Source organism: Quercus lobata, chromosome 4 (assembly GCF_001633185.2).
Source record: "Quercus lobata isolate SW786 chromosome 4, ValleyOak3.0 Primary Assembly, whole genome shotgun sequence".
NCBI lineage: Eukaryota > Viridiplantae > Streptophyta > Magnoliopsida > Fagales > Fagaceae > Quercus > Quercus lobata.
Window position 1 is genome coordinate 64,690,900 of NC_044907.1, and position 72,089 is coordinate 64,762,988.

A 72,089-nucleotide genomic window follows, 5' to 3' on the forward strand; every position below is an offset into this window, starting at 1 on the left:
ATGAAAAGAAGGAGGAGAAGAAGAGAGAAGAGATGAAAAGAAAGAAAAAGGAGCAAAAGAGGGAGAAGGAAAAGCACCAGGATGGATCTGGTAGTGGAAAGAAGAAGAAAGAGAGGCAAAAGGAGGCACCAGTGAACGAAGAGAGGAAGAAGTAGGAGCATTTGGTCCCTGCCTCAGTCCTGACTCCTAACACACTGGTGCCATGTTAGGTATGCTCATGAGAGAGCGGTTGGTACTGATGATGGGTGTCCTCGACTCAGTCACGCCGAAAGTTTGACGTGACGAGTCCCTGCTTTGGATTTTGGCTAAAAGGAAGGTGAGATAGATTTTGAGTCTTCGCCATCCCTGCCCTGACCGTGCCATTACGAACTTTATTGGAACGTGGTGTTTACCGGGGGGGGGGGGGGGGTATGGCTCCTTCATTACTCATTTTTATGGTAAAGCGTATCACGATTTAGTGTATAAACTAGTGGGTAAAATAAACTCTAGGGGAGGCCAAGTATTTCAGATCTCAGAAGGATGAAAAGGGACTCTTTACAAAAACAATAACCTCCTACCTTCCTTCTTATACGGAGGGTGGAGCGGAAGGCATTTAATAGGTTCAGATCTCCAAAGGAATCTGCAAACACAAATATGCCGGTTCCACTTCTCCACCTCATCAAAACAAACCGTCGAATTAAAGTAGTCTCGTAAATAGAGGTCATTAAAAGCGCGTTTTGGATAACCAAACGGCAAGAACGCATCAGGAGTAAGATCAAAAGACTGTCTCGTAGACCGGTGCATTTCCTGGGCAGATGGAGAACCGCCAGCATTAGTGAAAGGCCGAATTGAATGAGCCATAATAAAGGCTCGGTGTTACCAAAACCCCCCTTTCCAACCAAGAGGTTGGATAGCAGGGTTTTGAGGGGCTATTGTGGGGCCCAAATAATTTATGGGCCAGGCCCATTTACCCGTGGGGAGACCAAAGGCCCAAGCCGAGGAGGGCTATGGCCCAAGCTCGACAAGATAGCCTTGGGATACAGCCGAGGACAGTTCAGTCCTCGGCAGACCCAAAGTCTCATCGAAAAGAGGGGTAAAAATGGTATAGGACTAAAACTTGGAAGAAAAATCTAAAATATCCAGGGAAAGCTGCCCTTACTGCCATTCAATACTCTGAACCTGACAAAGCCGTATTCTTTGGCTTTTACAACCACCCCCAACGACTTTGGGTATGGGCTGATGGGACAAGTATCAGTCTTGGAAAGGTTGACCCTATACGTGGACGAAGGACAATGAACGCAGGCGGATATAAAAGGAAAAATAAGGAACCTAGAGAGGAGGCTGGGAAAAATGGCCAAAAACCAGAGCCTCCCAGCCCACCTCCAGGAGAAAGACTCCAGGGGTGAAGACAACTTAACCATGTATGAACACCACGAAAAACCCACCGCCTGGTGACCAAGGCCTAGCCTTTCAAACCCACGCTCTACAAATGATATTGTTTGGGCTTTTTTACGTGCGAGCCCAACACTGCTACGGTTCGTCACGAATCGTGTCCTTACAATATCTATTAAACATATATTTAGCATGTGTTATATTTATGTTTAGTATATATCATTAATGAGAAATGCTAACAAATGCCCTTAAGATATTAGTTAATAATCTATTTAAAAAAAATTATTAAAAAAAAAAAAGCAATTAATATTTTGACAGCTTATTTCATTTCCTATAAAAGTAGTGTCAAAACTTTCCTAAAATGGATTGTTAACTAATGGCCTAAGGGCATTCGTTAGCATGACCCATCATTAATTACCAAAAAATACTACTTTTATAAATTTATGTGTATGCCACTGTGATCTCATACCATCCAACTGTTGAGATTTATGCCCTAAAATTCAATTTATTAGCATGTCATAAATAATTAAATTATTTAATTATATGAGACTATTTATAAATGAACTAATGGGACATTATCATAGTCCTTGAGATGCATTTTATGTGATTTGTGTGAATTAGTCACAGAAGATATAAATCACAAGTTCCTTGTAAACTCAAAACATAGTTCGTAGTTAATGATGAAATTGGGCATTTCATCTACGAAGACTATAACGCATCAACTAAGATGGTTTGTCTTGATCATGGAAATGGAAACTTCTAGTTGATGTGTTGATGTGTCTTACGTGTTAAGACATATTGAATTGGACTGCTGTAAGATTATTTATTCAATCAACAATTGTCACCTAAATGATTAATCTCACGACTTCTAATTTCATAGACTCTCAATCCTGAAATGATAGTAGATCCGATCATGAAATGTAGGTTACTTTAATATATCAAGAGTGAGATCTAATATTGACGATCAAAACCTCAGTATGTTGGGTAACCACATGTAATGTTGAGAGAACACATATTCTCAAGATGGAATCTATAATCTCTTTTTATAGAGACACGAAATATCCCCTTGAGATAAGTTCAATGGGAACTGGTTATTCAGGGCGCTCACTTTAGTAAGGAGTTACTAAATTTTATATTTATTGAAATCGGATTTCAATAAATATGAATAACTAAAAGATTAAATCGGGTACTTAAGGATAAAATAGTTATTTACAAAGTGATAGTTCATTATGACTTTGCTCACTATGGATATTTCATGGAGGGGTCAAATGATATCATTAGAGTCTTGGAATATAATTTATTAATAAGGACTAGAGTGCAATTATATTTATATAGTGGTATTAAATATAATTAATGATAACTTTGAACTTGTCAAGAGTTGACAGATAAGACCAAGACTCATTGGAGCTAGAGTCTTATTTGTTCCATTTGTTCTCATCTCAAGCCACAAACTAAAGCCCAATTGGGCAGGCCCAAAAGGCTAACCTAATTAGATAATCAGTTTTTATTTAATAAGAGCTATTAAATAAAGTAACTACCAAGGTAGTTAGAATGTATGTATGATGAAAAGAAAAGAAAACAGTTTTTCTCTACAATGAGAAGAAGAAGAACTTTCTTTGAGAATCAACGTACAAAAAAGATTGATTGAGAAACCACTCTTCTTGGGCACCATGTGGAATTAGGATGTTGATTAAAGGTATTCTCAAGTCTTGTTTTTGAAATTCACTGCATTAAGGTACGCTTTCTATTCTTTGTTCTAGAATTCAAGGTTACATGTTATCTCTCATGAACGAAGTAGATCCATGTTTGTTGCTTTCGCTATGTGTTTTATATGAGATGCAAAACCAGATTATCCAACACCAACAACACTGCATTGCCATCCAATGACTAATTTAAAGCCATATAAAATATTCCTTTGTGAAACTCAGTGTCCGTTTGGGATCCACTTATTTTGCTGAAATTGAAAACTTTTTACTGAAAGTATTGTAAATAAAGGTAAAAGTTAGTTGAAATAGTATAGTGAGACCCATGAATAGTACCAAAAACTATAGTGAGACCTATGAATAGTAGCAAAAATAAGCTGAATAGTAATATAAGTTGACAAAAATAATCTATGCCAAAGGCACACTTGGACTTAGAGACTCATTCCGCACCTTGCAGTGGAGAGGGGATGGGTTTAAGCTTTTTAGCCTCGCCTCACACTATAGTGGAAGAAAATAGAAATTATTTTTGAACTAGGCAATATCTATTTTGTTATGTATTAGGAGTTTGGATCATGTTGTTATGTTCTAAACTTTTATTTTTAAGGATTTACTTTGTATTACTAACTATCTAAATGCATAGCTATTAAGGCTTTTTTTTGTGATATTTTCTTGTTAAACACTTTGGATAAAATTTAGTTTGATATGATGTGATAAATTTATTTGTAATTTCAAGTATATTTCTATTAATGAAACATGTTTTATAAATTTTTTAAAAAATAAGATTATAACCATGGGGGAGGGCAGACTAACACACAGTAGAGTTCTGCAAGGCTAGGTGGAGATGGGACAAGGAAGTTTGCCTCCGTCATGTGGGGCAGGATGAAGACCCCATCTTTCAGGCTCACCCTATCCCATTGTCATCCTTCTCACATGTGAGAGATGTTGGGACTCGAGAGAGAGGGAAGGAAACTTTATGTAACAAAGAGGACTAGGTATTTTGTGGGACAAAGCAAAGTGATCAGGCCTAAACAAAAACTTGATGTGGCCATTCTCAAACTCTGTTAAAAGCTTGGTGCACCAAATAGTTCGTCCCTTCCTTCTTCTTCTTCAAGGACTTCTATTCTTCTCTGCTCGTCACCATTACTACGGTGGAGATTGGTGGGCGTATTTATGGTAAGTCAAATGTAAAAGAATGCTTCTTCTTCTTTTTTTCTTTTTTGATAAAGTTTCAATCTATGGCATCCACTTTTGTGATTTTGATCTTTATCATCAAACCAAGATGACAATCAATTTTTGATATATAAGGGGATTAAACTCCAAATCTCTTATTTAACCATCAAACACTTTACTAGTTGAGCAAACTGGAACATACAAGAATGCTTTCTTTATGTAAGGTTGAATTTAATCAACCATTTTGTTGGCTTTATTCCGTGCCAATTTGCTTGTAATTCAACATTTAGAAACCCTGTATTCAGGTGGGAATCATATAAGGGTAGTGTGTGAAAGAGTGTAAAGAAAAGCTCAAGAGTGCGCACTCAAGCAGAGCCTCGCAACTGGATCTCGCGACTGGCAAGTTGCCAAAAGAGGCACCCGTGTGAAGCATGCAAAGGAGCTAAAGAGTCACGCCAGTTGGAGCATTACAAGACAAAACTTCCAGTCTGGCCAAGCAATTAGCTCGCGACTCAAACTCACAACTCATTCCAGTCATGAGCCCAAGTCGCCAAACAGCTCTGTTTGTTACAAACCTAACCTTTCACAGTCTAAATACACACTAGTATAAATACCCTTATACGCACGTATTGTAGAGAGCTTCCAAAGAGAATTTTGAGAGAGAGAAACCCTAGAGAAAAACAAGATTGACTCATCCACAATCTTTATACTTTGATTCTCCAAATTCCTCTACTCTCACCCTTTCCATTGTTACATCCTTGAGAGGTACATTAGTCAAATCCTTATCTCACCATACCCATATCTGTGAGAAGGCTTTTTGGTGCTTGGAAAGCAATTAAGAAGGGACCAATTCAATTTGGTTGATGTAATGGGCTAATTGCGGGATCCAATAAGCTAGAGAAGAAAAAGGTACGGCGTAACCTCGTTGGAGCAAGAAGCTTGGAAGGCTTAGGTACATTAGGTAGATTAGGCTTGGAGGGTCTTCTACTATTCATATATCCCAACTTTATTCTCTAGTGGATTATTGACCACTTGGAGGGCGGCGAAGAGGTTTTATGTCGAGGACTTCGATTTCCTCTTCGATAACACATCTCTGTGTTGTCTTTGTGTTTGCATCTTTCTTCCCTTAATCTTTGCCTTTTAATTACTGTTGTGGTTGTGATTAATTATGGTTTAGATTATTTTATCAATTTTGTTTTAGCTTATTTTCATATTCCGCACATACATTGTTTGATAATAAGCTTGAATTGGTAATTTGTAATTTGAGGGTCTAAACGTTCATAAGTGTTTTATACACTATTTGAACATTCACTTTATATCAACAAAATTCCTTTAGAATGTGCGTTTTCAAACTCACTAGTGTTTACCTCCAATTGAAATCTCCGGTTTTAGAACTCACAGGGCCAAAGATCCTGCTTTCTGTCTTATTCCAAAAAAGTGGAGCCATTGTAACGATGCCCAGAAAGCGTAGTATAATAGTTGAAAATGAAATAGTTTTTCTCTTCCTTCTTTTGCTGTTCTAGTTTTTCAAGGATAAAAGATAAAAAAAAGTTACTCATTGAGTTAGTATTTGTTTTAATCTTTGTAGAGTAAGGTTTTAATTTCTTTTTCTCAAAAAAGAAAAATAAAGGTATTGATTTCTCAGCTCAATTCCTTCACTTTCCAACATTTTTTTTTATTAGAAAGGTTTCATTTGATGATGTCTTATGGATCAAAGTTCTTGGCTTCACGCATCTTATGATATCAATATTGTCTTACTTAAAATAAATAAATAAATAAATAAATAATTTAAAAATTAAAAAAAAAAAAAAAAAAAAAAAAAAAAAAAAAAAAAAAAATCTATATTATTTATTCAAAAATTGTCTTATTTAAAATTAATAAAAAAATAAATTAATAATTAAAAATAAAAAAAAAAAAAAAAAAAACAAAAACAAAACAAAACAAAACCAATTAAGGATATCTATTCATTATGTATGCTAATGAATACGTTGGAAAAGTATCAAATTTTCCATAGTAGCATGCATGTGTAAATCATGGTGTTAATTAAAAAAAGAAAAAAAAAAACTTGAAATTTGATATGAGATAAAAGACTAATAGGAATATATATATTGTGGGGGGATGGGGATCTAAATGGCTGACAAAGTTCATGTAGAGGTGAACCTCAAGAAACTTGGGTGGGTTGTCCTTGGAAAGTGTACACTTAACTCAAACTTAGGCTGAAAAACTACATCTACCTAACCTCGGAAAGACAAGGGACAGAGTAAAAGGGAGCACGGCGCAATCCGAGGGGGGACAAAGGTAACATGGTATTAAACAAGGAAGAGAAGAAAAAGGAAGGACAAAGTGGCCATCCCCTCCGCATTAAATGCACTTCAACCACTTAGCTGGCTACATTAATGGGGAAATGGCCTTAAATAGTGTTCCCATAGCTAATATCCTAGTCTAAAAACCTTCTAGCAAGATCTTGATGGGACAAGTATCAAGAAAATCTGATCATGACCCTCCAAATGTAAGATCCAGATGCATCTTTACTAAGTTATAAAAAGCCAAGAAGCATCTGGATCAGAGGAGAGGTCTAGGTTGGGAGAGAAACAAAAAGAGAGAAAAATCATCCAATTGTACCATCTTCCTCAAACTGAACCCAAGGACAAAACCTTATCTACTTTTTAAGCTATTTCCAGTTGAATATTAATCATTCCGCATATAGTTTTGATCTGACTTTCATCTCTTGTTTTATAACGGGTACTTAAAGGTTGACCTTGCATCCCATCTCTAGTAATTAATTGTGTAAGTGAATAGTAACTAGATTAAAACCAATCATAATTATCTGATCTACTTTTTTCCCACCACACACACACACACACATATATAAACACAAAATCTCAAGTTTGGAAATCAAATAATTAAAATGGTTTCACAAATGTATTTTTATATTAATAAATTTATAGGTACAATTCTCTATATTTAGATTCTAATACAATAAAATAATCCTCTAATTTGTTCTTGTGGGAAAAGTCTTTAATTCAAGCATTTTTGATGTAGCCTTGAATCGAACACAAGATGTCCTCCAATTAGATTAGAAAGTAGATTGAAAGGTCTTTGGAAAGGAATTGCGATGAATCTCTAATTGTGTTATTGTCTGAGATTTCGTGTTTTTCACGTTCTCTTTGTGTTATCTTCGAATGTTATTGATCTTCAAAGATTTGTGGTGGAATTTATTCAATACTTTAGAGCTTGAATTTGATGAAGCTTCAATGGATCAAAGTCTTTGAAACTTGATTCTAGTAAAATTTTGAGACTTGGAAAAATAATTTGGATGAATGTTCTTCAAATATTCTTTGTCTTCGAAGATTTGTAGTGGAAGTTCTTTGGGGCTATAGAGGTTTGAATCTATAAAGTTTCACTAATCTGTAGTCTCTTGGCATTTCTGGAAGTTTTTGAGCTTGATTCCAATGAACTTTGATATCTAAGAGGATGATTTGAATGATTTTGCTTCAAATATTCTTCACATTCGAAAGTTGAAGTTCTTGGAAGTTTTGGAGCTTGATTCAGTTGAGTTTTGAGACTAAGGAGCGTCTAAATTTATAGGATTCTTAGGGGAGATGTGATGACACATGATTGGCTACCATTGATGACATATGTCATAATTTAAATGAAAGTTCTTTATGTCTTGTTCACCATGAGACAAATGGTATTATTTGATTAGCCAAAATGTCTTAATTCAAAATAACACATGGCAATATTTAATTAGCCAGGGTCTTGGAGATTTTAAAAAACTCAACCCACCACCCAACCCAACTTGCCACTTTAATAGTTGAATCCACTTAACTTGCCTGGGAATAAGTATCATATCCATGTAGGGAAGTACGAAGCAAAGTGGAACGAGCGGTTTGAGCAGATTGAGCAGGTTATTACACAAGCCTACTTATAATAATAATGCAAGCACTTTTCTGTTAGAATTTATGAAATCTGTTAGGTTCTAAATGTTTAGAACAATTGGCAAATCGTGAACACAAACTTGTCTAGATATAGATCTTAGAGTCTATAGGTATTATTAGACAATGCTCAAGGTGATTCAAGTCAAGATTCAAGAACATACAAGCTGCAGGAAGAAGATTTCATAATCTATCTGGTTCGATCGATCGAAAGACAGGCTCGATCGATCGAAAGTCGTATCTGCAGAATTTTAATTAAGCCTAAACAGCAGTTCAAGCCCATTTAGGATTAGGGTTTTTAATCTACTTCTCTCAGTATATAAAGGAAACCCTAAGCACATTTTTATGTGGCTTTTTAGAGAGAAAAGAGTGTGCCTCTTTTGTATTTAGGGTTTTGTTCCTAAAAAGCTCTCTTATATCTTCTACCGGTACTATTCCTTGAAGAATCTCAAGATCTGGTATTGTAGAAGTTGCTACCTTCTCTTGTCATCAAATGTGTTGATGATCTAAACCTTCAAGGGTGGTCTTGGAGTCACAAACAGGAGAATTTGTGTTGCTAAACCTTTGAGTGGGATCTCAAAGTCACAAACGGGGGTGTTTGTGTTTTGCAAAGGCCAAAGAAAGAAGGAGTCCGTGGATTCGGAGCTTGTACGTGGTCGTGTCAGTAAGTTCTACTGGTTGGTAGCAATAAGAAGTCGAGCGTGGGGGCTTGTAAGTCTTATTGTATGAACTTCGATTCTTTCTAGTGGATTTGCTTTTTACCTTGAGGATAGCTAGGTTAAATCTTTCCCAGGTTTTTTACCGGTTTGGTTTTCCTAGGTTATCATATCATTGTCTTATTTATTTTCCGCTGTTATGCATGATATGATTGTTTGATTGTGATAACCTAGACTTGGAATTTGGACTAAGTAACAACTTGGCTAATTAACTAGGTTAATCCAATTGTGTTTTAAGGGGTCTAAAAACTATCAAAATCTCATTCTTATTTTTGTATGTTGCTATTGAATTCTATTATAGTTAAAACACTGAGCCAGAAAGTTATTTATTTCTTGTTACAATTTCGTTGATACTAATTCATGGATATCCCTTATTTAGAGGAGTATGATCCCTGATGAAATATTAATTTGATATTAGTTTCCAAAGCATTTCATCATCATATCAGTAGATACAACCCAGAAAAAGCCACTAAATTTAAAGAGATTAAATTATTGCACCCAGGTTGGTTTAGGCAGGAAAATTCTTGCACCACTGGGTGCTATTGAATCCGAAACTAAAGCTTTTGAGGCTGTTATTACTTTTGCAAAAGAGGTGGGTATTAGAGAATTTTTTTTGGAAGGTGATTCTAGCACCATTCAGGCCGGTTGAACTATAGGCCCCTAAATAAAAGAACCCCCACTTGTAAAAACAATATATATAAATATATATATATATATATATAATATTAATCTATATATTTTAATTACAAAAAAAAATTAAATCATTTTATTGGTCAATAGAATGCATTAAAAGGGTCACATTATATCTGAAAGCTCAAATTTATGTGAAAACACAAGAGCTGTTTAAACCCCTAAATTAAAAATTACGGTTCGATTGATTTTACTCTAACTTAAACTAAGTGTGGAATAGAGTAAATGTGAGTGAACAAACAATATAACTACTCTAAGCTATATTCATCAAATATCAACAATAAAATGAAAGCTAAAAGAGTAGGGAAGAAGAATGCAAACACAAGATAACACCCCGATGTGTTATCAAAGAAGAAACCGAAAAATTCAACGAAAAACCTCTCCGCCGCCCTCCAAGCAGTAAATCGATCTACTAGAGAATGAGTTGAAGTACACGAATAACAAAAAATCCTCCAAGCCTAGTCTACCACATGTACTTGATCCCTCCAAGCTCCTGTTACCAACTGACTTGACGAAGCCTTGTCTTCTTTAGCTCTCCGGATCACGCAAATCAGCCTGATTGCATCCACCAAAAAAATGGCTTCTTCCAATACTTCCCAGCGGCACCAAAACCTCACTTTACACTCAGGATAGGTGTGGTAAGTGTTTGGATTATCAACCTCTCAAGGATTTGGATATGGAGAGGTAGGAGTTAAGGAAAACCACAATGGATTGTGTAGAGGATTCTGGGTATGACAATCTCTAACTCTCAAGGGTTATGGCTAGGGTTTTCTATCTAAAAAAGTACTCCTCACAATATGTGGGTAATGATGGTATATATATTGTGGGTGAAGACATAATGGAGTAGCTATGCCAAAATAGCAAAACAGAATGTTTTGCGGATATCTCGTGGGAATGCCTTACCCGCAAAATACTCGCGAACTAGCTGTCATGACTCTTCACATTTCTGTCATGTGCTGAGCACATGGCTTCACTTTGTGAGAAGTCTTCTCACGAGCTACCCACGAAAACTCCTTTGATTTTCAATTTTGTCTTGAGTCTTCACACTCTCTCTCACACACAACCCATACAATGAAATCTCACATGAAATATAGGGTATATAAAATTGAACAAAATTACAATCAAATTTGACACGAAATTAAAGCCAACACAAAATAGTTGTAAATCACAACTTTACAACATCCTAAAATACAAAAGATTAAAAATGAAAAAAAAAAAAAAAAACAAAAACAAAAAAAAACAAAAAACAAAAAACAAAAAACAAAAAACAAAAAAACAAAACAAAACAAAACAAAAACAAAAACAAAAACAAAAAAACAAAACAAAAATAGTCAAAATTCGACTAACAAAATAAATTATAGGAGACAAATTCATTAACTCATTCTTGAAATATGCTAAAATCAAAATTAATACCTAAAAAATTCATTAATAAATAATAATACAACATTGTAAGTTTTAGTTAGCTCAACTAAAAAAGTCTCTTATTGGTGTTTTGATTTGATGATAAAGAGCTATCATAAAAAAATGACGCTATAGGTTGAAACTCTCTCAAAAAAAAAAAAAAAAATACAACATAAATGTCTTGAAATATGCTAAAATAGAGATTATAAATTTTTAAAATAGATATTATAAATGTGTTTGAACTTTGTGAAAGAGTGTAATTAAATATGTGTGTGTGTTTAACAATTAGTTTCTTTCTAAAACTTTCTCCAAACAAAAAAAAAAATCTGAAACAAAAGAAAAAATCTCCATCTCTCTATCTCTCTACCTCTCCATCTATATTCTTACATTTCTTTTCTTCATCTCGATTCTTAAATCCTTGATTTTTTTCTATAAGCTTTCTTTTATTTAGTCATTCTTTGCAACAACTTCACTGCTTTCATAGTAGATTCAAGATTGAAGAGTGGCGGTGTGGGCATAGCAAAGATAACCCCTTTCTCCTTCTCTATCTTTCCAAAATTTTCAAGTAGACTTAAGATTGAAGAGCATTGGCTTTTTATTCAATTTCAATATTTCAAATTATATTTTTTAATTTTTCTTGACAAAAAAAAAAAAAAGTTTTCTCTCCCTTCGTAGGAGCGTTTTCTCTCTCTAGATAGAGTTTGTCTCTCCCTTTGTTTTTTTGTAAAGGGTCTTTTCTTGGCCTACTCATCCAAGCTGGTTTGGGTAGTAGTCTTTGCGGTGCAATTCCATGGAGCAAGAGGTCTTGAATAACTTTCAAAAGCTACAACTAACAAAAGAGGAGGCAGATGATATAGTTCTTACAAACGTTGCTAAAGCAGAGCTTCTTGAAGAATGCTCGTTAAGCCTCTTTGGGCGCCTTCTCACAGATCAACAACAAAATCAAAGAGCTTTCAAGAATACTTTAAAGATAGCGTGGAAGATGGGATCGGACTTAAGGATCGTGGAGGTAAGGAATAATGTTTGGCAATTTAAGTTTGGTTCGTTGTGTCAATTGGAGTGGGTTGAAAGAAGCTATCCGTGGAATTTTGAGAATAATCTCCTCCTTCTATGTCGATGGAGGAAGGGGTTAACAGCACCAAATATTTCTTTTACCCATGCTCCTTTTTGAGTTCAAGTTTGGGGTTTGTCTGAAGATTCTGGGAAAGACATAGGAAGCAGACTTGGTAGAGTTCTTGAAGTGGATAAAAGGTCACTTCAGGTAAAGCAAGCAAAGTTCATGAGAGTTCGAATAAAGATGCCCATTGATAAGCCTCTTAGAAGAGGGGGGAACATCACCAAAACGGAAGGAGAGAGATGCTCAATCATTTTCAGGTATGAACGTCTCCCTACCTTTTGTTATATTTGTGGAATTCTTGGGCATGATGATAAGCATTGCCATGTGAGTCATATGGAAAGTTTGAATGAGAGGCAGTATGGAGAATGGCTAAGAGCTAGAAGTGTGGTAATAAGTGGTAATGAAAAAGGAAATGGTTGGGACGATGGAAGTTCAAACAAGGTAAAGGGTGACTGGTCCAGTTCTCGGCCAGAAGGTATGGTGGAAAATTCTGGTCCTTCAGTTTTTTCAAAGGATGACGTAGCTGATGGCCTGAACAGTAGCAGTGGGTTAAGTGTGAAGAAGGCTGTGAGCTTTAAGACACTGACAAAGGATCCAATTTCAAATTTGAACGTGGGTGACAGCCTGAGCGGATGGGACAAGGTTGATAGGGCAGCACATGGGTTACAGGTTGGTCAGGAAGCTCGATTAGAAGAGAACCAAACTAATATCAGTTTGGCTGGAGGGCTGTCCAAACTGTGGGAGAATGCCAAGTCAGCCGTTACTATAAGTAACGTTGAGGCCTTGTAGTGAAAGGTCTGAATAGTCCAGCCCAACTAAAGTTTTAAATGAGACCAATAAAGAGAGTCACCCAAACGGAATGGGCTTAAGTTTAGAAGCTGTAAATGAACCCATATTTAGAGGTAAGTGGAAAAAAATTGCTAGAGAGAAAGGTGAAGCCCAAGAAGAGGATATGGGGCTTAAGGGTCCAGATGTAGGAAATAAAAGAAGAGATTGCATGGAGAATTTAACAGAAGCTGAAGGAAGAGTTCAGAAAAAGGTACGTAGAGAGGAAAGTTGCAATAATAGCTCAGATTTTCTTAATGAAACGGCGGTGTCTGCTAAGCAGCACCGCCGAGAAAAATTAGGGCCTTAGGATGGAACTGCCGAGGGCTCGGGAACCCTCGGTCAGTTTGAGCGTTGCACAATTTAGTGCAACAATGGGATCCCGACTTTGTTTTCTTATCGAAAACAAAGCTAAAAAAGAAGAGTATGGAGAAGACGAAAGGAAGTATTGGTTTTATTAATGGTTTAGTTATTCCAAGTCATGGAAGAAGTGGAGGCTTGGCTTTTTGTGGAAGAAGGAAATCACTGTTAATGTTCAGAGCTACTCAGATAGGCATATTGATGCCATTATTACTGAAGATTCTGGGTTTAAATGGCGAATTACTGGGTTTTATGAAAATCCTGAGGTCCATAGAAGAAAGGAGTCGTGGGATTTATTAAAAGCTCTCAGTAAAAAGTTTCAGCTCCCGTGGCTGTGTTTCGGGGATTTTAATGAAATCGCTTTAGCTGGGGAAAAATGGGGGGAGCTCGAAGATCTCAGAGACAGATGGATGATTTTAGGGAAGCAATTGATTGCTGTAGGTTTATGGATCTTGGGTATTGTGGTCCAGAATTCACATGGTGCAATATACAAGATGGAAGAAACAAAATGTATCTTCAATTGGATCACGCTCTAGTTATGAAGGAATGGAGTGATCACTACAAGGATATGAGGATACATCATCTAGTGGAATTTGCTAGTGACCATTGTGCGCTCTTGATCACGGATTCCATTGTTTCGCAACGGCCCCGGAAAAGAAGGATTCAGTTTGAAGCAATGTGGACGAGAAGAGATGACTACAGGGACATTATTAGGGTAGCGTGGAATGATAGTGTAAATTTGTATAATCCGAATGGCATGGTGATGGGACTTAGGCAGTGTGCTGATGAATTATCACGGTGGAACAAGTTGGTGTTTGGTTTGGTCCCAAGGCAGATTTAGAATAAAAGGAAAGCCCTTAATGATCTAGTGCTGAGAGATAATGATGGAAGTAATGGTTACGAAATTAATAAGCTCAAAAAGGAAATTAATGACCTGCTGGACTGTGAGGAGATCATGTGGCAATAAAGGTCTAAGGTTCAATGGATGAGTCTTGGGGATCGCAATACAAAGTATTTTCATACAAAGGCCTCCGGGAGAAAAAAGAAGAATACTATTTCCAAGCTTATGGATGATAGGGGGATTTGGAGAGAGTCAACCTTGGAAGTGGCTGAAGTGGCTGTTTCATATTTTGAGAATCTTTATATGACTTCCCATCCTGAGAGGATTCTGGAGGTGGTTGAAGCTGTTGATCCTAAAGTATCAGATGAAATGAACCAAATTCTGATCAAGCAGTTTATAAGAGATGAGATTGAAGCTGCCCTAAAGCAGATGCATCCGACCAAGTCTCCCGGTCGAGATTGTATGCCAGCTATCTTTTATCAAAAATATTGGGATATTGTGGGTAATGATGTTGTGGGAATGGTTTTAAATGTTTTAAATTCCAATATTTCTATGATTGATATAAATAAAACCTTTCATTATGCTTATCCCAAAAACTAACAATCTAGCTAAAATGACTGACTTTAGACCGATTAGTCTTTGCAATGTGATCTATAAACTTATTTCTAAAGTCTTAGCCAATCGCCTCAAATTAGTCCTCCCTCGTATTATATCTGAAAATTAAAGTGCCTTCCTTTCTGAGAGGCTTATAATTGATAATGTTCTTATAGCCTTTAAGCTCATGCACTATCTAGACCACAAAAGAGATGGTAGGGATTGCTATATGGCAATTAAATTGGATATAAGCAAGGTTGTGATAGGGTGGAATGGGGCTTCATTGAACAGGTTATGAAAAAGTTGGGTTTCCATGAGAGCTGGATTTGTATGATTATGCGTTGCATTAATTCTGTTTCCTATTCTGTGCTTATTAATGGTGTAGCTTATGGTAACATTATTCCATCGAGGGGTCTTCGTCAAGGAGATCCCCTATCTTCTTGTTCTTACTTTGTGCAGATGGTTTTTCTTCTCTTATTAGTAAGGCTGTAAGAAATCAGTTGATCAGTGGCTTATCCATTTGTAGAGGCTGCCCTAAGATTACTCATCTCTTCTTTACGGATGATAGTCTACTTTTTTGTAAAGCCAATAGCCAGGAATGTCAACAGTTAATTGATATTCTTCGTTTGTATGAAGCTGCCTCAGGTCATAAAATCAATATAGATAAGTCCTCGGTTTTCTTTAGTGCCAATACAGAGGAGGAAAAGAAAAATGAGGTATTGGAGAGTTTAAGGCCTATGCAAGATTCTAGGCATGGTAAGTATTTGGGTCTCCCCTCTATTATTAGAAAATCAAAGAATGAAGTTTTTGCCAAGATTAAAGAAAGTTGGCAGAGTGGAAGGAAAATTTTTTGCCTATAGGGGTAGGGAGATTCTCATTAAGGCAATGGCCCAAGCTATCTCTTCATATACTATGAGTTGTTTTCAATTACCTAAGGGTTTGTGTGATGATATAGAGGGTATGATGAGAAGGTTTTGGTGGGGGCAACGTGGACAGGAGTCAAGAATTGCGTGGGTGAGTTGGAAGCAGTTGTGCAAATCTAAGCTTAAGGGCGGGATGGGCTTTAGATACCTTCAAGCCTTCAATCTGGCCATGCTAGCAAAGCAAGGCTGGAGGCTTCTCATGAACCCAAACTCTCTAGTAGCTCGAGTTTATAAAGCTATATACTATCCCCATGGAGATGTCCTCAATGCTAGTTTGGGATCTAGACCATCCTATGCTTGGAGGAGCATAATGCAAGGGATTGAGGTTGTTAAAAGGGGTTCGCGTTGAAGAGTTGGCAATGGAAAGTTGATCCATATATGGAAAGACAAGTGGCTACCTACCCCCACTACTTATAAGGTGGTCTCTCCACCTTGTAGTTTTGATGATTATCCCATGGTTTCGGCTCTAATTGATTATGAAACTAGAAGATAGAGGGCTGATCTTGTTAAGTCAATATTCTTGCCTTTTGAAGCAAAAACGATACTTAATATCCCAATTAGTTATAATCTTCCGGAGGATAAAATTATTTGGGCTAGAAATATGAAGGGCGTTTTTACCGTCAAAAGTGCTTACTATGTAGCTCTCAATATGGTGGATTCGTCTAAAGAAGGAGAAAGCTCTTGCGGGGACCCTAGGAAGCGATTGTGGAAGAAGGTTTGGCACCTAAATATTCCATCAAAGATCAAAATCTTTGCTTGGAGAGCATGTGTTGATGCCCTTCCAACTATGGTTAATTTGAAGAAAAGAAGTATTGGAGAGACTGATAATTGTCCTTGCTGCGGAAGAGAAGTGGAGTCAATTTTTCATTCCATCATTCACTGTGAAGTGGCGAAGAGGGTGTGGGACTGTTGGGATATCCAATTTGACGATAATGGGTAGGAGCTGTATGGTGTTTCTGATGTTGCACTGCAAATCATTGATAAAAGATCAGTCCAAGATCTTGAATTGTTTTTTGTTGTTGCTTGGTCGATATGGCATAACAGAAATTCTGTTGTTTTTGAGTCAATTTGTAGATTGTCGAGCCATATTTGGGGTTTTGCCATTAGATATCTTCATGAGTATAGGATGGCAAGGGTGGTGGTGAATAAGAATCAAGTTGCTAGAAACGGTGGGTGGACTCCTCCGCCTCCTAGAGTGTTCAAGGTGAATGTTGATGGGGCGACATCAGAGAATGGGAGAAACTCTAGTGTTGGGGCTATTATTAGAGACTCTTGTGGGGCTATTACAGTAGCTTGTTGCAAATATTTCCAAGGCCATTTTTCAGTAGCTAAAGTGGAAGCTCTAGCTGTGGAGGTTGGAATTTTACTTGCTCATAACATGAAGATATCTCAAGTTATAATTGAGTCAGATGCGGTTTCTACTGTAAGTGACATTTCTGCGAAGTTTGTGGATGGTAGTCTTGGTCAGTTGTATCAAGGTATTCTTGCTTTGCTGAGTTCTTTCTCTAGTTGGAAGATCAAACATATGAAAAGGGAGTACAACAAAGTTGCCCATGAGTTAGCTCATATAGCTAGAGTTAATGAAGCTTCCCAAGTATGGGTGGGGGATTATCCTTCTGTTTTGCTTGAGCTGGTTCAAGCAGATTGTAATGGGTAGTTTAGTGTTCGTTGTCTCTGTCTCCTTTGTTGTAATCCAATTTCTTCTGTTTGGTGATTACAAGTCAAAGCTTTGTATCGAAGAAAAAAAAAATTTCTTGACAAGACAACACATTAGTTGATTGGCCCTGCACAATACACACAACACAGCATAGTCTGCACAAAGGTGAAAGGCCAGAGGCCTATAGCTCACAGTTGCCCCCACACACTAACCCACCCACACTATACGCACAAAGCTACACATTTTGAACATAGGTCATGGCTCACAGCTAGACCCCACACACACTAACCCACCCATACTCAATGTATAGTTCTATACGTGCACACTCTATCTTTTACTTTTATTTTTTTTAATGCAAACTTTTACTTTATCAATTATTATAAGTTATCACACCAATTAATAATTTGATGTATATAATATCAATTTATTTGTATTATAGTGATACTAATTTATTGAACCATTTAATTAATATTTAAATATATAAAAAATGCCTCATTTAAAATTTTCACTTAAAAGGTCTCCAAAGTTGTTGAACTGGCCTTGGTACCATTGTCATGAGTTTCGTAATGTCACCTTCTCTCATGTGCATCGATAAGGTAATAGGCCTGCACAATTTTTAGCAAAACATGCTCTAGGCGTGGTTGATTATTCAGCTTAGATTGAAGAGTGTCATTATTTTTTAAAACAAGCTCTTATCCATGATGTATTTTTATCTTTAAATTTTGAACGAAGTTGTTATCTTTTCCATAAAAATAAATAAATAAATAAAAGTTTTCGAGGATTCTGGCATTTTACCCCTAATTTTGAAAAAAATTAGCAACATGCCCCTGTTTGCAAACTATATAGGAGCGTGCCCCTGTTTTGATACTCGATTATCCTAAAATCGAGTTCAATTAAATACTCGATTTGTAGAAAATCGAGTTATGCCCGATCAAACTTAAAAAAAATATAAAAATAAAAAATTTCCATGGAACTCGAGTTTCAGGAAATCGAGTTCCATGCAAAAAAAAATTTTATAAGTGTGATTGCTCTATATTCAGGGAGCCCTATAGTGGCGTTTTTAAACCCTATAGTGACGTTTTAAATCCCTATAGCGGCGTTTTACTGCAAGTATTTTTAGAAGTGTGATTGGCCTATATTCACGGTGCCCTATAGTGGCGTTTTTAAGCCCTATAGTGACGTTTTAAGTCTCTATAGCGGCGTTTTTCTTCAAAATTTTTTATAAGTGTAATCGTTTTGTTCTGGGTGCCTTATAGTGACGTTTTTAAGCCCTATAGTGACGTTTTAGAGCCCTATAGCGGCGTTTTCCTGCAAAAAATTTTTATAAGTCCCCATAACAAGTTCAAGGGGCCCTATAGTGGCGTTTTTAAGCCCTATAGTGACGTTTTAAAGTCCTATGGCGGCGTTTTGGAACTCGACTTCCCTAAAATCGAGTTCTATGCTTTTTTTTTTTTTTTTTTTTTAGTTTTTTTTGAAATAACTCGATTTTCTACGAATCGAGTATTTTAATGAAACTCGATTTTAAAGTAATCGAGTATCGAAACAGGGACATATCCCTATATAGTTTTGAAAAAGGGACATATGGCTAATTTTTTTCAAAATTAAGGGCAAAAGGCTAGAACCTTCAAAAGTTTTCATGATTTTAGGACCAAATATTTTATATATATATACACACACACGAACGTGGCAAACAAAGAAAGAATGCTGTCCATTCCGTCTTCTGTCTTTTCAGTTTTTCCTTTTGGAGCCAAAAAGTGGGCTAAAAAGTACATAAAACTTTACTTTTAACAAAAGAAGCCAAGAAATTAGAGTTCTCATCACCACTCCTGTCATAGACCAACCAAAATTTCACTGCCAGACTCCGAACTCCCCCAATTCCCAAAAGATGATGGAAGAGAATGAAATGGAGATGGAACAGCTACTGAGTATGGGCTTTCCAGACGAATTGGCAGCCCAAGCCTTAGCCGCTACCGGCGGCAAATCCACTCTCAAAGCCACCGAATGGATTCTCAACCATAAATCCACCCCCGCCGCCGCCACCACCACCACCACCACTTCTACTCCACCTCCTCCTCCTCCTCCTCCTATCAACAACAACAACCCATCTCCATTCCAACCCAAACTCGACCGTTTCTTCCACTTCCATTCCAAACCCTCCACCACCAACAACAGTTCCCCACCACCTCCCAACGCCGTACCTCAACAAGAACAACCACAAAAATCAACAAATCCAATCTCCAAGCGTCCCAAACTATTACTCTCAAAAAACCCACTTCCACAACAACAACAAAACGACAAGCCCCACGAGCCCTTAGCAGAGCGCATGCGGCCTCGTACCATAGACAACGTTGTCGGGCAAGACCACCTTCTTGGCACAAACTCTCTCCTTCGCTCCGCAATCCAATGCAATCGTCTCCCTTCTATTGTCCTCTGGGGTCCTCCTGGTACTGGTAAGACCTCCATTGCCAAAGCCATTGTTAATTCCTGTTCTTCCTCTTCTTCTTGTTCTTATAGATTTGTTTCACTATCTGCTGTTACTTCTGGGGTTAAGGATGTTAGGGACGCGGTTGAGGATGCTAGAAAACTAAGAATTTCGTATAGTAAGAGGACTGTGTTGTTTGTGGATGAGGTTCATAGGTTTAATAAGTCTCAACAGGACTCTTTCTTGCCGGTTATTGAAGATGGGAGTATTGTCTTCATGGGTGCCACTACGGAAAACCCGTCTTTCCATTTGATCACACCTTTGTTGTCTCGGTGTCGGGTTTTAACTCTTAATCCCTTGAAACCCCATCATGTTGTGCTCCTGCTTAAGCGGGCCACGGACGATTTGGACAAGGGATTGGCACGGAGTGTAGGGATGCGTGTTGATGTGAATGAGGAAGCTGTTGAGTTTATATCTGCGAATTGTGACGGTGATGCTCGTGTGGCATTGAATGCTTTGGAGATTGCTGCTATTTCAGCGGCTGCCCGGGTTCACGGGGACCAATCTAAAGGTGTAGAAGGAGGAACCCAAGGTGGGAATTTGTTGGAAAATGAGGAAAATGGGGTCTGTTCTTTGAAAGCCATTGTCGCACTGGATTATGCTAAGGAGGCACTTCAGAGTAAGCATCTTGCTTATGACAAAGATGGTGATGAGCACTATAATCTGATCAGTGCACTTCACAAATCTATGAGAGGAAGTGATGCAGATGCTGCAATTTATTGGTTGGCAAGAATGCTAGAAGGAGGCGAACAACCTCTTTATATTGCCCGGAGATTGATAAGGTTTGCAAGTGAGGATGTTGGGCTGGCGGACCCATCTGCACTTAACCAGGCTGTCGCATGCTACCAAGCCTGCCATTTCTTGGGAATGCCTGAGTGCAATGTGATTCTTGCACAATGTGTGGCTTATTTGGCTTTGGCTCCCAAGTCTGTCTCTGTTTATCGAGCTATAGAGGCTGCACAGAAAGTAGTGAGGGAATCAGTTGGACAGAACGAGGGAGTGCCTCTTCATCTGAGGAATGCACCAACGAAGTTAATGAAGGAACTTGGTTATGCTAAGGACTATATATACCCCCCTGATAATCCATCTGCAACTCAAAGTTATCTGCCACCCTCACTACAAGGGTACAAGTTCCTTGATTAGCCTAACAGTAATAAAAATGATGGATGAGAAGCGATTTAGTTAGTGCAGGAGTTTTTGGAGCTACTACTTTGTGTTGGTTTGATACTCCTTACATTTCCCTTTTTGTAGATTCTATGTTCGTTATATTATATTGGTACTTGTTAAGCATCAGCATGTTTTCAAAATTACTAACAAATATGTTGAAGAATGTAGTAGAATGTTCAAATGTGTGCCAGATACGTTTTGACTTTCGTATGAGAAATGATGGAATTTGGGCCCACTACTTGACCTGGCTTCTGAAATCTATATTTATGTTGCTTGAAGTTTCACACTATCTATTTACCTAATTAATTAATTTGATTGGTTCAAGTTGTTGGTTTCTTTAATGCAAGAGACATCTTCTTGAAAAATCTCCATGAACAAGAGAACTTGTTATGTGTAAGAGGGAAATTTTTTGAACCAGATTGGGGAAAGACATCTTCTTATTATGCTAGTGGTTTCAAGTTTCAACAATCATCTGGTGGAAACTTCAGAGGTTTGGACTTTGCTGCAACTACGTTGCATATGGTAACCAAACAAGTTTCCAAACATTTTGTGGAGGCATTAGGATAGTTTGCTGAAAGAACTTCTGACACTTAACAATGTGGAAATTTTGAAGGGAAAATGTGGCGGACATTTTTAATCTCCTGGAAATGGTTAAATTTGGTGGAACAAGAAATGTGGCATTATTTGTTGAAATCTATAAGAAATTTTGAAGTTACTGTTTTGATAAAATAAAGTTTTATTATAGAATTTATGATATCTTAAGTCTATTATAATTATTGGAGGTCTTTATTTGTTTGGAAATTTGATCCTGGTGGATGTTTTAAAATTTGGATATGGTAAAAATATTTATAGATATGTTGAGAGAAAGTTCTTGTTTAATAACGAGTGGAAATTTGTGGAACTAATGGAAACTACAAAGTCAGTGCAGGAAGAAATGGAATACAATCTCCCTAACCATGTCAATGAACGGAAATGGCATCTATCTAAATGAAGCCTTCTTGTGGTATGTTATGAGTGCAGTTTCTTAAAAATGTAATGATCCCTGAATTCACTTCTTTCCATGGACAACAAGATTTACCATATATTAGTTCATTATGCCTCATGAAATATATTTTCCCTTTTATGTATTCTTACATTTTCAATTTATTTTATCTTCAGGTTTCTAGTTGTACTTGTTTTCTGACCTATTGTAATGGGAAATAGATATCAAGTGGGCTAGTTAAACTCTTTTTTTCTGGTATAAGCAGCCTGCACCTTTGTTAATTTTATTTCTGCACAAGAAGCTTTCTTAACTGGCTTCATACTTAGCTGAATGAATCATATATTCTAGAGTAATGTGTTAAGTTTGATGAAAAAAGGCCTTTCTCTTTATGCTATATGCTAACCATACCTATAGAGAGAAAAATTGGTAAAATGGTCTCCCATTAAGTTTCTTTAACCCTTTAAAATTTCAACCTATGTTGTATTCCTTTTTTTTTTACACCTCTCTAATCATATGGTCAGACTGAGCCCGTTCTCATCATAGCTCTCATAATTCTAACGAATTAGGTTATTTAGGTTACGAGCTAACAAAAAACCTCTAATATGTCTTGCATGTTTAGTTAGGTTATGAGCTAAAGAATTGCCTAGTTTATGCATGTGAGAGAGAGAAATAAAACTATAGGCATTTGTGGTGAACTTGGCAGAAGCTAGGATATGACCATAAGAGGTGAAGGATTCTTCTTCGCTTATGAGTTCCTTAATTACAACTTCAGGGTCCGTCAAGGATGAAAGATGAGAAGCCGAGTTCATGAGCAAAAGAGATGGCTCTCGCTACAAGCAAAGCTTCAACTTCGTTATTTTATTGAAACATCTCTCTTTGCTCTGTATTTTATTTTATATTATATATATATATATATATGTATATATTTTAAATACGCATCTTTGGACCATCCACAAGTGAAAAGGTTAGGATGGAATTTGACAGTGGAGAAATAGTATCTTCTCACCAATTGCATCGAGTAGTGAAAGTTAATCAGCCTCCTGCGTCAAGACTGCAGGTGCAGTAGATTCAGGGTTGCTAATTAAAGCACCACCATATTCACAGGTCTATTGGTAATACCGTAATAGGTACCTTTTGAGATTGAAAACCTTTCATCTTAAATGCCAATTCTTCATCAATTTGTTTTCAAATCTACAAAGACAGGCACAACAAAATCTTACTATTTTCACAAGCTGAGGTGGCATCCCACCATTCGTCAAAGTAAAATCAAATGATAAAGAATTCTTCAATGGGTAAAACAAAATTTCACAATATTTTCATAAGTTGAGGTATCAACCCACTAAAGGTAAGAATAAAATGAAATTATAAATTTTTTTTTTAAAAAAATTATACTTGAACTTACCACAATGCACAATTCAAAAATCAAAACAATGATAGTGTAAAAATATTGAGATTTTATTGTGCCTATAGACTTTCTCAATCCATAACTCTTGAAAAGATTAGGTACGTCATGCTATTAGACATTATTATGACTTTCATACTTAGGCATGTTCACGTATCAAGTTCAATTAGGTTTTTGTTCAACCAATAACCCAAACTGATCATGTTGGATTGAACTAATGTCAATCAACCAATAACCCAAACTGATCATGTTGGATTGAACTAATGTCAATCGACCATGGTCAAATTATCAATTGAATGAGCGAGGAGAGAGGGGCTTGACCAAAGTAAGAGAAAGAGATGAAAGGATGTTGGTTTGGACCCATCACAATATGAGAGGGACATTACAATTAAACCATAATTATATTTTTATAAATACATAAATTTATAAATAAATAAATAAATAAAATTAAAAAAAAAATTATACTTTTGTTATGTTGAGCACAACCTTTTGGTAATGAGAAATGAAAATTATTAGAGTACTAGCCAAAAGAGGTTTTGTTATCACTAATTTCCCTATGGTTGATTTTAAGGAATGATGTCCCACGTTGAATCATAATATTTAAGAGGAAGTAATTAATATAACATAATTGAACACATCTCTTAAGTTTAAATTTTTTGGGTAAAGTAGTGCTCGAATATGTTATATTAACCATAAGTATGGGTTATCTTCCCAAAAAATGAATAGAGGTAACTTCCTAATTCTAAAGTGTACCACTGGTCGAGAATGGTATAGACAAGTTGGCCAAATAGATTATGCTGAGTTCTAACTTACACCATCTTTTTTGTCAATGTAGGTTTACTATTGTAACTTTTCCTTCCACACGGTTTGAAAGTATATGACTATAAAGGTTTGTGGATTATCAGGTGCTGGTAAATAGTAGATGCCTCATTCCTTTGGCTTCCAAATGTTGAATTTATTTAATACACAGAACAAGCAGAACATCCTATGTACACTGTCTCGAATAATATAAACTATAAAGTAAAAAAAAAAATTTAAAAATTAAAAAAAAAATTGTTTCCTCTCTCTCTCTCATGCATACACATTCCTCTCATATTCACGATGAATCTCATAATAAATTTAATTAGTAAGATCTATCATAAATGTAAGAGAAGGGAGCACCATATCACCTGTCTCAAACATATAACATGCACATATTAACAGACTTACATTTTATATCTCATATTTTCAATTATAGTATTGGGGTCTTTTGGATACCCCCAATATTGTATTTGAGTATGGATTTGGATATTCCATATGGTATTGGGAAATGAGGCCATTGGAAACACCAATACAAAACTTTTGATATGAACTTTACTAATTACTACTTACCTTAAAATAAATTGTACTTAATTAAGTAATTAAAATAAACGCCCTTCCTTTTTTTTTTTTTTTTTTTTTTTTTTTTTTTTTTTACACTCTTTTTCTTAGGGGATATTACAACGTGCTTACGCAATAATCAAACAAATTACTCATGCCTGCCTAAACACAAAACTTTAGTGGTAATTTATTCTAGACAAGAGAAGCACAAAAACAGAATTCATTATGGAACAAAAATAAATCAATTTGATTAACCTAGTGCTTTCTTATCATACTAAAAGACTAGTAAAAGTAATAATGATACATCAACGCAGCCCTTGTAAAATAATGTGAGAGAAACTAACATAAGACCATATTATATACATCAGGATTACCAAAAATATTATTATATACAACAGCTTCTCAAAACGATAGCTAGTCTTACACAACACGTACCATCAGTGAATGATGGTAACAATTAACTAACATGCCAGCCGGTGTAGGCACTTAGGACTCCCGAAGTAGATTTAAGGGTCTGTTTGCCATTGCCATTTTGTGGAGAAAAAAGAGCAATTTTATATTCAAACCCAAAAACAAATAGCAGCTTGGCTATGAGGGGGAAAAAATACAACAAAAAAAAAACTCATGGGATCTTTGTTTTTTTTTTTTTTTCCAAAATTTTCCAGAAAACTGTGTTTTCTTTCACAGAAACAACATTTTGCAAAGATTTTATCAAAGGCTTAATTGCATTTTTTTTTTTTTTAAAGTTTTCAAAACACAACTTCTGAAATCACTATTTCTTTCAAAATACAAAGCGTTCAAAAGGCTTACCAAACAGAGAGAACATAATTACACTTCAAGAGTCCTAACCAAAAAAAAAAGGTTTTCAAAACATAGGTTTCTTGTTCCCTTGTCTGTCAATCAGTCTTTAAACTCTGTTCTGTTGTGTTCTCTCAGTTGTACTTTGTGTAGTGCGTGTTGTAATCAGCACATAGACATCAAAGTTTGAATTTTTTTTCTCTCCCCCTTCTGAAAAGTGGGGGTTTCCTTAATGCTCTCCAATTGCTCCATCAAAAAAATATTCCCCCAAGCCCACGCCTCTCACCTTGGTACTGCATATACCATTAGTAGTCAATACAAGGCATAACTGTCAATAAGTTTCACACGTAAGATAAATAGAGCCAATTTAGTTCACTATTATCCTATTCAACCAATGAAAACATACAACCACCAAAGAAAACTGGAGTAAACAAGCCTGCTCTCTAATTTGCACCAGTAAAGAGATAAAACCAATAAACATCAGTCTGTTGATGAGGTGGGCGTTATAAAGATAATGCAACACTCAACACTGAAGGAGATAATTTATCTGCTCATTTTGATTCAGAAATCAAAGGGCAGACCCAAGCTAGAGTTATCAATGTCCTAAGTTTGGGTCACTTCGAAATTGCTATGTACAAAATTGCCCAGTGCAACCTGCCCCTTAAAGGGTTAGGAAACCTAAACCAGAGCCAGTAATAAACATGGTAATAAAACTAACTTTATATTCCTAAATAACTGAAATGATGAAAGTAAAGTCACAAATGAGTTGATTATTCATGGCTGGTTGGGGAGCCAAACTTTGATGCAATCCCTCCACTTTGGGCCCCCAAAACTCATCCTAAAACATAAACACCTAAACAAAATAAGTTCATAACAGGCAAGGAAGGGCAGGTTGGCTTGGCAAGTCTGGTCTGAATTTGCAGGCATTCTTTCTAAATTCAAGTGTATGATAACAAGCTCAACTTAAAAATAAAAATAAACTACGAACAAATTCCACGTGTTCAATAACTGACTAACAGGATGTGATTTACCTATAACCCCATACCACATGTTTTCATCCAAGCAAAAACAACATATTGATGAATTTGTTGAGCTTCTGAATTGGCTTATATATTGGACTGCTGACAAGTTGTTTCTCCACTGCTTCTCAAAGGTGAACTCAAAGGGGCGGTTTTACCAGAACTTTGACAGTTTGATCTTAAAATGCCCTCTTTCTTCCATGCAATCAATTCAAAAGGGGCGAAACCAGCCTATATATTGGGCTGGGTTGGAATCTCAGGGGTGGATCAACTACTAGGATTGTGTACATACAAAACAATTTTAAATCCCATACATCATACAAATGTTGAGATATCAACCCAACTTGTAAATTGAGTGCATTTAGGTGACTTTCAAAAACACATGTTACTAAAAACGAGAAGTTACTAAGATTCATAACAAGTGCTGGAAAAATCAATGCATCATCAGTTCCATCTTATGAGTTCTAATAATAAAAGGCTTTAAAAAGAAATATACCTCTATATGTAAAAATAATCATCGCACCATTTCTTCAATCAAGGATAGAAAGAAGGATCAAAGCACTTTTCTGAACCTACACACACACAATTTCTAAAATTCAAGAACTTTTTGAAAATAAAAACCAAACCATGTATTCAATTCTCCTTAATGCTGCTATAGATGCACAATTGAATGTCAGAACTACTATCCTTAATCTGGTGTTGACAAATGTATACCTTCATAAGATGACCACTCAAATCCTTAAATGGGACATGAGATGCAGAATTAGACACTAATACAATACTTGCATCATCTCACATAATAAATGGGGTCAATATTAAATTGAATGATGTGTGTTATTGCAATTTTACAAGAACCCATTATTCAAAATGTTAGTTACGTTTCATTATGTAAATCAAAAAGAATCTAATCCTTACAATTACACATTCCTATCAACAACAAATTTGTATTATTTGAGGACCAAGTGATGCATATTTGAAATTAATATTTGATGGTCTTCTTTTTTTCTTTTTTTTATAAATCCCATTTTGGTAAGTGATTTATGGTATGGGTTGGTGTAGTGTATTAGTGTGGGTGTGTTGTAATAAGAATAAAAATCAGCGCATAGACATCAAAATTCGAATTTTCTTATCTCTGACCCCCATCTGAAAAGTGGGGGTTTCCTTAATTCTCTCCAATTGCTGCGTGACCTTTTTCTGAACAAGATCAAGTGAGTTGAAGAGCCTCTGAGCAGTTGTTAGGGATGATGAATTTGATTTCATCTTATCTCTATTGATAACGGAGTGAATGGTGTGGATTAGATTCTGAAGCACTACAGCATCATCAGTTGTGTACGGCACCCGAAACCGGAACCGATCAGCAGAGATGGAGAAGTTAGGGTTCATGATTTTAGGAGCATTGTGAGGAGTAAATGGAGTCCCAATTTGTTGTTCTCGAGATGAGAAAAACGAAACGGGAATAACACTGACAGGACTCTTCGGACTCCCAATTTGTTCTTCTTCTTCTTGAGAAGGAAAAGGAGAAGAGTAAATGAAAAAGGAAACAGGAGTCCCACTGAATCGAGAAGCCATGGATGAATGAAATAGAATATCAATTCAAATTTCAAACCCAGAGAGAGAGATAGAGAGAGTCGGTTGTAGAATGCGTGGAACAGAGGAAGGAGATCAAGTCATGAGTGTAGAAAGAATGGGTTATATAGGTGCTCAAGCGGTTTACGGTTAGCGTTTGCGTTAAGCTACCGCGTTATGCTTAAACGCTGCCGTTTTTTGTTATTTTTTAAAAACCCTTGTTCTGCTACTTCCATTTGTTTTTTCCCCCAAATATTCTATATATATATATATATATATTTAACTAATATTTTTCTAGATTCTAAAATAGTTAAATAAATAAATAAATAAATTCTACACCAGTTTTCAATTAATTAAAATTTAAAAATGCGTACAAGTTTTGTGTGTACTAAAAAAAGGTGAAATTTTATGAGGTTTGCAAAATAGGCTCAAGATTATAGGGTTTTTTTGTTTTTCTGAAATTTATGGTTGTAATTTGGAATATAAAATTAATAAATAGAATTATTATGATATGAAAATTCGTAAGACCTACAAATTGATGTGGCATTATGTTGGAATGGCTTGAATTGTCAAAATTGATGGCTTGACATTAGCCAACAAACCATCAGAAAGTTGCATGATTTCTTATGTGAAGAAATGCAAGAAGTTATACTAAATGTTGCATGAACTCGTGGCATTGACTTCTTTGTTGATAGAAGTCTTGCATTATCGACATGCATGCATACTTCACCTTTTGATTGAAATATATGACTCCATTAACATTCATGAATTGTCAAGAAAGGGCAAGGAACTACACTTGAAGTTACCAAATACATGCTAGCTGAAATGTATGACTCCATTGGCATCAAATATTTTCGATTTTATATTATATAATATAAGATTAGACGGAGAAATTAAAGATTTTCAAATTTCACAATTTCATAATGAATCGAATAACAAGGAGCATCTCATCATTGGCCTGAAGAGCGTTGAGCAATAACCTTATTCATCATGGTACCCCCCTTCTCTCAAAAAAAATTACAAACCTAAAAGAAGTAGCATTGCTCATCACAGTGTCGCATCATTGTTGCATTTACAAGTTAATCAATCTTTGTCAACGAGAGAGAGAGAGAGAGAGAGAGAGATCCTTTAATCCAAATATCCTTCGACTGAAGATATTAAGATCAGTGGCCTATCCTTTGATCCTATTGTTTTCTTTCTTTTTCATTTTTTTTTTTTTTTTTTTTTCCTATCCTGTGTCTGAGTGGTACCTAGAATAAATAAAATAAAAATTTTACTACCAAACACATGTTGGATACATTTGTACCCATACTTGTTTCAGACATTTGTACTCTGCCATTTTTAGGCATACCTGTGCAACCTAGCAAGATTGATAAAAATTAATTGGAGTGGACGAAAGGACATAAATTAGAATCCAAAAAACTAAGAATAAAAAGAACTTTTGAAAGTTTTGGAAAAAAAATCTAATTTTATGTACAATTTAAAGATGAAAACAATATTTTTAGCCCTTTCGCTTTTACAGCATTTTTCACTACTTCCTAAGATTAAGTTGGTGGTTTACATTAGTCCATCAAAAACACAACTTTTATTATGGATAGGAAATAAAAGACCACATCAACCGCTGCAGAAAAAAAAAAGCATGGTGCTAAAATAAATGATAGTTACATGGACTTCTGGCATTCAAAATTCATTAAACGCATCTAAATGCAGATTACTATCTCATTATTGGCGTGGGGTCTGTACTTAGGTATCTAAAGATTTCACAACTTTGAACAGTTTATAATTGAACTTCTAACCTGATTTACCAAAATAAAACTGGAGGAAAAAAATTTAGGGAAATACCTTCTGGTTGTTGAGAATGTCCCAACGCACCAAGAATGCTAAATATGCAGCATTTTGTCAAAATTGGTGTTTTTTTTCATGGCAATTTATACACGAACACAAAAGGGTTCCAATATCTGTACTGTCAAGCCAAAATGGAATGAATAAATCCAATTTCTTACAGTGATTTTATGTGAGATCTAGGAGTATGAGTGATCTAGTATGTACCACTCATACTCCTAGATCTCACATAACAGTTAAGTGGCAAGAAAAACTGTCCCCGGTTTATCATGACTCAACAGCTAGCTGACTGGTAATAAAAGTGCTTGCTGAAAAATATTACTAGAAAATTATTAAAATTATTAAATGTATAGTGGAATTATTCAACAATGTATTTTTTTCGCCAGAAAATTTTTATTAGTCCTCAACAAAAGATAGCGTACTCATAATTTTATGATTTACATCTCTATCACCTTTTACTAGTGAATTACATTTGTCCTATACACCAATCACTAACTTCTAACCATGCAATAAAAAACACTCATTGAAGAATAGAATAAAGGGGAGAAGTGGGGAAGGGATGATACAAAGACATTAATTTTGAACAATGTTAGATCCATTCCTTTGGATTGATGCAGGCATCTAATAATTTCCACTCTTCAGTTCCATTTTCCGGTTTCTGCAAACATCAAACAACAAAACCATCCCCACATTATGATTCAAGGATATTCCACTTTCTAGCATTACCATACAAGAAGTATTCATTCAGAAAGATCCGAAAAGCTTACATGGTCATATTCCCACCGAGCTGTTAGTGGGAGAGAAACAAGAATACTCTCAATTCGACCTCCTGTCTTTAGTCCAAATGTTGTACCACGATCATAAACCTTTGTTAATAAGAAAACACGTTAACAAGGCCTCATGACAAAGAAAAAAACAAAGAGTTAACAGATGTCTAATGTTTAATAATATCTTTAGAGCCAGCTTTGGTACCAAATTGAATTCTACATAACGCCCTCTTCGCAATTGCTGCCATGCCTTGTGCTGGTCTGTGAATGGCGTATCCTTTCTTTTTTCTATGATTGGTATGTAAGCAGGAACCACAGAATTGGCACATTCTACAAATTGACAATAGATGTGAGCATGAAGAGAATTGAACTGCGACAAAACTAAAGAGTTCTTATTGAAAAACACATGATAAGACATCAATTCTATATTCTCAAGCAATTACCAGTGGCAAAGGAAAGAAGCATCTCTTGATCATAGTCATTTAGATCATCAAAAAATATTCCCCCAAGCCCCCGCCTCTCACCTCGGTGCTGCATATACCATTAGTAATAAAGGGTAGAAAATTCAATACATTTCACATGTAATATATATAGAGCCAAGGTAGTTATAACAGATCACTTCTATCCTATTCAGCCAATGAAAGTATCAACAACCAAAGAATACTGGAGAGAACAAGCATGCTCTCTGATTTGCACCAGTAAAGAGAAAAAAACCAATAAACATAACTCTGTAGATGAGGTGAGTGATATAAAGATAATGTCAACACTGAAGAAGAGAGTTTTGCTGATCATTTTGATTTTGAAATCAAATGGCAGACCTAGCGAGAGTTGTTAATGTCCAAACTCCAAAGTTCAGGTAACTTTGGTATGTCCAAATTGCCCAGTACAACCTGCCCCATAAAGGGTTAGGAAACCTGACCCAGAGCCAGTTATAACAACTTAACAAGGAAATAAAACTCACTTTAAATTACTAAATAACTCCAAAGATGAAAGTGAAATTACAAATGAGTTGAAATTAATGGCTGGTTGGGGAGCCAAACTTTGATGCATTTCCTTCACTTTGGGCCCCAAAAATTCATCCCAATACACAAACACCCAAACAATAAGAGTTCATAATAGGCAAAGAAGGGCAGGTTGGCTGGTCTGGTCTGGTCTGGTCAGAAATTACAGGCATTCTTTCTAAACTCAAGGGTATGATAATAAGCTCAACTTTAATAGAAAAAAAGAAACACTATGAAGGAATTCCATATAGCATTCAATAACTAACATACAAAATGTGGTTTACCTATAACCCCATTCCACATGTTTGCCACCAACTTGTTCCTCCACTATGTCTCAACAAGTTACTTCAGGTGAACTCAAAGGGGTTGTTTTACCATAACTTTGAAGGTTTGAACTTAAAATGGTCTCTTCCTTCCATGCAATCAATAAATATGGGGAAAAGCAACCCATATATTGGGCTGGGTTGGATTCTCGCAGGTGGGTCTAACTGTAAGGATTACATTGTTGTGTACAACTTGTTGACGTACAAAGCAATTTTAAATCCTAAACTTCATACAAAGGTTGAGATATCAACCCAACTTGTACATATGAGTGCATTTAGGTGACATACAAAAACATGTGTTGCTAGAAATGAAAAGTTATCAAGATTCATAACAAGTGTAAGAAAAATCAATGCATCATCAGCTCCACATTATAAGTTTTAATAATAGTAAGATTTAAAAGGAAATATACCTTGATATAGAAATAATCATCGCACCATTTCTTAAATCGAGGATAGAATGTAGGATCAAATTTGTCACAAGCACTTTTTTGAACCTACAGAAGAAGCTCAATATCAGTATGCCTAAACCCATTAGTGTTATCACACAAAATTTCTACAATTTAAGATCTTTTTATCTTTGATAAGTTAAAATTTAAGAACTTTTTGAAGATACAAACCAAACCATGCATTCAATTCATCTTAAGGCTGCTATAGACACACAATTGAATGTCAGAACTACTATTCTTAATCTGGAGTTGACAAATGGACACCTTAAGAAGATGATGAATTAAGCATATGCAGAAGCCCCAATTTATTTCTCCTTTTGGTTCTACTCATTTATTCTGAAGAACTAGCCTATTTCTCATATAAACCAGAAAAAGAAAAAAAAATCCCATTCTAGTTCATTCCAAACAGACAAACTTTGTTTTGAACCTATGCAAGGAAGCACAGTGAAAGAAGCACCTCAAATTTTTGGAACCTATCATTACGAATAATATGATTTGTTTATAAGAGAAAGAAAGCTGGTCAATATTTCAATTAAAGGAAATGATTCAATGTCAGATGTTTAAAGCGAATACCGAATGGAAATGCTTGACATCCTCTTCAAAGATGTAAGCAGGTGTCAAATCAGTTCCTCCACCAAACCACCACTGTCTGGGTGCTCCAGGAGCATCTGCATGAATCAACAGTGAGATATCAATATACAAATGCAAATAATCATACTAATTCAAAATACACATGATCAGTGAAACAAACTTTACATACACACGCGCACACACACACACATATATATAGGCAAATAATAGGGTAGGGATGCCTTGGTTGCCAATTTACAATTATGGGGCATGAGATGAAGAATTAGACACTAATACTTGCTTTCTTTGGTACTATATGTATAATAAAAATTACTTATTAAAAAAAAACTATATGTATAATAAAAATATCTCAGACAATAAATCTATCAATAATAAAGAGAAGGAAAAGAGTTATATGTGTTATTGCAATTTTTGAAGAACTCATTATTCAATTGACATCTGAATTATAATGTTAATTATGTTTCATGTAAATCAAAAGAGTCTGATCCTTGCAGCCATCTTTCAAAGCTTAAAAAGGATGACATAAATTCCTACCAATAAGTTCATATTATCTGAGGATTAAGACAACCCAACCCAATGCAAGAAATAGCAAGAAAGAAATTATCATAAGCAAAAGAGTACTGAAATATAATAGACTCCATGTTACATCTCCACAAAGTGGTATATATTTGAAATTAACATCCGCTAAGTCATTGAACAGATAAAGTATACTCCAAGACAATCAAATTCTAATTCTTGACATCCAAAAGGCCAGAAAACCAGAAAAACATGCTCAATGAAGCTTTCTTCTTCTTCTTTTTTTCTTTTTTTTTTTAAATAGTTCCGATAGAATTTGAAACCTATGGCATGTTCTATGATGATTGCTCTTTAGCATCAAGCCAAGATGCCAAATGAGTTTCTTTTTTGGGTGTAGGCAAGATTTGAACCCAATACTATATTCGACAACAAAAGACTTTACTGATTAAGCTAAATCAAAACCCACATAGTCAATGCAGCATTTTTAACAGAAATATCCCGGGGACTCTTCTTTGCTTCTTCTTCTGTTTTTTTTTTTTTTTTTTTTTTTTTTTTTTGGTCGAAAATAAGTATTCTAGTTTAAATTGTGGTAATTCAGTGCAATACTCTATACCCAATCAAGAACTTGTTACTAACCAAAGCACATAAATAGCATCAAAAGCTATGAAACCAACGGAAAACACATAGTAATAGAGCCAGGCAATTGGTTCACACCGACACATAAACATTGGCTTATGTTACTAAAATTCCATACACAACATGTTCAATTCTGAGAAATCAAAAAAAAGCAAGCATTGAACGGGTACCTTTAGGAGCGTCAGTCTCAAAATATCGATAATTAAAATGCAATGTGGGCGCAAATGGGTTCTTTGGATGCAAAACCTGAAACACCACCACAACAAACACATTACACACATTATTGTACAATTTTGGTTAAAAAAAATTTCACAATCAAAAGCAGAGAAAAGAGTGAATTTTACGGAGCTAATTCCGGCAGCAAAGAACGGAACGGGGCCCGGCTTCACCTCGGCGGAGGCGGTGGCGGCACGGTAAGCCTCCGGTGGCATAACCCCATAAACGACAGAAACATTAACCCCAGCTTTCTCCCAAACGGCACCGTCTTGAAGAACTCGACTTATGCCTCCGCCGCCACCAGGCCTCGACCACACATCTTCCTTAAACTTAGCTCCACCATCGGCGCCTTCGATTGCTTTGCACACACTGTCCTGTGCTTTCCTTATCATTTTCTCGAACCGGGATCGGACGGTGGAGGATGAAGATGATGAGGATGAGGTGGAGGAATCATGGTCGTCGGATTCGCGGAGGAATGTGTTGGGTCGTTCGGTTTCTGGGATTTCTTTTTCGATGGAAACTGCGGATCGAATTGTTGTTGTTGTTGTTTTGAGTGTGAGATTGCGGGTTTGGGTTTTGGAGAAATTGAAGGAGAGTTTGGTGGTGGGTTTTGATTTGGGTGAGGTTGAGGTGAGAGGGAAAAGAGTGAAGTAGGAGGATGAAGATGACGATGAGACAATGGCGCTTGCTGTTGTTGGTGGTGACATTGGTTTGGTTTGGTTTGTTTTGAATCAAATTTTGATGTAGGAAAATGAATATATATTCTGAAGAAGATATAGTAGAGTGTGGACTGTGGTGATGTTGTGGATGGATGGACTGACTTTTTCACGAGTTTGTTCTTTTTAAGTAAGACTTCAAAAACAACAGGCTGGCCGTTTACCGGCAACATGGGTTAAGTAAAACCCATTAACTTCTACCGCCACCTACGCCCACCGTATCATTTACCGTTGACCTTGCCTTTCTTTTCTTTTTTTTCAGAGACTTTCCCAGGAGATTCAACATTTTTTTTTTTTTTTTTTTGGTCAAAAATACCACTACACACTAAGTTTGAGTAGGTACAAAATTTAAGAATAATATGATAAAAATACATTTTAAAACATTTTTTATAAAATAGGAATAGTATTATGTTAGTTTTCAATCACTCCACATTTATGAATTTTTTTTTAGGCTAATTGCAACTTACTTACATATGATTTGGCTGAAATTTAAGTTGCCTACTCATGGTTTGAAATTTGACACTTTACCTTAACTAAGATTCTATAACCAACTTCTATTAAAAATGGGACTAAATAAGTATTTTTGCTTTCTTTTATGCTCTCCTTAAAACATACAAAACACAAAAGAATAAGAAAAAATAAGATCAAAAAGTTAGGGTTTTATAAAAATACAAACATTACCACCATCATAGGAGCTTCCACTACAAAACCCTCACCTTTTGATCTTATTTTCTCTTATTCTTTTATGTTTTGTATGTTTTGAGAGGAGAGAGAAATAAAAGAGTGCAAAAATACAAGTTTAGCCCAATTTTTTAACAAAAGTGGGTTAATTAAGCTAACTAGGGATGACAATTTTTACCCGATCCATGGGTGCTTGGCCTAACCTAACCCTAATGGGCCGAGTTTTACCCAATTCATGAAACAGTAGGTTTGGGTCTGGGTTTTTAAAATAAAATCCGAAGCGGGTTTGGGTCAAGTGCAGGTTTAAGTGATACCCGCCTTGAACCCAGGCACAAACCCGACCCGCTTAAAAGCAAAATTACCAAAAAATATACATATATAAACCTAATTTCCTAACCCTAATTTCCTTAAGATCTTCCTTTACTCTCCTCAGCCACCCCCCATCTCCCTTTCCTCTCCTCTCCTCTCCTACTCTCATTCAACCTCACTACCTCAGCCCAGCCGCCCCCCTCCCTCACCCTCACGCACTCTCACCCTCACTCACTCAATCACTCTCACTCTTATCCCTACATCATCGTTACTCGTCACACCCCCATTTGCTCCCTCACCACCAGCCATACCCCTCAAGCCCTCCCTCATCCATGCATCATTGCCGGCCCCCCTCACGACCTCGCTCCTTCCTCCATGTGTCTCCATCTTGTTCTCTATCTTCTTCTTTTTTTCTTTTTCTTTTTTTTTTCCTGGTTCATTTTGTCTCAATCTTGTGAGCTTTTGTTTGTGTTTGTGATTTCTATGTTTGTGTTAGGATTTGCATTTGTGTTTGTGATTTTGAAAGGGAAAATCATAAATCTGAAATTTGTGTTTGTGATTTATGTGTTTGTGTTTGGGTTAGGATGTGTTTGTGATTTTGGGCCAGGCATGATGGGACAGGGCCTGCAGGTCCAACAGGGCAGGTTTGAGTTAAAAAAAAAAAAAAAAAAAAAAAAAAAAAAAAAAAAAAAAAAAAAAAACGTTTATTAAATGGGGCGAGTTTGGGTATAAAGAAACCTACCCTGAACCCGATCCGTTGCCATTCCTAGAGCTAACCTCAAGTGAGTAAAATGTCAAATTTCAAATCATGGGTAGGCAACTTAAATTTCAGCCAAACCACACAATTAGCCTTTTTTTTTTTTTAATTGGCTACATGCAATTTTATTTTCTAAACAGCTATCTATTTTTTTTTCTTTTTCTTTTTTTAAATACTCACCTTAAAACCCCACATTGCCTTGTCATCCACTTTTACTGCTTATCAAAAAAAAAATTAAGAGACTAGTTTTTTTTTTTTTTCCTAAACAGTTAAAAAAAAAAAAAAAAAAAACCACCTATCAGTTATCATGTATGTGTTATTCTTAAAATTTCCCACAATTATTTGCTATAAAAATTACAACAAAAAAATTGTGATAATTTTAAAAGTACTTCGGACAAAAAGAAGAGGGTACTCTACGAGAAAAAAGTGGTAGATTGTGTCAAATAAAGAAAAAAAAAATGGAATCTAACAATTTTTTTGGGCAATTGCCTGAAATTTAATGATTATTAGTTAAAGACCCGTGCGTTGCATGGTTTTATCATAAACTTATAGAATATATATTTTTTCATATATAGGAAGTGTTTTTTTTTTTTTTTTTTTTTTTAATTATAGCTAAATGTTAATTTCTTGAGATTTGGGGGAAGGGGTAGCACATATCTTTAGGGTAGGGTGCATCCAATGGAACTTTGATCATAAAACATTGAGTACCTGTAATATAAGTATGCAATCTGTAACAATTCTCAAAGCTAAAAAAAAAAAAAAAAGTACTATTATTAAAATTTAATGATATACAAAATAATAGAAAATTTAATAATTGATAAAGTCATCAAATTTATATTAATATATGCTTAATAATAAGCTAAAAAGAAGATTGTTCTCTAAATCAAAATTGCAAGGATGAAAGTAACATTTCACCATTGAACCCGTGTCATAACACACACACAAAAATCATGTCTAAGTATATTTAATGATTGATTCTCAAATTACAACCATATAAATTGGATAAAACTTTAAAAAAAATAAGGTTAAACAAAAGATAAAAAATACACAAAACCTATTCAATTTCATGGAAAAAAAAATTGGAGTAAACAAATGATTCACTCATCCAAATTTGTTCTTTTAAAAGTATTAATTAAGAGTATGTTGCTATTTTAAGTCTTAAATTATACCTAAAACATCATTTTTTTTCATGAGTAATAAAATTTTATTAATATTGTAGATTATTAATAACTAAATGAAATACAAAAAATTATGGACGAAATGGAAGTGATTCCATAAAATCTATAAAGAGTGTTGCTATTTGTAAGACCCCACGCAATGAGACCTATATCATGAACCATACAAATATGACACAGACACAACTATACACCAATTCTTAAACACACACATGTTTATCAATTAATGGCTTAAATACATGATTAGTCAGTAAAGTTTAGAGCGATTATGTTTAAGCCCTCAGATGACGTGGTCAAACTAAAAATGCACCATAGGGACTAAAAATAAATCGTAATTAATATCAATCACTTTTTAAGTTTTTTAGGAACTAAAAACAATAGCTCTAAACTTTAGTGAAGTACTAAAATCATTTTTGGCCTAAATAAAAAAGATATTTTTAAAAGTATAAAGAAAATAAATAAATAAATGAAGCCTAGGCAATCACACTCTTATTGAATGCAATATATTTGAATTTTGAGAGAACAACAAATAAATAAACATTCATCAATCACTTTCTTTTTTCCTTTTTTGGATTAAAAAAAAAAAAAAAAAGACTGAGAATAAAGATTAAGAAATTAAATATGATAATAAAAATAAGAAATTTAGTGTGAAGGAAGAAAATTACAATTTATTGACAATTTTGTGTCTAATAGTAGGCGTAAGTTGAGCTCTCCAATCATCGTTCAATGGTGCAGTGGGTTCGGTTTTGATAGTTTGTTTGTGACCAATATTCACCTTCATTTTTCTAAACCACCAAAAAACAACCTTAGCTATTTTAAACTTTTAAGGGAAGAGTTTTCAAAACAGAAAACGAAAAACCAAAATAGAAATAAAGGCCTAATGTGTTATTGAAGAATCCAAAAGCAACCAAGGAATAAACAGAAACCTTGCTTACAGCTTTATTTAGATTTTTGCCCTGTAATTTTTCTTCTGTTCTTCTTGTTGTTGTTGTTCGGGGAAGAGAGAGAGAGAGGAAGTCGAAGAGTTCACGGTATTGGAATAAGATTATAAAACGCGATTTGAATGTTTTGAGGTTTGGCACTTTGCTTTTGTGCCGAAACTGGAAATGTGTGCTTTTACAACCTTAGCTATTGTTGCACAAAGTTGAATTGCACACGGCTCGTGTATTGCATATCCATCCCACGCACATTGTAATTCTCACTAATCCAAACTTCAAGTACATAAGTAGTGTAAGCAAGATTGTTATTAGATTTTTTTTTTTTTTTTTTTTTTAGATAAACTACTTAATGATAAGAATGAGTTAGAGTCATGATAGTATACCCTCACTTTTATATTAGATAATTTTAAGCTGTGAAGAAGTTGATAACTTGATATGAATAAAAAGAAAATGGAGTTTACCCAATCAAGAAGTTTAGGTTAATTACATATTAGTTTTTTTTTATAAATAATTTATCCCAAAAAAATAGTTAACGTTATTAGCTAGATTGTTATTAGATTTTTATTTTTTTTTTTATTTTTTTTTTTGGTTTATGGTTAAAGTTAAGGTGAAGATGTATTTTTTTTTTTCCAGTATTTTCTTTTTTAGATATACACTTACTTTAGACATGAAGCACCTTGTTTTTTTTTTTTTTTTTTTTGAGATAAACTACTTAATGATAAAAATGAATTAGAGTCATGGTAGCATACCCTCACTTTTATATTAGATAATTTTAAGTTGTGAAGAAGTTGATAACTTGATATGAACAAAAAGAAAAAGGAGCTTACCCAATCAAGAAGTTTAGGTATATTTTATCCCAAAAAAATAGTTAACATTATTAGCTAGATTGTTGTTAGATTATTTATTTATTTATTAATTTTGTTTACGTTTAAGTTAATACAAAAAAGAAGATTTTTTTTTTCTTCCTTAGATAAACTACTTAATGATAGTTACGTGAAGCAGGTGATAGTTTTATTTTTTTTCTTAGATAAACTACTTAATGATAGTTTTTTTTTTTTTTTTTTTGAGATAAACTACTTAATGATAAGAATGAATTAGAGTCTTGCTAGTATACTATTCCTTTTTAGTTCTTTAAAATTATAAAAATTTAATAAACTTTCTGCAATTTGGTGAAGCCACTTGGCTCAACCACGGCGTCTAAGCCCAACTTTTATTATATATAATATGATATGATTTTACTACGTGAGTTTTAGGACTTTTGATTTTTTTTTTTTTTTTTTTTGTCAATTTCTCTTTGTTGTTGTTTTTGGGTTTGCTTCTTCTTTCTATTTTACAATATTGATGTAATAAAAATTCATCTTCAAAGCCTTTTCAGGCTTTCTTTCTTGGGGAATTTTTCAGCCATATTTTAGCATATTTTTTACTAGTTGAAAATTATTAATCTTTAGAAGAAAAAGATAGAAGAGTTTATGAGCACATGCATGAGCGTGATCTCAATGCTAGTTTTATTTTATTTTTATTTTTTTGTTAGATAATGAATCCTTCAATTTTAAAACCAAAATAAATTTAAATATTTCAATTGAATTCTCAAATTCCCTTAAACTTTAAATTTTTTTTTAAAAAAAAGAAGCAACAAAATAAAAACTTTTTTCCCCTTCGAATTTGGACACGCTATAATCCATTTTTTTTTTTGTTTTTTATTATTATTTTATTTTATGTTTTTAAGATAAAAGGTGACGAGATAATAATATTACACACCAATTAGAGGTTGCACATTAGTGTGATGGCAAGTACCTTCTATCAAAAGTGATGCATTGCTGGTTCGAGTCCAAAGGGTAATGCTACCTACCATGACCTCTCCTGAAACCCATAAAAAAACGAGTTTTATACACTAGATATAATCTTTCACACACAAGTCAATTTCAAAGCATGCATAAATTAAAACAAAATGTTGATTCAACAAAACTCTACAAACAAATACTTGTTGGGTGTGATTTAACCACCTTAATGTGATATAAAGTGTTTGTTTGAGAATGATTTATCTAATTGCTAAATAAAATAAGCTAAATGAATTTTTGGCTAAAAGTTTAGTAGTAAAAATAATAATAATAAAAATAAAAAATAGAGTGTAACCCACAAGACTTAAAATTTTTTATGGACCAAAACTGTACCGGCCTATGGAGCACTTTAAGCTAGCTGAAAAAATTTAAAATATATAAATATTAAAAAAAAAAAAAAAAAAAAAAAAACTCTTTTCTTGTGATCTACAAACAATACATGATTTAAGAAGAAAGTTAACTTTTAAAATTATACCTTACTACCCTAAACTATATACTTAATTACAATTTGCACCCTAAATTTTTGGAATGCACGTTTTCAACCCTATACAATAATTATTGTAACACTTTGCACCCAACATCAAATTTGATATTAACTTGATATAAAACTATGGTACCATGTGAAAAGATTTAATTGTCTCTCCACTCTCCTAAACTTTGAATTTTTATCCAAGTTAACAATAAACTTAATGTCGAGGTGCAAAGTATAATAAATGTGATAGTTTAGGGTACAAAATATGCATTTGAAAAGTTTAAGATGCAAAGTATAATATGAGGCATAGTTTAGAGTGATAAAATGTAATTTCCCTTAACTTTTAATAATTAAGTAACCAAACACACACAAAATGTTATCCTCCCATCATCTATACTACTATTTAATAGGTTTCTCCTGTTTGAGATCCTCATTTTTTTGATTAAAAAGTACCCCTATATTTCTATATTTAAGTAGAGACAAAATTAAAAGACAATCATGTAAAAATATGACTCTAATTCCCACTAAAACATTGCCTAAAAAATAGGGTCACTCTCCTGTTGATTTTCAAATTGCTTTATCTACTTATAAATTAAATTCTCAAAATAAAAATTATATATAAAAAATAAAGATATAGGTTTTTTTTTTTTTTTTTTGGGCAATAAAACAGGACCACTAAGCCCAATGTTTTCAATTTTTTTTTTAAAAGAAAAATTATGACACCAGACCAAAAAAAAAAAAAAAAAAGTCTCATAGCACGCGCAAAGCGCATGTAATGAGGCTAGTCCCAATTTGAGAATTTCAACCCTTGAAAATTAAGCACACCTACCCAACACAATTCGGACTCATGTCCAAAATTGGTCATATTTCTACATTGTGTTCACTACAATTGACAAAAACACTAGATTGACTACAATCAATTGGCCTATGCTATAAGAAGTTTAATCAAAGGGCACGACCTATGGAGATATGTCATTGGAGAAGTTAGTAAACTAGTCAAATTAGATGATGAGATGCAATCTACCTTCAAAAAACATTATGATGACCAGGATAGTGAGATATATCCTCAGTAGAACATTGCTACGATGGTTTGAGACTTGATGATGCCGAAAAACCACCAATCAGCTACACGGTTTTCACGTACTCAAAACACCACTTGCACAACACAAAAAGAGAAGACCTCGCAAAGAGCACCGGTGTGGTGTCGGCCAAATACCCTCCGAATGTCAAGTTAGAGTTTCTCACAACTCTAGAGTGCCAGAGCGAGTAAATTATGCATACCATGTTTAATAGGGGGTATTGGGGCTTTTATAATAGTAGAGAGTTAACATCTTTTCCTTGGTTTAGAAGTCTTTTCCTTATAGGAATCCTCATGACCGTATTTTACGGAATCCTTTCCTTGTAGGAGTCTCTCGATACGTGGACCACAAGATACTTCCTTATATACCTATGCGTGGAGGCCAAGTTATGCCAAATCCGTCAGTCTCGCATACATCCTTCAGCTTAATGTCGTCAGCTTTATTTCTTCGCTTCAAGTTGATGTCGTCAGTCCTAGAGCTGTAGACTCTATGTATATGTTCGTGGTTGCAACTCCAACGGGTTAGTCCGGAACATTTGCCTATGCTCCGATATTAGTAGGTACATATACAATTTTATCCTTATCAGCTGCCCCCTACTTCATATCTCCGTCAGTTTAAGTTGACGAGTTATGGAGTCCAACTTTATTCATTAGTTTTCTCCTGCTCAGGAGAGAGGGAGAATCATTTATGGACGATTTCAACCTTTATTTAATGCTTGGACACGTGACACAATCCAATTGGCTCCACCTCTGGACGAAGGTGTCGCTTCGTCTTCCTCGCCTAACATTCCTTATATATATCTCGCATTTCCCTTCATGTTTCTCTATTTTACTGCTATTGATTGTCAGAGCGAATCCGTCACTTGAGAGTTCTTCACCCTCGTCCTCCGCTTTAGCTGAAACCGTCACCTTCCATAAATTCGCCAGTTTTACTTTGGTAAGTCACCCTTGCTCCCATTACTTTCTGTTTTCCATTACTTTTTAGAAAGGCTGTCAACTTAAGTTTTTAGAATACCTCCGTCGCTTGTAGGTAGTCAGATGTTTAGAGAGGTGACGAGTGAACAGTCGTCAGTCTGTGATGGAGCGGGCTACGATGAGGTCTTCCCATCAAGTCACGAGCCCGAGGAAGGCTTCTCCTGGTTGTCGGAGAGGGAAATGTCAACCCAACCTTCTGACGAGGAATTGGAGAGTTATAGAGAGGAAGATGAGGGAATTATGAGTAACGAGGAAGGTAAGGGAGTTATAAGTAATGATTAAGGTGGGGGAGAAGAGAGAGAAAGTGACGGGGATGACAATAATGGTGACGAGGATAATAGTGACGAAGAGGCTTTAGATAGTACCTCGGGAGCCTCTAGAGATGACCGTCCTTTCATTCTCCCCAAGATATGGACCGTCAATGATTTCCTGCCGATGATGTCAGACAAAGTCTTTAAAACCCTCCGTGACCGTGACCAGATACCGGACAATATCCCAATCCGTCTCCCTGGGAAGTTTGAGAAGTGCTGCTAAAAGAAGACTGCGGACGTTGGCATGTACGATGTCATGTTCGCAGCAAGATTAAGGCTGCCGCTGACAGCACTTCACCGTTAGCTAGCCAATTTTTTGGGCTTATCCGTCAGCCAAATCGCCCCCAACACTTAAAGGATATTCATTGGGGCTGAGATTTTGTGGGGTTGTCTAAGTGGTGGGAATCGTCAGTTAACAATTAATGAGTTCTTTTGGTGCTACCGACCTCAACACATAGTCTCGTCTCAAGGAATATATCACTTTGCAGTGAGGAAGAAGGGGCTGAAGTTAGTATTTGATATGCCTGACTCCAATAGGAATTGGAAAGGTAGATACTTCTTTGTAAAAGGGACGGACTGGGTGTGCCGTTAGGAAGAATAGAAGACGATTTCCCATGGTTACTTTGACAATACTTGGGCTTTTGTCAAAGATTCAAGTTAACCTCGTCTGCTGTTTTTCCTTGTTTGTTTATTTCAAACTTCTAACACCGTCTACTTTCCTTAATTCTCAGCTACCACTCGTCCTCATATTACAGAGGAGTAAGAAGATTTTATCCGTCAGGTAACAGAGATCTCGTTGGAGCAGAGAAAGCGTCGGGATCTCATTACATTTGACACTTTACATTTTTACTGTGAAGGCCCAAAGCCGATGCCAGTCGCTCGCCAATTACACACCTATTCTCGTCGACGTAATTGTTTCTTAATGTCCCATCATCTTTCTATGCGTTTTCTATTTTGGTCGTCACTTATGCATACTGGTCTTTTGTTTTTATAGAAATGGAGGCAGCCAGGTAGGGTGAGGGTAGTTGCTGCTCGTAAAAAGGAGGAAGATAATAAAACCAAGGCGGGGGAGTCCTCGTCAGCCCCTAAGACCATTAAGGAGGCAGCTAAGAGGAAAAATGACAAGAAGGATGATCGCCCATCAAAAAAGGTGTCTGTCACTGCTAGAGGGAAACCTTCTAAGAAGTCGTCACCTAAAAAGCATGGGGCTGGCAAAGGGTTGATGACAACCGACCTCGTCACTCAAGATTCTGAGTGTCGTCTCCTCACCCACAAGAGTTATGCTGTCAAGATGCTTGAGTCCATCATCAAAGACAAAGACGCAGACCCTTGTGTTGGCCAGGCGACGAAGGAGTTGGGGTATTCAGGTCTCTTTGACTTGGCTCGGGTAAGTACTTTTCATCCTTTCATTTCTTCATTTTCATGCTAACAAACTGACGGCTGCTCTGTCTTGTAGGCACTAGTTCGTATGAAGGCTTTACAAGTCAAAGGTGTAGCCAACGAAGGGGTGATTGCGCGTTAGGAAAAGCGTATCAAGAACCTGACCGACACGCAAGATCAGTATAAAGTCGCCCTCCGTATCCTTAACCAGGAGGTAAAGGATTTGAAAGAGAAATTGGAGGAGAAGGGCCGTCAAAGGAAAAAGGACCAGGAAGCCAAAGAGATAGCGGAGAAGGAGTTTACGTCTCTACAAGGCAAGGTGGAGACGTCCAAAGCTGACGCCGTAAAAGAGTTTAAGGATTCACCAGCATTCATTGATTCCTGCGCTAAGTATTATGGTATAGGGTTTGAGGATTGCCTTAAACAGGTTAAATCCAATTACCCTCACCTGGATTTGGCGAAGGTCTCAATGGATGAGCCCTTACCAACAACTCCTATAGGTGACGCCATTCTTGAGGATGCTGACAGCACCACTGAGTCAAAGCAGGATACTCAAGATGACCGCGTCATACTTGCTCAGCTTGCCATGAATCCTCCTGTCGTTCCTCTGACGTCAGCCCATCCAGCAATTGTTGTTGACCCTTCAACTCAAAATGCCCCAGATCACACCAAGGGCGACGGGACCCCTCAAGACTTCCCATCCTTGTGAACTTTAGGATCTTTTCTTTTACTTGTAAATTTTATCTAACTTTGGGACAATGGTTTATGCCACCCTTTTTTTTGGGCTTTTGTTTGTTAAGACTTTACTTAATACATGGTATCTTATGCCCGTTGTCTCAACATCGTCTAGTTTTTACTAGTTGACATTTGTATTTTTGTATGTTATTTTCGCAAGTTAAATACGAACCCATCTGCTTTACTCAACAGGCTTATCCATCTAAGGACGTCTACTTTGTAGCCTCGGCGTAGTAAGGTCCGTCTACTTTCGTGCATGATCATGGACCCATCTACTTGGTCATAGGTCCGTCCACTATCTTATGGGTTTTATAATCATATTTTGTATTGGAAAGAACTTCCCCATTTTAAGGATTGACAAATCCGTCCATTTTTTAACTTTGTCAACTTCCATGGATGTCTGTCTTGTGGACTTGGGAACTCATCCACTATTAAGTAACGGTATTGTCCTGAAGTTGTCAGCTTTAATAACCATTTTTAAGTAATGGATTCGTCCACTTTGTGGACTAACGAACCTGTCTACTTTATGAACTTTGGTTTGTTCCCTTTGTGGATTTACTATTAATCTCATCCGCTTTATGGACATAACAAACTCGTCCACTTGATGGATTTTGAAGTTGTCTATTCTATAGACTAAATAAATTCATCCATTTTATGGACTTTAATAAGCATGTCCACTTTATGGACAATAAGCTCGTCCTCTTTATGGACTTGATAATATTTCACCCTTCTAGGATGAAGTCGTCCATTGTATGGACTTTAACTTTGTTTACTTAGTTGTAAAGTCGTCCCCTTTGTGGGGTCGTCCACATTGTGGACTACTAACTTTGTTTACTTAGTAGTAAACTCGTCCCCTTTGTGAGGTCGTCCACTTTATGGACTAATAAGGTTTACTTAGTTGTAAACTCGTCCACTTTGTGGAGTCGTCCACTTTATGGACTACTAACTTTGTTTACTTAGTAGTAAACTCGTCCCCTTTGTGAGGTCGTCCACTTTATGGACTCATAAGGTTTACTTAGTTGTAAATTCGTCCACTTTGTGGAGTTGTCCACTTTATGGACTACTAACTTTGTTTACTTAGTAGTAAACTCGTCCCTTTTGTGAGGTCGTCCACTTTATGGACTAATAAGGTTTACTTAGTTGTAAACTTGTCCACTTTATGGAGTCGTCCATTTTATGGACTTAATATATTGTAGAAAACACACCTAGTCATATCTGAAAACTCCTTTTATTATGATAAACCATGCATTCGTAGAAAAGTAGTTCTTAAAAAGAAGGAAATCTGCCCTTTGGGCTTAAAAAAGTTACTGTAGCAAAACTTAAAGTAAAATAGAAAAACCGAGGAGTGTAGCTAAAATCAACTAAGGTATATTAGAGATAAGGGGGTGTTGTTCTCTATGCCATCTTCTTTATTGGTAGTATTTCTGCAGGTGCTCGGCGTTCCATGGGTGGTGTAGCTTTCGTCCGTCCATCGTCTCCAGGTGGTACATGCCTCTTCTCTGCCATGACGTGACTCGGTAGGGTCCTTCCCAATTGGGGCCGAGTTTTCCTTGGGTAGGGTCTCTAGCAGCGCCCATGACCTTTCTCAAAATGAGATCTTCGATCTTAAAGTCTTTGTGCCGGACCCAAGAGTTGTAGTGTTTCGCCATGCGATCCTGGTACCATGCTAGCCTTTGTTCTGCTGACGCCCTGACTTCATCAATTAGATCAAGCTGTAGACACTTAGCTTCGTCATTTTCCTTTTCATCATGGTTATCCACCCTGTAGCTTGTGAGTCCGACCTCGGCTGGGATGATTGCTTCGCTTCCATACACTAGTCGAAATGGTGTTTCTCCTGTGGGTGTCCTCATCATTGTCCTATACGCCCATAGTATGCTTGGCAACTCTTCAAGCCATATGCCCTTAGCCCCCTCAAGCCAAGTCTTGATAATTTTGAGTAAGGATCGGTTCGTGACTTCAACCTGTCTGTTTGCTTAAGGATGGCCGGGGGAGGAGTAGTGATTTTTGATCCCTAACTGTGAGCAAAAATCCCAGAAGGAGTCGTTGTTGAATTGTTTCCCATTGTCCGAGATTAAGACTCTAGTGATCCCAAACCTGCATACGATGGACCTCTAGACGAAGCTTCTCACGTTCTTCTCTGTAATGGTGGCAAAGGCTTCAACTCCCACCCATTTTGTGAAATAATCTATGCCTACTATCAGGAACTTCAACTGTCACACCGCTATTGGGAACGACCCCATGATGTCTAACCCCCATTGAGCGAACGACCATAGGGCTGTCATGGGGGTCAACTCTTCGGACGACTGTCGAATGACGTTGCTGAATCTTTGGCATTTTTCGCAGGCTTTGTCATAAGTCTAAGCGTCTTTTTGCATGGTGGGCCAGTAGTACCCTGCTTGAATCAACTTGTGCGTCAATGATCGTGACCCTGAGTGGTTTCCGCAGATCCCTTCATGAACTTCTCTCATGACGTAGTCGGCTTCTTCGGGACCCAAAAATCTTAGGTACGAGCGGGAGAAGCCTCTCTTATATAGGACATCCTTTATCAGGATGAACCGCGCTGCTGGACCTTTAACTTTCTTGTGACCTCCCTTCCGTCTGGTAAGACGCTATTTTTCAAGTAAGAGATTAACAGCGTGGCCCAATTACTTTCAGAACCTATTTCCTGCACATTAACGATATCTATTAGTGGTGAAAGCTGAACAAAAGAGAGTACGTTATCAAGGGCAGTCATCTGTTTGGCTGAAATGGCTTTGGCAAGGTGGTCAGCTTGCTCGTTCTCTCCTCTGGGGATCTGGATAATTTTGACCTTCAACTTGTCTACCCTTCTTTTTACTTGATCCAGATATCTCTTCATTCTTTCGCCTCTACATTCATAATCCCTATTTACTTGGTTAGTGACGACCTGAGAGTCGCAGTAAAGAGCCACTCTTACAACTTCTGCTACTTTGGCAAGATCAAGCCCTACCACTAAAGTTTTGTACTCTGCTTCATTGTTGGTGGTAGGGAAGTCAAGCGAACCATGCATTTAATCTGGTCTCCTTCAGGAGAGAGAAGTACAATGCCTACACCCCCAGCCTGCCTGTTAGACAACTCGTCTATATATATACTCCACTGTAGACATTCATATGTCCCCTTGTCTTCCCCGTTGGTGAACTCTGCTATGAAGACAGCAATGGCCTACCCTTTGATGATGGTGCGGGGGCAATACTGAATGTCAAACTCGCTCAACTCTATCGCCCATAGTGCCATCCGTCCAACAGCTTTGGGGTTGATTATTTCCCGCCGCAACGGTTTGTCGGTTAGGACGATTACCGTGTGGGCTTGGAAGTACGGCTTGAGTTTGCAGGCTGCCATAACTAAAGTGAAGGCATGCTTTTCCATGGGTGGATACATTTCCTCTACACCACGAAATGCCCGGCTAGCGTAGTATATGGGCTTTTGAACGTGGTCTTCTTCTCTGATCAAGGCCACATTGACGGCTACCGGGGAGACGGCCAAATATAGGAAAAGCTCTTTCCCTGGCTACAAAGGACTTAGCAGTGGTGGGGAAGAGAGGTAGGCCTTCAACTCTTCAAATGCTTGCCGACACTCGGTCCATTCAAAGGATTTCTTCAGCGTACGGAAGAAGGGTAAACATTTATCCGTCGCTTTTGATACGAACCTGTTCAGGGCGGCTACTTTGCCATTTAGACTCTGCACTTCTTTCACGTTTTTCGAGGGGGCCATATCTACTATGGCTCTGATCTTGTCTGGATTGGCCTCAATGCCTCTTTGAGACACCATAAAGCCTAAGAATTTTCCCGCTGTTACTCCGAATGCACACTTACTCGGATTGAGCTTTATGTTGTAGGAGCGAAGAATGACGAATGTTTCCTCGAGATCCTTCAAATGGTCTTCTTCTCTTTGGCTTTTTACTAACATGTCGTCGATGTAGACCTAAACATTCCTACCAATCTGGTTCGCAAACATCTTATTCATGAGCCTTTAATACGTCGCGCCCGCGTTCTTAAGGCCGAACTACATTACTTTGTAACAGAAAAGACCTTGGCTGGTGACAAATGAAGTCTTCTCCTGATCTACTTCATCCATCCAGATCTGATTGTACCCAAAGAAGTCTTCCATAAAGCTCAGTAGCTGGTGCTGAGCTGTAAAGTCTACCAATACGTCGACTCGAGGAAGAGGGTAGCTATCCTTGGGGCATGCTTTGTTTAGATCTATAAAGTCTACGCATATCCTCCATTTCCCGTTAGCTTTCCTAACCATCACTACGTTTGCTAGCCAATCGGGATAGTATGCTTCCTTGATGAAGCATGCTTCTTGCAACTTGCCAACTTCTTCTGCTATTACCCGGTTTCATTCTGGGGCGAATACTCGTTTCTTCTGTCAGACGGGTAGAAAAGAAGGTGACACATTCAGTTTGTGTACCATGACTGACATGTCAATTCCTGGCATATCTTCATGACTCCAAGCAAACACGTCCTGATTCTCCTTGAGGAAGGCTACAAGCGCTTGGCGAATCGTTAGGCTGGCGAGAGTGCCGACCCTCGTGGTTCTGTCTGATCTGGAGCTATCGAGAGGTATCTCCTCGAGCCTCTCTTCAGGTTCCGCCCCCGTCCGCTATTCCTCTATGCTCATGTTTTATAGATGGTTGTCCATTTCTAGCATCGCAATGTAGCACTCACGCGCAGCTACTTGATCTCCCCGCAATTCCCTTACCCTGTACTCCATGGGGAACTTAATCATCAGGTGGTAGGTTGAAATTATAGCCTTCTATGAGTTAAGGGTTGGTCGCCCTATGATGGCATTGTAGGCGGAGGAGCAATCAACAACAAGGAATGTAATATCCCTAGTGATCTGCTGGGGATAATCCCCAATTGTTACAGGTAATGTGACCGCGCCCAAAGGGTATACTTTTGTTCCTCCACACCCAATGAGTGGAGCGTTGGTTGGAACTAGACATTCTCTGTCGATCCGCATCTGTTGGAACGTAGGGTAGTAGAGAATGTCTACTGAACTACCATTATCGACCAAGACCTGGTATGTGTTATAGTCTCCTACTTGAATGCTAACGATGAGCGCGACATCATGTGGGTGGTGAAGATGTCGAGCATCTTCTTCTGAGAAACCAATAATTGGGTTATCGACCCGTGGCATCTTTGGGATGACACCTGTCATCTGAACATTTTGAACCATTCTGAGGTAAGGCTTTCAGGCCCTCTTGGATGAGCCGGTAGTCGCCGTGCCTCCCAAAATCATCCTTATTTCTCCTAGGGGTGGTCTGGGGCACTCTTTGTCCCATCGGGGGGCTTTCTCTTGAGGAGGCGGATCTGTTCTTTCCCTACTGACAAACTTTTGTAACTTCCCTTGCCTAATAAAAGTTTCGATCTGCTGCTTCAAGTCATAGCAGTCAGTCGTGTCATGACCGTGATCTCGGTGGAAGCGACAATATCTGTCTCTAGGCAGTTTGTTAGGATCCTCCTTCAGCTTTGCAGGGAAGGTTAAGGCTCCTTCGTCCTTTATTTGCATTAGGACTTGGTCGATTGGGCGGTTAGTGGGGTAAAGCTTGTGAATCTCCCCACCGAGAGCTTAGAGTGCCTGCCATCTTTTCTCTCTCTGGTCCTTGCCATCTTTCGCCCCCTGTCCTGTCACGGGTCTTTTTGCCTTTCTCTCTTCCTAGACTTTTCCTCTCGAGCTAGTAGTGCATCCTCGGCATTCATGTACTTGGCAGCCCTCTAAAGTACATCCGACATGGTTTTTCTGTATAAAAAAAACAAAAATTTACCCTTCCGCAACCTATTTGTAAAGGCTGCTACAAGTATTTTGTCGTCAGCTTCATCAATTGAGAGCGCTTACTTGTTAAAACAAGTGATGTAAGACATCAGCGTCTCATCCTCTCACTGCTTAATGTTCATCAGGCATGCCGTGGACTTCTTATACCTGTGTCCCCCGATGAAGTGCAATGCAAATTGGGCGCTTAACTCCTTGAATGAACTAATGGAGTTGGGTGTCAGCCTACTGAACCAGATCCTTGTGGGGTCCTTCAGCGTGGTGGGGAAGGCTCTGCACATGATCTACCCCTTGAAGGTGCATGAGGGTCTTAAAAGACTCTAAGTGATCCAGTGGGTCCTTGTTTCCATCGTAGTTTTCCACTTGCGACATACGAAACTTTGGTGGAAGGGGGAAAGAGTTGGCGAATATGGTGAATAGTAAATCGGTACGATGGATCAAATCGTCGAGATCACTGGACACTCTCCCCTTGAGCACGTTCATCATGAAGTCCATTCGTTTTCTCATCATCTGCATCTCCACAACGATGTGGGGTGGAGTCGCATCAACGGTTGATGGACAACTCATGTCCTGTCTCTCAGGTCTACTTAGGGCATTAATCCCTTCCAGCCCCTCTTAGTCTCTTTATTTAGTACTGGTACCTTCTTGATCTTCCTCTTGGGTACCTATAGTGGCGTTCTTCTGCCGTAGCTGTTTTTCAAGGTTATGATTCTGTTTGGTGAGACGTTCCATTGCTGCCATGAGGATTTGGACCTGCCTTTCCAAGGCAGTGGGTCGCGGCTCATCTCCCTGAACGTTGTTGGTAGTTGCCATTGAGCAAGTAAGTACCATGCAACTCTTTGTCCGAGAAGCGATAGGCTAAAGTGTGCTAAATGTTTCCCACAGACGGCACCAACTGATGATGCCGAAAAACCACTAGTAAGCTACATGGTTCTCACGTACTCGAAACACCACCTGCACAACACAAAAAGAGAAGACCTCACAGAGAGCACCAATGTGGTGCCATCCAAATACCCTCCAAAAGTCAAGTTAGAATTTCTCACAACTCTAGATTGCCATAGTGGGTAAATTACTCATACCTTATTTAATGGGGGTATTGGGGCTTTTATAATAATAGAGAGTTGACATCTTTTCCTTGGTTTAGAAGTCTTTTCCTTATAGGAATCCTCATGACTGTATTTTATGAAATCCTTTCCTTGTAGGAGTCTCTCGATACGTGAAGCACAAGATACTTCCTTATATACCTATGCGTGGAGGCCAAGTTATGCCAGATCCGTCAGTCTTGCATACATCCTTCAGCTTAATGTCGTCAGCTTTATTTCTTCGCTTCAAGTTGACGCCGTCAGTCCTAGAGCTGTAAACTCTATGTATATGTTCGTGGTTGCAACTTCGACGGGTTAGTCTGGAACATTTGCCCTATGCTCCGATATTAGTAGGTACATATACAATTTTATCCTTATCAAGACTAAATATGACATATAGAACTTCTTGGCACTGCATTATTAGGTAATTTATCTTTCTTAACAATATTAATATATACCATTCTTCATCGTATGCAACAAGAAAAATGGTATTTTATTGTTGAGTTTTCGTAAATATCTAATGTTTGGGATCGGCTTTCTTATTTTGAGGTAGAATGGGATAAATCCAAAGATGTCGAGAGATTTCTCCAGTATTAAGATGCTAATCATCTAACACAATTTTGAGGTAGAATAGGATAATTCTAAAGATGTCGAGAGATTCCTCTAGTATTTTACTATGATGCTTATCACCTAACACAATTTTTTTTTTTTTTTTTTTTTGGGTGGCACTTGATTGATGAGTATGAATTTGTTAGAACATTCATCTTGCATTGTGATCCAACTTCCTACACATGATAGTGCAATCTAGGAGTTGATATCTGAAGAAACATACAAAACGTAGGTCCTCTATAGCAATGGCTTCTTTGGTTCCATCCTCCTCAACTGATTGAACTCCAACTCATGGCAGTTTCTCTGCTCCTAGAAATTCAGTTGTCTACTATCGTTACTGTTGAATAGTTATATACTTTACTAGAGATTATATAGACACATACCTTTGGTGGAACAGATCACCAAATTGCCGGATCTTGTTCTTTGCTTGCTTTACGAACTCCTCACGATTTCCTTTGTGGAACACCTCCAAGTCGCAGGAGAGGCTACTAGAGTCTCTCCTAATTAGAGATGGCTTATTTTAAGAAAGCACTTAAAAACTATACGTACTATTCGTATGTTCACTCACTGTATCTCTTATTAATATGACTGATGTAGGAGTATTTTAAATACTAGTAGAGATTCACTTGCTATCAGATATATGTGATCCCTAAAATATCTCATTTGTTAAGTTTAAATTACTCCACTACTGATATTGATAACTCATACCAATATCAGTTAGTTTAAATTTAAACTTACTTATCAGATAACCCATGTGGATGATCCATGAGCCATGGTTTATGGGTTGGGTCAAAACCAGCCCAATTTCTAACCGTTACTATCGCAAAAAAAGTTATATCACTCAGAACTATTGGAAGCGAACTTAAGCTAATTCTCATTGCTCTACTGCTACCACTACACCTACTCATTTCACATTTAATATGGTTGATCTAGAAACACTCTTCAACCAAGATGTATTTCACCATAATATCCATTCTTTTTTTACTCTTTCAACCACTTCCAAGTAATTTTCATTGGCTCATTGATACCACATGCTATAATCATAAGACTTCTAATCTGTCTCTCTTTTTCTCACAAGTTATTTTCCTCTCATATTCCTCCTATTCACATTGTAAATGGATCTACTAAGTCTATCAGTGATTCTAAAGCTACCACAAATTATAAATTTCTAACGCTTTTCATGTTCTTAGTCTTGCTCATAACTTACTACTTGTTGGTCAATTATGTGAACTTGCAATTACTCTCTTCTTTTTTAAACATCGTTATGCTATGAAAGATCTTCACACTGGGAAGACCATTGGGGTAGGTTATAAAGTATAACGTTGGTTTAAGCTTTCCCCTCAATTTTTTTTACAGTGTTTGTAACAATAGTATCAGAGCTAGGTCAGTGTCTTTCACTTTGGATAATGCATTCTTCCCTGCTGCCCATGGGAGAAGAGGTAAATCTTCGAGTATTTGGACGAGACTATAGCCTATGAGGCCAACATACCACATGCAAAAGAGGTCCTACATGACATGTTCTCTCTTGTTGCCCATAGGGGGGAGAGGCAAAACTTTGAAGGTATGAGTAAGGTTGCTGCCCATTGGGCTAAGAGACTACAACCAGAGAAGACAATATCATGTCAATTGTGAGTGGGTGGATCCCCTGACCTGTTTATGTGATAGTATGGTGTCTTTGTGACATTTCGCCTTGAATTAGATTTTTTAGCTTTGGAATTGTAAAGTTATTGCTCACAGAATATAGTATGTAATTTCATGGTGGTTATCTTGAGAAACTTTGTGTTGCGTCATTTTGATCATTCTTATCCCATTATCAACTAAAATGATCTTGCAAAATTTAGTTGGAAATTCCCAATTTATATCATGTCTTATAAAGTGCACATCATCATGAACCTTGCATTTCCCCCACTCCTATTAATTATACTACTTATCGAGCTTTCGCTCATCCCACTCCCTAACAGTTTTTCAGATCAATTAGCTATATCTCAAGCATGGAGCTTCCTTTATTGTTAATGATTGGAGTACTATGTTATGGGAAAGTCATTATTAATGGTTTGTGCTCTAGTCTTGCTAACTTTGTGGAGACAATAGTTAGACTCTTAGAGTTTGTTAAACTTGGGCTTGGTAGACTTAGATTTGCCGTTGAGGTTGTATATTTTAGGGAGGAGATTTTAGGGAAGACAGTGGATTTTTGTTGGTTCTTTTGGTGTTTCGGAATATATTTATATATATATATATATTGGAGACACATGATTTATAAATTGTACTGTTTGTAAATATATCGTAAAGCTCTAACTTATATTGTAGAGATTTCAATATGTTTATATATTTTTATCATCATGTAGAAAAGGAAAAAAATCCCCAAGAATTTCTCTTGATGGTTCGTTTTCCTCATACTTTGGATCCTCTTGGGTTTAGGGTACGACAACTTGATTATGAGAAATTCCTTGAGATTTAAATCTCTAATGCCCTTGTAGGCCTCAATTGATCACAATCTTTATCACTAATTCTAGGTGTATCAACATTGAAGAAACGAGTTTTACTTAATTAAAAGGTAATCGGATATTCGATACTATATATATATATATAGTAATTGTATATTCCTTATCTATCCGGGAATAGAATTGGAGTCTTATAAATAATATTGTTGCAAAGAATTTGTGTTTATGAGATTTCAGGTTTGTGAGCGTTACTTGTGAGAACCTGTATGTTTAGTTTGTAGGGTTTTATTGAGATTGATTGTAATCCATATCATGATATTGGATTTTAATTGGCATTGTAGGCATGAAATTGACAAAATCATGTTAAATGTTACATACTGTGTAGATGTTTATTTCTCAGTCGTGTACATTTATGCTTCTGCTAGCACCCACAATCCAACTACAATTTGATACCCAACTAAAAAGACATAAATTTCAAACATTGCCTTCTGTAATATTAGGTTAGACAAAACAAAAGTATAAAAGACATTGTCTATAATCAATAAATTAAAGGACATATAAGTTTTAATTGTCTTTTCAAAATGGACAATATCTTGGGACACACTAAAAACAAAACTGAACAATCAAAATGAGAAGAGCAAAATATATACTAGTTTTATTTAATTGTTTGATTAAATAATTATTAATTAAATTATTTACGATCTGATCATGGTTTGCACCCAATCCACCACAAAACGAAAAATACTCCAACTGGGTTTTTAAAAGGTATAAATGAAACAGACAAGCACACACTAATGTGCTGTGGGAGGAATATAGTTAACAACAAAAATTCAGAATGCCACATTTAAACCTTGGACTCAAGCATTGTACAGGATGAAGGTGCAAAACCTAACTTCTTCCCAACAAGATCAAACTCCCAGAAATGATTCTGCTGCATAATGTTACCAATAATAGAGTTGCCAGGCCATTTTATTGAAGTGAACCCAAGACATTTCACACCATCATCAGCATCAATAACATAACTCTTAACTGGTGGCACAAACTGAGCCCCATCAGCAAAATGAAATGCCAACTTTGGCACAAGGCTCTCCTTAAATCCTGTGGCATTAAAACAATAGTTCAATTCCTCGATGTCGATGTCTAACTTTTGAAAATTCTTTAAGTGGGGATCCAAAGCGGCAATGACAGGTTTGTATGCAAGTTCTGTTAGAGCAGTCAAGCTTGTACCAGAATCAATAATGACTCCACCATTGCCTTCAATGTCCCATACTTCTGACGGGATTTTAAGCATTGTCCCACCTATTGAGATACCAGCAACATTCACAGCATAAAATGGATTTATGACTCCTAGGATGAGCTTTGTGTATTGCATGTTATGCAATTTTGAACCTTTACTTTGGCGGCCAAAGCTTAGGTAGTTGGCAAAGTTACTTGGGCTCAAGTGATCAACCAGACAATATGAGAACATATATCCAAACTCTTTTGCCACCCTTACGGCAAAAGAATGCTTGCTGTAGCCTAAGCCCATGACTCCATCAAATGCATGAACAGTTCCTTCATTTATTTGGCTACACCCAATCAAGACATTGTGAAGTTTCTTCTTTCGGTGCTTGTGAAGCTCAAGCCCCACTGTTACAGTCTCATTGGCAAAGATCCCCAGAGCTCTTGAACCATCTGCATATCTATCACAAACATTAGGAATGAGTAAAAAACTATGTAACGTCTTAAAGTTCATTATTCTTGTGGTTCAATTTCCAAATCTCATTCATGTCAAAGAGTGAGAACTAATTAATTATGCCCAACTCAGTGAGTATTATTTTTAAATTAAAATTCAATTGTTAAAACTTGGCTCTGTTTATAAAGAAGACCAGACTATATCAATGAGGATATCATAATTCAAACGAAGACAACTTATGGAATGCTAGAAGTTGGACTTTTTAGATGTGATATCAACTTAATTATTGTGACATCAAATGATTTCCACTAAGTAGTTTCGTATGAGGTTAGTAAGTCAAGAAGTGAATCAATGTAAATTAAGAAGTCAGCTTTATTTTCATTTTGAGAAATGAGGTTAGTAATTTTGTAATGAATTTACCACAAAATTTCCTTATCAATAAACATGGCTCAATGATGTATAGACTGTATGTTAGACACCCGCTTATTTTTTAAATAGGAAAAAAAAAAAAACTTATTTGCTTAAATTAAGTCTCAAAATGTCAAAATCTCTCAAAGTCCCATGATTCTACAGGGGGAGCATCGGACCAATTGTTTTTTTTTTTTTACTGAATAAATGAACCATGCAAGTCTCATTTTGGCCTCTGCTTGCCTAATGTAATGCCCCATGGGCCACGGGCAGTTGTGACTTTGTAACCCTCTTTTCCAATTTCTTATTTGGATATGTCCCTCATCCTGAAAATAATTTTCACTACGCAATGAAATATGTTAATGTTGATATTACGAAAAGAGAAGTAAGAATATGCATCCCATCAATTAAGTATATCTCTTGAGAGTCTCATGATTAGTCTCACATATTATTACATTTTTGTTTATTGTTTTTGGTCTACCTAGAATCTACTATAATTTGTCAATAAGCCTCTTTTGTTATTTGACTTGGTATAACTATAACCAACAACTTACAACCAAGCTTTACCATAACAAGTTAAAAAAATAAATATAAGAGAATTTGTAGATTTTAGTTAGCCCAATATAGAAAGTTTTTAATTAAGAAATCTGGATTCGAGTCTTGTCTAACATTAAAAAAAATAATAATAAAAAAATAAAAAATAAAACCAATTGGTATATTATTCTGATAGTAAAAAGCAATGATCTTGAAGGAGATGCAATAATTTCAAATCCAGTCATATCAATAAAAGAAACATATACAAGAATTTTGATTTTGTTATGACGGGTTTTGTGAACGAAAAAGGAGAAAATTATATAAGTTAAGAATATAATATAAGAAGCAGAAGCTTACGAGTATTCGAATTCGCAGGGTGATAATGCTGTAGGACAGTAGTCCATAGAGAAAGATCCAGAGAGATCAAATTTACACAAATCAGAAACGCAAGGAATGGTCTTAAAGGTTGGTGATCGAGAAGCATGGAAGATCCTCCTAGTGACATCCAAATTGGGACAACTTTCACGGTGGCACACAGGGCTAGGCCTGTAATAGCAATTCATCCAGGTGACATCGCTACCGGTATCAGCTATTAGTACAAACTTTTGTGGAGGGCTTCCAACTCTAAAGGATACAAAGTACTGCCCTGCACCTGTATCAGCAGCTGATCTCATTGGAATATCAACCGGCTGAACGTTATAGTTATTATTATTGCCATCTTGAAACTCATAAGCGTTTCTCCTATGGCTGCTGCGCTTCACCAGCCTATGTGATATCATTTGCTGCCTTGCATTGTCGCTATGCACAAGCTGTTTTACGCGTTCAAGCTGGCTCTTTGGGGGTCCTAATGTGGTTCCATTTTTGTAGACTTGTGGTGCATGTCTATGGAACATTTCGAATTGGGCTGCATCATCATCGGTATTAGCCGAGGCAGAGGCTAAGAAACTAGAAAATAAAAAGAATGATTGCAAGAACCAAAGGAGGGACATGCTGAAAACGAAATGATTGAGAAAGATCACCGACGTGCGGCGAAGAAGGAAAAAAGGTGGAGGAGATTGAGAGGCTCCAAGAAACAGAAAAAAAAAAAAAACAAACCAAATATGATTAGTAAATTTAGACAATAGCAATGTTCGTTCAGTCTTGATTGAGCAGTATTTACGGGATGTTTTACATTTGGTAACATTAATGTCTAACGCAATTAACAACTTTTAGGTTATATTCTTTGCGAGTAATAAATTATTTTACAATATTTTTACAAAATATTGATGTAGTAAATTTTTACATTTGGTCCACCACTAACATCACATTTTTATTTAGCGATAATTATTTGGAAGATGTTAAAGCCACGTCAGTAATTTATAAAAATGTTGTAAAATAGTTTGTATTTGTAGCATTACTCGTTCTTTGCGGATCTTAAATTCCATGAAATTTATGGGTTGTGATCTAATGCAATAGTCATGCAATCCCTCTCACAACATTTTAACTTTTTTTAACCTTTTTTTTTAAAAAAAAAAAACTTTTTGGATCTAATGGTCAATGTCAAAAAGTCAACTTTTTAACCTTTGATTTGAACCATTAAAAAGGTATTGGATGGTGCTATGCTATAACACTGAATCTCAATCCAAAATTTATGACGTCTAAGTCCCTCAAGACAAATCAAATGATTTGGCAAAGTTTGTTTAAAAATCAATTTAGTCTGGGTTCGAACTTTTTGGGATTTTAACAACACTTGGTTGTATAAATAGCCAAATATAGATTTAACAAGACATGATTTTTTTTTTTTTATAAAATACTCAACTAGACATCATGAAACATTTTCTCAAACAAAAATATCGGTAATATTATGTATTTGAAATTACATCTTATACTTGATCATTTTAAACCAACGTATTAATAAAATTGAAATATGTACATCAAATGGGAAAATTTATCATGTCATACATACTCTATATAAGTTATTTAATTAAGTTAAAAGTTGAGATCCAAATTTTCTATCTTGAACGACGACATAGCTGAAATCCAAATCATTCTCTTTTTAAACACCTTTATCCAATCAACCATTTATGAATTTTCACATTAATATTTTTAAATTGAAATTGTATTAATCATGAGCAACTTAGCCTGTACACCATATGCTATTGGAAAACTATACTAGTTATAATGCATTGAATAATATGAATGGAATTTTCTAAAAAGAAGAAGTAATGAACATTTTACTACAAAGTATTTGGTGAAGCATAAAGCAGCTCGAAAGAGATAAATTTTTTCCCTATTTTCTTACTTATTTGGTCTCAAGTGTGTGTGCGTTTTTCTGTTCTTTTCCTTTCTTTCTTTTTTTCCCTTTTTTTTCTTTTTTTTTTTTTTTTGGGAAACTGAAACTGAATTTTCATTAAACAAAGGCAAAATAGGTACAGAGCAGAAACACCACAAACCAACAGTAGGACAAAGCACCAACAGAGACCACAGACAGCAAAGCCAAAAAGAAAACGAAAGAAAAACATAAATAAAAACACTAGATCCCTTCTAGCCTACACAAGTTTGCTAGATTCTCAGGGACCACACCAATCCATTTGCATTCCTCTCCTGATCTTTTGGCTTGTTGAGCTAGCTCATGGGCTATTTTGTTGCTGTTCCTACAAATGTATCTAGCTTCTGCAGAATTAAAGCCATTCATCCCTTGCAAAATGCCATGAATTATATGACCTGCAACTCCCCACACATCTTTGCTGCAGATTGCTTGAACTGTTTGCGTTGAATCTCCTTCCAAGATGATTTGATTTAATCCCAGCTCCTTAGCAAGAACAATGCCCTGCTCCATAGCAATTGCCTCAACCTCTTCCACTGCAAATCTGCCCAAAAGGGGCATGCTCAAGGCTGCAACAACTTGATTATTCCAATCTCTAATTATAACTTCAATTCCTGAGTTACCTTCCATTGCTGGTATTGCCCCATCCACATTTATAAGATAAACATCTTTAGGAGGAGGTTTCCAGGCCCTATCTTTTGTCCCTTTTGGCTTTATTATTTGAATATTTGCCTCCTTGAAGTCTTCTATCAGACAGATAGCTAATCCCCAAATATGCTCAGCCACTGCACCACAATCCTCATTCACTACCCGGTTCCTATTATACCAAATTGACCAAGCCACCCCAAAAAAATTCTCCAGGTCACTTTGAGTTCCCTGGTTCATTAAGTTGAGGGCCAAATCAGTGACATCCAGGCTGCAATCAAGAATTCTGATAGGGCAGTCAATCCATTTAGCCCACACTGCCTTAGCTGAAACTCATCTTAGAATGGCATGCTCAACTGTCTCAAGATCTTTTTTGCAGATGGGGCACGTGACATCCATTTGGATTCCTTTTTTGAACAAATTGGTCAATGTGGGGGTTGCATTCATACATCATCTCCAAGCAAATATTCTAATTTTTTCTAGAATATTCAAATGCCACATCCTCTTTTCTAATTTTAAGTATTGTTAATGCCTATTGTTAGTTGTGTTGTGATATCTGATCCAGCTTAGATTTTTATTAGCTTTTTTCTTGAAAATTTTAGTTGTAATTATTTCATATTATCAATTGCAAACAATCATGTATGACAATTCATGGAAGATAACTTGATAGAAATGCTTGGAAGGCATGCAGATGCTGTTTTTGAGTAAAATAACAAAATTGACATCACCTGAAAAAAATAAAAATAAAAATAAAAAAGATTTTAACTATGTACTCACAAAATTCACGTCTTACATATCAAATAAAGAACGATGAAAGATAAATTGCCCAATTGAGACACATTATATACATGGCAAAACCCAGTAAATGATGGGGCACATGGATTTGTCAAATTATGGGGCTTGCTGAGTCTATTGGCTCTAAGAGTTATAGAGCATCAAAATCTCCTTCAAACCCTGCTCTTCACCAACCTTTTCAGGTTGCTCTCTTGTATATGCAAATACCGAAATCCCAACAGTAAATCCAACCCATATTTATGCATTGAGGCCATCTGTCAAGAAGGAAAGGCAAAGTCAAATTATAGAGATTGCTAGTTCATATTTTGAAATGACTAATCTAAGCTAGATCAGGAAAAAGCCATAGCTGCATGACAACAACATAAGTGACAGAAGATGAATTATGCAGATAGGTTTTATCGCACAAACTGGTAATACCAAGCAACGGAAGATGAGAAATGGAAAACACAATAACAAGTAGAGAAGGAAGTATTTGATTCATTTAGAAAATAAAACAGTACAATTAGATTCATTACAACCTCTGAATTCAGTAAAATGGCAGCTCAAGTGTTGCTTTGTCATTTTTTTTTAAAAAGAATCCAACACAACTACAAGCATCACATTCAAAAAAGTTTTCTTCCTTATTTTCTCCACATTTTATGGCTCTTGGAAATTATAAAAGCTAAACTGTGAATAATAATATACCAGCTTGGTCTCTTCATTTCAAAATAATTAAATGGCAGCTTGTTTTCTGTTTATGTTTTTCATTTCACGATCATAAATATTTTCATAAAATTACAATTTTTTCATCATGCTACCCTTTATCACTCCAACTTATCAATTGGTCAACTCTACAGAAATGTAAATGTTATAGAGCAGAAAACTTCCATTACCCAAACATTATCCCTAAGAACTTAAGCACCATCCTAGCTCTTATTCGACTAATGTATATTTCCTTTAAAGGTACAAGCATCCCTGTTGTTTCAGGACAGTGGTAATCAAAGATTGTGAATCACCTACCAAATTCTATGAAATCAAATTCAACAAAGACAGTGAACACAGTATGGCCACAAAACAAAGAAAATCGAGAACATTCTTGCAAAAATGGAAGGAAAAGTCCCTATGAATAGGTAAACACATGCCACACATGTCGAAAACAGAAACAACAGAGGAAATCACACAAAGTTCACACAAAAAGGCTTTGGTTAGGTGTTTTCACAAACAATTGGTAGGCAGATTACGAATGAAGTGACACAACAAGAAAACTTACCAATTAATAATCTTCAAATATTTTCACTCATCAAATAGGTATAGAGCTTCACATGGGCCGTGGAATCTTTCCTCGTTTTCTTGAAATTTTTAGAGCCAGCTTTCAGTGCCTTAGTCCAACAAGCCTGTAATAAAAAATGTAAAATATAATAAGAATACTGGTTCTAAATCTTATCTGTTTCCCCAAAGAAATTCAAACAGGAGACATAATATATTCGTATTACAGAATCTATAGAGAGCATGTTTGTCTGTCCTGTTTTCAGACAGAGGACAAGAACAAACAAGAATGATGAGTTTGAATGCCAACAAACAAACAAGGTATTCATTGATCAAATAATCATTCCCTGATAAAAATTAATTCCTAAATTTTATCTCTCAAATGGGTTTATTAATTTCAGGTTAATAATCTTAAACTTGTCTTGCACCCTTTAGATTGAAAAATATAAATAAAGAAAACCCTAGAAGAAGAAAAAAAAAACCCAAAATAATTGTTCTCTATTAAAACTATTTTTTTTCTCTCTCAAAAGGGTTTATTAATTTCAGGTTTTTTTGCTAACCCTAAAAATAAAAAATAAAAAAAAATTCTCAAGAAACAAACAGAAATAGAAATACCTTTGTGGTGGGTTTGAGAGGAGATGGGGAGAAGTCAGAAGCCTTGGTTTTGATGTTGTAGTTGTTGTGTTTGGCCTTGGACTTCACAAGATTGGCAGCAACTTTGAGTTTCTTCTTGATGTTAGAAGTGACTATCTTGATCTTGCTTTTGCTGCCAAGTGATTTTCTCTTTGGTGTCACGAAACCAAAGTATTCAAAATCCAAATCAATGGCACTGTGAAGCCGAGGGACCAAAGGGGACCAGATTGAACTCTGAGAGTAGTTGAAGTCGAAAGCAGAAGACTTGTCAGGAAATTTTTGAAGCAGATTTTTTGACATCAATGGATCCATGTAGTAAACCACTTTAGTAATGCCCATGACAGACATATCTGATCTTCTTCTCTGATTTTTTTTTTTTCCTCTTTCTGTGGTTGATGATTGAAAGCTAGTAAAAAAAATTTTGGTGGGTTTCCTCTGTGGGTTCGGTTTGTTTATATAGCAGAGGGGAGGGCAAGTACCAGAAATTGTAACCGTTAATTTTTTGAAATTCTGAAGTCCATCTTGGGCTTAAAAAGCCCAACTTGTACAAGGCTCCCATGCTGCTAAGCAATAAATCGGTGGGTGTAGCGTAAGGTGAAAAAGACCCTAAAGGCCCCCAAACAATTATTAAAGTCTGTTTGGGACTAGACGCGTCAAAACCTGCAAGTTCGGGTTAAAATTGGGTTATTTTTTAGAAACGGGTCGGTTGACCCATATTTTTCACTTTAAATTTTTTGGCTAAAATGTAAAACTGACTTTTTAACTTTATTCAAATTTCATTTTAGTCATCCAACTTTACTTTCGTTCATTTCAGTTCTCTGAATTTCAAATTTATTTAATTAAGGCTTTTCCATTAACTTTTGTTAATTTTTTCTTTTAAGTTATGGAAAATATTTTTAATCATTAATTGAATTTTTTTAATTTAAAAAATTTAAAGAAAAATTTATAAAATTGAAAAATTAACCACAACATACAACAAAAGTTGATGAAAATGCCTTAATTAAATAAACTTGAAAGTTAGAGGATTGAAATGAACAATAGTAAAGTTAGAGGACTGAAATGAAATCTGAAGAAACTTAGAGAGTTAATTTTGCATTTTACTCTTCTTCTTTTTTGAATGATGTTATCATAAAATGTTAAAATTTTTTTTTTTATATAAAAAAATATAATCACATGAATTATATTTGTCAATTGAGTTTCATTTATGCATTATAAAGCCTACAATAAATGAGTAAACTAATCGGGATACTAGAACCTATAATGGCTCATACTTGTTTACTTTTCTACAAATAAGCCTAATTTAGCCAGAAGACCAAGCATGAAAATCCACCTCATGGCATTAAGAGGAGGAATGCTTGTCAAACAAGTACCTTCAAAAACCTCTAATCCATCTTTTATCGTGTTCCTCTATAATTCGTTTGGTTTAAGGAGTAGAGTAGAGTTGGCTGAAATTTAGTCTAATTTTGAGCCAATCCTACTCTACTCCCTTTTGCCCCCCCCCCCCCCCCCCCTTTCTTCAATCCAAACTGACCTTTAGTGAGAATTTAAGATGAATCAACAGTTTAACCTCATTGGATCAAATTTCAAAAATCAAATCAAGAGAGAAAATTTATGATGATTAAAATGAATGCCTTAAATTTCTCATAGAAATAATGTCAAATCAAATGATCAAATTTGAATTTATATTCTAAGGAGATTAAAAAAATAAATAAAATAAAAAATAAAAAATAAAAAAGATGTTAACGTCATGTACTATAGCCAAAATCATCATAGCAACTAAATTAGCAAAATGGATAGGAGTGGACAAAGGAACTGGATTGACTATAATTTAAACTAAGATAGAATAGAGGGTTATTCATACCCATTAACTAACAAAAATGGAAGTGTTTTTTGACAAACCACCATTAAATAATATTGTCTCCTTATACCTTCCATGTTTGTAAAATAGTTATATGATTAATAATCATCTTATCTATGAAATATTTAAATTTCATGACTTCAAAATTAAACACAAAATCGATCTTGAATTTTCCAATCAAAATATTTTCTAATTGAATTTTTTTTTTCTTTCTATATCTATACTCTATAATATTATATTCAATGAGTTAATCTATATATATATATATATAATAATAGGTGAAACTGAGAAAAACTCAAATTAGAATTCCAAATTAGAGTTTCCAATTTTGTGCCATGTGTCTAGATTTATGTAGGAACCACACTATAATTAATTATCTACTTAAGTTTGTGTCATATGTCAACTTAAGTTTTTTAATTTTTGTACCAAGTGAGTTAATAAATGCAAAATACTAAGAATCTAATATTAATGAACTATAAAATTTAAAATAAAAAACTAGTCACATATACTCAATAAAAATCACTACACATTCTATCTTAATTACGTTTACTTTTAATATATATATATATATATATATAATTTGACTAATTATTCATATTTTTATGATAAAAATTGTGTTTAATTTAAATGTATCCATACATATGCATATGTTACATGCTATTTTTTTAAAATAATTTGACTAATTATTTATTTTTTACAATAAAAATTGTGTCTAAATTTATGCGGGAACCACACTATAATTATTCACTTAAGTTTGTGTCATGTGTCCATCTAAGTTTTTTAATCTTTGTATCAAGTGAGTTAATGAGTGCAAAATATTAAGAATCTAATATTAACGAGCTATGATATATATATAAAAAATAAAATAAAAAAAAAAGAAAAAAGAAAAAACAATCACATATACTTTTATATATAATAATAATATGTGAAACTAAGAAAAACTCAAATTAAAATTCCAATTTAAAGTTCCCAATTTTTGTGCCATGTGTCTAGAATTATATGGGGACCACACTATAATTAATTATCTACTTAAGTTTGTGTCATATGTCCTTTAAGTTTTTTAATGTTTGTGCTAAGTGAGTTAATGAGTGCAAAATACTAAGAATCTAATATTAATAAACTTTAAATTTTAAAATAAAAAAACTAATCACATATACTCAATAAAAATCACTACACATTCTATCTTATTAAAAATTAGAAAAAAATTTATCATAAGTAGTATTAAATTATAATATGTGACTAATTACATTTACTTTTTTTAAAATATATAATTTGACAAATTATTTATATTTTTATGATAAAAATTGTATTCAATTTAAATGTAACCATACATATGCATATGTTACATGCTATTTTTTAAAAATAATTTGACTAATTATTTATATTTTTATAATAAAAATTGTGTCTAAATTTATGCGGGAATAACACTAAAATTATTCACTTAAGTTTGTGTTATGTGTCCACCTAAGTTTTTTAATCTTTTTATCAAGTGAGTTAATGAGTGCAAAATATTATGAATCTAATATTAATGAGCTATGAAATAAGAAAATAAAAAAAAGAAAAAACAATCAAATATACTTAATAAAAATCAACATATAACAAAAATTACCACACGTTCTATCTTATTAAAAATTAGAAAAAAAAATAATTATAAGTATTATTAAATTTAGGTAAAAATTTTAGTATGTGACTAATTACATACGTTTACTTTAAAAAAAAAATAATTTGACTAATTATCTATATATTTTATGATAAAAATTATGTTTAATCATAAATGTAACTATATGTTTGTGTGCGCACCCAAAACGAAACTAACTGGTTGACTCTACCTTGGGCTCACAATCTATTTGTAATGTGAGTTTTGGATTTCCTACTCTGGGTAATTCTTGCTTAAAGGCCCAGCAACAACTCTCAAACCTTTGTATTCTTTTCCCTACACTCTTATGGCTCTATCGCTCTCAGTTCTAAGCACCCCTCAAAACCTTTCAACAACCCCTTCTCTTCCTTTAGCTTCTCATATATATAGCCAAGCGTTAGTGGAGGGATTATGATTGCCTCCCCTTGATTCATGCCCGGTTCTCAGGAACAAATCAAGGAGTCCAAAAGGCAATTATTACCCGAGAAGTTCAACGAGTAGATATTGGACGGTTGAGGAACCCATTAATGCGCCCTCAAAAGGTGCGTTGCATCTGACAATTCGCTCAACCGCCATCATTATCTGACGGTTCGTGAACCGAAGCGGCACGTGTGGCAGTAAATGGGGATTCGTTGGTTTTCCCACCCCCTCCCAATTATTTAATGACACTCATTCCCCTTTTGGCTCCTATAAATAGCCATCTCTGAGTCCCTCCTTCACTTTTGAATTTTTCATCTTTCAAACTTTCACTTTGCCAAGCATATTTTCCTTGTGCCTCCATCTTCCAACCCATAACTCTTCCTCCTTAGAGCTCGCAGTAAGTTTCCTCTCCCTTTCCTTCTTTTTCTTCTATTTCTTCTGGTTCTATCGTAATCGTAGTCCTAGGTATCCTAGCTTAAAGAATGGGTTTTTCTCATCTACTTTCTTCAGAAGCCATTTTGGCCACTTTTAGTGCTGCTTACAACATCCCCGAGGATGTTGATTACGCCTACTGTCATGAGGGCGATATCGACATCCAAAGGCGTCGTGGCTCAAACACCATATTCTTTCTTTTAATGGCCATCCTTGGTGGGGTTAGGTTCCCTGTTAACCCCCTCATCATTAGCACCCTTAGGTTTTATGGTCTTTGCCCCGACCAACTTTCCCTTAATTTTTACCGAGTGGTGAGTTGCGTTAGTAGGTTGAACCAGTTGTTTGGGTTGCAACTGGATCACCACGACATTAATTTCATGCACAGTTTGTGCGGCAAAATTACTTCAGACTATTATTTAAAAACAAGAGATACGCGGGTACGGCTTATATCATGCCTAACTGATTCAAATAGGAACTCGGCTGGTGAGTTTGTACCCGTGCATGGCAAATTGTTTGCCGACGAGCTCCCATGCCCATTCTCGCCTCGTGATGTAGGTCGGTATTGAATACGCTTGTTTGTAAATCCGTGTTTTGCTTAATTGTACTTGACTATTTCGATTGACTGATCGTTAACTAATTTTTGTGTTGTTTCCGTGTAGGGAGCAAGTGGTTCAAGTCGGACCTTAGAGTAGTGCATGTAAGAGACCTAAATTTTGTGCTTAGGTCAGAAGTTTTCGTTCACTGGAACGGACAGCTCCGAGTGTCCCACTTGATCCTCAGTGCTAAGCTCGTGTACTCCACTAAGCAAGCATTCGGCCAAGCCTTGTTAGTTGACAGTCCCCTTCTCTCCTATATTGACGTACGACATACAAATTTCCTCCCCCCAAAACTTACAGTAGGCGAAGCTCAGGACCTTGGTCCGTGGTACACTTGCTTGGACGAACTTGCACCTATACAGGACGAGTCAGCTGAACGTGTATCTTTGCGACGCTGAGAACAGGTACACGAGAGGATACAGCTTGAGGTTTTTGTAGAACCCAAGGCCCTTGTTGAACCTAAAGCTCCCATTCGGGAAGCTGAGGAAGTGGCCGTTGAATCAATCAACTCTTCAGAAACTGAATCCGACCAGGGTCATAATATGGTGACAAGAAAGACATTGAAAATCAACCGTTTTATGCCCGATGCCCAGCCAACCGCGTAGTAGCAACGACCCCAAGGCCAAGATCAAACTCCCCCTCCTCCTCCTCCGAACAGCCGCACTAGGAGAGACCATGCACAACGAAACAAACCTCGACGAGTTCGGGAGATGTGCCCACACGGACTCCCCCCTGGTCATCGACGAGCATTGTCATCCGGGGGCCAACGGTCCAGATCGGGGCGAATGTAGCGTCTATCTCCTGGGCAGTGATGGAGTGGCAACCTTCCTTCAAGCTTGATGGTAAACCTCTCCCCTCGTCCGCCAGTGTAAGAGTATGGGAAAAGGGCTAAGGGGGCCGTGTCGCCTAAAGTTTGGTGCACAACCTCCTTTTGCTCGAAGATATGCATGCTTTTGAGGACGAGACGGATGAGTCACTAGGTCGGCAATTACAATGGCACACTATTACGGTAATCTCTTGCCCCCTGGTTTTCTATTCGTTTTGACACTTCCTTTTATTTTCGTACTCCTTACTATTTGCTTTATCAGGCTGCGCAACTGACTCATATCGTTGATGGGAGGCTAAAAGAGCTTCCCAAGGATGCTAATCAGGAAAAAGCTCTTAAGGACGTTGCCGAGGCTATGGTGAAAGAAAAGGTGAAGGCTGTTGAGACCGCGGAGAAGAAGGCCGCGGTGGTGAGAAAGCTAGGGCATCAGTAGAGAGCAAATCTACAGAGCTAGAGGTGTAGTTGGGCAGTACCGAGCTCAAGTTGGTAGAGGCACAAAGTCTGAACACCACTCTAGCAAAGGAATTGGCCGATCTGAAAGCAGCGTTGGAAGCTTGCGAAAACAAGTGGTACAACAAAGGCTTCGCTGATGCCGAGAATTCTGCAGAGCCGGTAGTCCGTCAAGCCCAGAAGCTCGGGTTCGAGGAAGGGTGGTTGGCTGCTCTACAAGCCATAGGGGTCCCCGAGGATTCTTCTTTAAGGAATCCCAATCAAATACCTTTCTTGAATCTCCCTACTGTTGAGCAGAATTAACTTGGGACAATTGACCAATAGCATGAGGAAGTTGATGGAGGCAATTGACTCCCACGCGAAGCAAGTTGACCTGGAAGCCACCAGCACCCCTCATGCTGGTGATCAGCCACTCCTAGCAACTCAGCAGCCTCCCATAGACGTCACCCATTTTCAACCCCCAGACCCTACAAGTTAATTGCCGAACCGGATTTCTTTTGTCTACTTTTCTTTTGTTTAATTTCTTCCTTTTCAGCAAGTTTGCCTACATTGCCGGGCTATGGTGACAAAACAATTATTTTTCTCAGTTTTAATTTTCTTAAATTTACTGAGTTACGGTGACAAAACATTAGTTTGGTTTTTGTATGTTGGCTTTAATTACATCTATGAATGTTTGCTACTACTTTCCCAGTTGAGTTCTTTGATTGTTTCATGCCTGTATTCTAGACTGTTTTCTTCTTTGCTTGCAAAAGGCCATGCGATTGCCGGCCATGTACGGTATTCGGATTACCCTGGATGGTATCACTTGTATCTAGAAGGAATTAGCTCCTCGGCGGTAATAATAGGATTTGGCATGCATTGATCCTTCTGTACTTAACTAATTTTCAAGAATACGTTTCCTCTTGTCAAGTGACGAGGATCGAACTAGGGACTGGTGTTTGTCCTTAGAGAGATTTTCCGTATAGGGTTTCCACCTGCTTGGTGACAAAGATCGAACCGAGAAGCAAGCTTCTCTCTTTAGATTTTTGGCATAAGGTTTCCACTTGCTCGGTGCGGGTGATCGAATCAAGGAACAGGCTTCTGTCCTTAGAGAGATTTTTGGCGTAAGGTTTCCATCTGCTTAGTGCGAGTGATCGAACCGAGGAACATGTTTCTATCCTTAGAGATATTTTTGGTGCAAGGTTTCCACTTGCTTGGTGCAAGTGATCGAATTGAGGAGTAGGCTTCTGTCCTTAGAGAGATTTTTAGTGTAAGGTTTCCACTTGCTCAGTGCGAGTGATTGAACCAAGGAGCATGCTTTTATCCTTAGAGAGATTTTTAGCGTAAGGCTTCCACCCGCTTGGTGCGAGTGATCAAACTGAGAAGCAGGCTTCTGTCCTTAGAGAGATTTTTGGTGTAAGGTTTCCACCTGCTTGGTTATAATGATCGAACCGAGGAGCAGACTTCTATCCTTAAGAATTTAGTGTAAGGTTTCCATCTGCTCGGTGAGAGTGATAGAACCGAGGAGCAGGTTTTTGTCCTTAATAAAACAAGCTGTCCCAGTTCCATAATTCTCTTTATATTTACTAACTGGCAATGCCTTTAGATGAATTAACGGTAATGGAATTAAAAGCACCTATGTGGATAAATATCAACTTCATATTAGTTAAAGCATATGTACAAGATTACACTGAATCTACATTCCTGTGTACAACTGATTAATGATAAAACTTCTTCAAGTTTTGGACGTTCCATAGCTGGGGAAGTGGCCTCTCATTTAGGTCCTCCAAGTAGTACGCTCTTGCGCCCGCAATAACAGTGATTCTATAAGGCCCTTCCCAAGTATGGGCCAGTTTCCCAGCATTCGTATCTCGCATGTTCCCTACTGCTTTCCATAGCACCAATCCCCAGCACCAAATTCCCTTATCTTCACATCCCGGTTGTAACGC

The 72,089-nt window shown here is 36.4% G+C and overlaps 4 protein-coding genes and 1 pseudogene across 5 annotated transcripts; 1 reads left to right on the forward strand and 4 right to left on the reverse strand.

Annotated features, from left to right (window-relative positions):
- The first annotated feature begins 19,127 nt into the window (after positions 1 to 19,127).
- LOC115983953 lies at positions 19,128 to 21,169 on the forward strand (annotated as a pseudogene). The gene has a single exon (XR_004090315.1). The product of XR_004090315.1 is annotated as an ATPase WRNIP1 pseudogene (transcript).
- A 3,844-nt stretch (positions 21,170 to 25,013) lies between these two features.
- LOC115983908 lies at positions 25,014 to 28,156 on the reverse strand. The gene is made up of 2 exons (XM_031106769.1): positions 27,650 to 28,156; positions 25,014 to 27,084 (listed from the first exon to the last, which is right to left on the reverse strand). The coding sequence occupies exons 1-2, from the start codon at positions 28,079 to 28,081 to the stop codon at positions 27,043 to 27,045; spliced, it is 474 nt and encodes a 157-aa protein (XP_030962629.1). The 5' UTR covers positions 28,082 to 28,156; the 3' UTR covers positions 25,014 to 27,042.
- A 2,105-nt stretch (positions 28,157 to 30,261) lies between these two features.
- On the reverse strand, positions 30,262 to 35,242 carry LOC115987609 (coproporphyrinogen-III oxidase 1, chloroplastic-like). Its single transcript, XM_031111196.1, has 8 exons — positions 34,545 to 35,242; positions 34,371 to 34,446; positions 33,031 to 33,125; positions 32,422 to 32,505; positions 31,131 to 31,218; positions 30,893 to 31,017; positions 30,688 to 30,786; positions 30,262 to 30,578 (listed from the first exon to the last, which is right to left on the reverse strand). Exons 1-8 carry the CDS (start codon positions 35,121 to 35,123, stop codon positions 30,510 to 30,512), a joined length of 1,215 nt encoding a protein of 404 aa, XP_030967056.1. The 5' UTR covers positions 35,124 to 35,242; the 3' UTR covers positions 30,262 to 30,509.
- Positions 35,243 to 56,476: 21,234 nt separating this feature from the next.
- LOC115985595 (aspartic proteinase NANA, chloroplast-like) lies at positions 56,477 to 59,213 on the reverse strand. Its single transcript, XM_031108526.1, has 2 exons — positions 58,678 to 59,213; positions 56,477 to 57,385 (listed from the first exon to the last, which is right to left on the reverse strand). Exons 1-2 carry the CDS (start codon positions 59,211 to 59,213, stop codon positions 56,548 to 56,550), a joined length of 1,374 nt encoding a protein of 457 aa, XP_030964386.1. The 3' UTR covers positions 56,477 to 56,547.
- Positions 59,214 to 62,174: 2,961 nt separating this feature from the next.
- On the reverse strand, positions 62,175 to 64,380 carry LOC115987846. Its single transcript, XM_031111451.1, has 3 exons — positions 63,926 to 64,380; positions 63,315 to 63,438; positions 62,175 to 62,319 (listed from the first exon to the last, which is right to left on the reverse strand). The coding sequence occupies exons 1-2, from the start codon at positions 64,289 to 64,291 to the stop codon at positions 63,328 to 63,330; spliced, it is 477 nt and encodes a 158-aa protein (XP_030967311.1). The 5' UTR covers positions 64,292 to 64,380; the 3' UTR covers positions 62,175 to 62,319; positions 63,315 to 63,327.
- Positions 64,381 to 72,089: the final 7,709 nt, after the last annotated feature.

What these genes read in the sequence shown, in the direction of transcription:
- LOC115987609 (XM_031111196.1), bottom strand. Translation starts at nt 35,123, where the DNA reads ATGTCACCACCAACAACAGCAAGCGCCATTGTCTCATCGTCATCTTCA. An exon ending in ATGATTATTTCTATATCAAG is followed by an intron (nt 31,219 to 32,421) that starts GTATATTTCCTT and finishes TGGTATATGCAG; the next exon opens with CACCGAGGTGAGAGGCGGGG. An exon ending in GCTTCTTTCCTTTGCCACTG is followed by an intron (nt 31,018 to 31,130) that starts GTAATTGCTTGA and finishes GTCAATTTGTAG; the next exon opens with AATGTGCCAATTCTGTGGTT.
- LOC115983908 (XM_031106769.1), bottom strand. Translation starts at nt 28,081, where the DNA reads ATGGCTTCTCGATTCAGTGGGACTCCTGTTTCCTTTTTCATTTACTCT. An exon ending in CCCCCACTTTTCAGATGGGG is followed by an intron (nt 27,085 to 27,649) that starts GTCAGAGATAAG and finishes GTGTGTGTGTAG; the next exon opens with GTTCAGAAAAGTGCTTTGAT.
- LOC115987846 (XM_031111451.1), bottom strand. Translation starts at nt 64,291, where the DNA reads ATGTCTGTCATGGGCATTACTAAAGTGGTTTACTACATGGATCCATTG. An exon ending in CTCTCAAACCCACCACAAAG is followed by an intron (nt 63,439 to 63,925) that starts GTATTTCTATTT and finishes TTTTTATTACAG; the next exon opens with GCTTGTTGGACTAAGGCACT.
- LOC115985595 (XM_031108526.1), bottom strand. Translation starts at nt 59,213, where the DNA reads ATGTTCCATAGACATGCACCACAAGTCTACAAAAATGGAACCACATTA. An exon ending in CCCTGCGAATTCGAATACTC is followed by an intron (nt 57,386 to 58,677) that starts GTAAGCTTCTGC and finishes TGTTTGTGATAG; the next exon opens with ATATGCAGATGGTTCAAGAG.